The sequence below is a fragment of the Amphiura filiformis genome, chromosome 18 (assembly GCF_039555335.1).
Source record: "Amphiura filiformis chromosome 18, Afil_fr2py, whole genome shotgun sequence".
Taxonomy (NCBI): Eukaryota; Metazoa; Echinodermata; class Ophiuroidea; order Amphilepidida; family Amphiuridae; genus Amphiura; species Amphiura filiformis.
Genome location: NC_092645.1, coordinates 23,209,643 through 23,281,731, shown reverse-complemented (window position 1 = coordinate 23,281,731; position 72,089 = coordinate 23,209,643). Strand labels below are relative to the sequence as shown.

Below are 72,089 nucleotides of genomic sequence, written 5' to 3'. Positions count from 1 at the left end.
TAATGTTTCACGCTCATGATAAATTGATAATATGAGTGTTTCGAAAATTTGCTAGCGAGGCGAAATTGGTGTCCTTGAAGCACTAATCACATCGATTGTCACCACCAGATTCTTACTGATGCCTTTCCCAGAGGTACACTCCGGCATTCATTGCCACGCAGCTACTTCATTGGTACTCTAGAGCAGGCCTTCTCAACTGGCGGCGCGCGCGCCACTTGTGGCGCATGGAGTCAGTCGAAGTGGCGCACGAAGTGGTGCACTGTAATTTTAATAATTTTTTCACATAATTCTTGAACAAAAATGGGTGAAAATACCCAATCTGGGCCTTTAAAACCTTAAACTCACTGAGCTTCCGGGGGCGCTGCCCCCTGGATCCCCGATAAAGCCCCACTGCACCTTACCCTCCCTTGACTAGACCCTCCCTCGGGTCCATGGAGAACGACTGGTAATGTAGATTACATAGCATTAAAAATCAACCCAATACATGGACCCTCCCAGTCTGTAAGCAATTTGCCTTCAAGTTCCCACAAAATGCTGGGAGTTCACTTTTACGGATTTGGAGTCACGCAATCTTTCTATACACCACATCCATGTTTTCACTACATTAACGTTTGTGTAAGCGACTAAAACAACGATATTGTATCCGACCAATCAACGCAGCTTGGCAGCGTGGGGATATTTGAAAAGGCTTCCCTAGCTAAATAATGTGCAAACATTTGCAAACCGCACGCGATAATATACGCAATATGGACAATAGGCCTAAGTCCGAGTCGAGTGGTTGCCTTTTATTATTGCGCGTACCATGGGTCTATCAGACGCGTGCCACTTGAGCTCAATACCTCTCAGTTGTTGACAAGTGACAACTCGAACCCACGCAAGCTCCCAGATTATGAGTCCAAGGCCGTAACCACTGAGCCACCGTGTCCTCGGTACATGTCATGTCAAATTTTATTTTCTAAAGATTTGAACAATTAGACAGCAGTCGCCTAAGCTTCAAAATGAAACAACGTTTGTGTTCATTTCTTAGAAATTAAGCAATAATTTCTTTTAATACACAGCGTTAAACGGGGATAGATTAGATAAAATGTTAGCCTTGATTCAAGACGTCGGGATGTTTTTCTCTCCCACTTTCTGCTTTTAAATTTGTTTAAGGGGTACTACACCCCTGTGGTAAATTTGTGACTATTTTTGCATTTTTCTCAAAAAATAATAACACACTGTTAACAAAAGTTATGTATATTATTGGGGTAAGGAATCCAATTACTACACTGAAATTTCAGTGACTCAAGACAAGCGGTTCAGTATATATGATAGGAAATGAGGTACAACTTAGCGGTACCTTATTTCTAATCATAAATAACAAACCACTTGTCTTGGGTCACTGAAATTCCAGTGTAGTCATTGGATTCCTTGCCCCTATAATATACATAACTTTTGTTACCACTGTATTATTAGTTTTTGAGAAAAAATTATATAATTGTAATTTTAGGGAAGCCTCCTTCGAATGGAGATCTATTACGAAGACCTTAGTTACACTAATGTTGTTCAATTTCAAGTCTTGCCAGTAAGTACACGGCATATTCTTAGGGGCATATATGGGTGTGGGGTGGGGGTGTGGTTTTAGGCGTTTAAAGCCATAAGGGTTCGTGAAATAATTAGATGTACCCCGGGTGGTGAATAATACGGTGAATAAGGTTTTTACAAGACTCAGATGATTAATGGAAAATCATTTTTGGCAGGTCAAAAAAGAACCACAGGAAGCCATTTTGGCACCGATTTTGGGAGCACCTTTAGGACATTACGACATAAATATGCGTAAAAACATCCTTGAAAAATTCCATGAACAACCTGATTCGCCTAGACAATGGTATTTCAGGTTTTAAAGTTGGGTTTCCCCTTAATAGGCCCTTATAGGATATGTAACGACGGGTTACAATACTATATAATTATAAGTATATTTTATGATTATAATAAGACTGTTAAGAAAAATTAGATTGAATACAAATTGTGTATGAGTCATGTAACATGAATTTAATTAATAATTTCGTAATTTAATATTTATCAATTTTTATCTTTCCTAGGTGATATCGGTGGAATTGTTGGTTTAATATGTGGAATGAGCTTGAATACAATCGTCGAGTTCTTGGATTTTTTCTGCGTGACAATTATCAAATTCCTTGATTATTTCTGTGGACTAGTTTTAAGCCGTGTATTTAACAGGTAATAACAAAAGAGGGGCGAGATTAATGAAATAGTCCTGTTTAAGTGTACGGTTTTCATTTGTCGTGGATTTATATGTGATTAAGGCTTGCAACCAAAGAGTTATGTCCCTAAATGGGCATACAGGATAAAGTTTCAAACTTTGATCAGATTTAGTCAAAACCACAACAAAGTGTTCCTCTGGTTTGTGCAAATCCCCCATTTCCTTCTGGAGTAATTATTGATCGGTTCCTTGGTGTAAAAATGTGGAATTTTCGTGATTTACAATCCGATGCGCCGCCAACGGTTCCAAGGTCGACAGCGCCGTTCTAGCCAACATTAAAGCCATAATGTGCGATTTGCTCCACAGCGACGCCCGCAATATTTCTCAAATTTCTACTTTTTACATTTCTCATTTTTGCCCAATGGTGTATAGTAAAATACCATGTGCTTTAATTACAGTAGAATGAAACTTTTTATAATATACCCGGAGATCGCCGGTTTTATTGCGAGTTCACCGATCGAGTGATGGCTGACACGTCTCGTGAACGTATCCCAGCAAACACAAAACGTTTTCGACATCATTCGTAAAAGGTTATAAAAGGTTGTCAGAACACGTTTAAATGTCGGGTTATATAAAAGGTATATTAAGAGTATAAAACGTTTTCATAACCTTAAAAAACATTTTTTGATAATCTACTGCTCAGCAAACAAAAATGTTTTACATAAAACGTTTAAATGTCGGGTTATATAAAGGGTATAAAACGTTTTAATAACATTCCAAAAACATTCTTGAAAACTTGATACAAAACATTCCAAACAGAATGTTATTTTGGGGTTGAAAAAATATTTTGCGAAAAATGTTTGCCCATAATATTTTCAATAACGTTTTAAAAACGTTTTCATGACCTTTATATAACCCGACATTTAAATGTTATTAAAAGGTTTTGAAAAAACATTTTAAGAACATTTCTGTGTTTGCTGGGTTCAAATATTTTAACATAATGTTATTTAAGTATTGACACAATATTTGGCAAAAATGTTTGCAAAAATAGTTTACAATAACATTTTTGAAAACATTTAAAAATATTGTTGTAGTGTGTTTTCATACAAAACGTTTTAAAACGTTATCATGACCTTTATATAACCCGACATTTTAATGTTATTAAAACGTTTTTACCTAAACCAAAAGCCAAAATATAACTTATTTAAAACGTTTTTAAAACGTTTTTGTGTTTGCTGGGATATAATTGAATCAGTGACTTATAAACTGCTTGTATATCGCTATTCGTCTTACGGTTATGCGTCCCAGCTCCGTGAAGCTCAATAATGATCGGCGAGCTAACACACACATTGTCGATAATTATTGGCGCTGGAATGAAATAGCAATTTGTTTCATCTCATTTGTTGGCTCGCAATTAAAAGAGGTCATAATGCGATTTATTTGTTGAAATCGCCCATTATTTGCTTTTAATTGGATTTTCACTCGAGTGTGATGATAATGATGTTGCCCTCGGGCGTACAGTTCCATTGAAAGATTCCATGTAATAAATAGATAGAAAAATGATCTACTATAATTGCAAATTACTGTTTGAGTTTATTTGCGTGAAACATCATTAGGCCTATATTGGTTGTTATATTGGATGCCAAATTGTACTTTAATGTTTCACGCTCATGATAAATTGATAATATGAGTGTTTCGAAAATTTGCTAGCGAGGCGAAATTGGTGTCCTTGAAGCACTAATCACATCGATTGTCACCACCAGATTCTTACTGATGCCTTTCCCAGAGGTACACTCCGGCATTCATTGCCACGCAGCTACTTCATTGGTACTCTAGAGCAGGCCTTCTCAACTGGCGGCGCGCGCGCCACTTGTGGCGCATGGAGTCAGTCGAAGTGGCGCACGAAGTGGTGCACTGTAATTTTAATAATTTTTCACATAATTCTTGAACAAAATGGGTGAAAATACCCAATCTGGGCCTTTAAAACCTTAAACTCACTGAGCTTCCGGGGGCGCTGCCCCCTGGATCCCCGATAAAGCCCCACTGCACCTTACCCTCCCTTGACTAGACCCTCCCTCGGGTCCATGGAGAACGACTGGTAATGTAGATTACATAGCATTAAAAATCAACCCAATACATGGACCCTCCCAGTCTGTAAGCAATTTGCCTTCAAGTTCCCACAAAATGCTGGGAGTTCACTTTTACGGATTTGGAGTCACGCAATCTTTCTATACACCACATCCATGTTTTCACTACATTAACGTTTGTGTAAGCGACTAAAACAACGATATTGTATCCGACCAATCAACGCAGCTTGGCAGCGTGGGGATATTTGAAAAGGCTTCCCTAGCTAAATAATGTGCAAACATTTGCAAACCGCACGCGATAATATACGCAATATGGACAATAGGCCTAAGTCCGAGTCGAGTGGTTGCCTTTTATTATTGCGCGTACCATGGGTCTATCAGACGCGTGCCACTTGAGCTCAATACCTCTCAGTTGTTGACAAGTGTCCCATCCGATCTTGCGTCACATCCCGCGGCATAGCTTTGTGCTACCATATTTGAATTGAAACTGGGGCGGGGCTTTCGTAAGTGACATCGGAAACAACGTGCTTCGTTGAACGAATATTGGAAGTGAGGTCTCTAACAGATTGGACCAGTCTCGGAATCAGCGCTCAATGGACTTTCGCGTTCACTTATAATACGAGTATATTTCTATATTGCTGCATGGTTGACTGTGGTGGGTGTAATTAGTGGTGTCGATTTGTGGATGAAGAGGAATGGGTTTTTGGCATTGAAGAAAATAAGGGGGGAGGGGGTTACAGGACTTTTCATATTTTTTTCATAGGGCATTATGTAATTATTTATTGTTACATTATCCAGAGATGGAACCGAACCGAGACTGGGGGCCAGTCTATCCCTTGACATGTTGGCACTTCATGATCATTAAAGTTTTCCAGTTGGCACTTCAAATAAACTAGTTGAGAAGGCCTGCTCTAGAATGCCCCATGTCACATGGGGAAAATGGTAAATCGCACATATTTAGCAGTTCTCCTAATTTTTCACAATTTTGCAGAATTTGCAGCCTGTTTCAACAGATTTTGTCGTTATTTGAGGGAATCTGACTGTTTTTGTGTGATCTCCCATTTCCCCCCGTATGGGCCCTTCTAGAGTGCATACATCAGAATCACACATTCAATACACACGGAGGTGCTAAATTGGTTTTAGATAGGTAGCCACGTAAGAAGAGCTAGCCGCAAAGTAACTGTGTAGCAGTGTACCTCTGAGGTCGGCTGCAATAGGAATCTGGTACTGTATATTATATGGAAAGATTGCACTTTTTGGTAATAAATATGAATAAGTAATCGATGCTAGTACAAACGATATTACTTAATTGCAGGTGTGACCCGTTGCTACAAAACCAGGTAGAATAAAATAAAAATAAAAATCTAGATATTTATTTAGCGCTTCATGCCGTAAATAGCCTCAAAGCGCTTTACCTTCATTCTGCCGTCATTAGAATATATCGGAACCACGTTTGCAGCGTAGAAATTGCGCAGGGTTCATCCGTACAACGACTGTGACTACCCCTAACAGCTTCCCATTGCACCTTAGTGGTGTGAGGCAAGCAAGGCAAAGCGCCTTGCCCAAGGGCGCAACGAGTGGGACAGGGGACTCGAACCCACGCAAGCTCCCAGATTATGAGTCCAAGGCCGTAACCACTGAGCCACCGTGTCCTCGGTACATGTCATGTCAAATTTTATTTTCTAAAGATTTGAACAATTAGACAGCAGTCGCCTAAGCTTCAAAATGAAACAACGTTTGTGTTCATTTCTTAGAAATTAAGCAATAATTTCTTTTTAATACACAGCGTTAAACGGGGATAGATTAGATAAAATGTTAGCCTTGATTCAAGACGTCGGGATGTTTTTCTCTCCCACTTTCTGCTTTTAAATTTAGTTTAAGGGGTACTACACCCTGTGGTAATTTAGACTATTTTTGCATTTTTCTCAAAAATAATAACACACTGTTAACAAAAGTTATGTGTATTATAGGGGCAAGGAATCCAATTACTACACTGAAAATTCAGTGACTCAAGACAAGCGGTTCAGTATATATGATAGGAAATGAGGTACAACTTAGCGGTACCTTATTTCTAATCATAAATAACAAACCACTTGTCTTGGGTCACTGAAATTCCAGTGTAGTCATTGGATTCCTTGCCACTATAATATAAATAACTTTTATTACCACTGTATTATTAGTTTTTGAGAAAAATGCAAAAATAGACACAAATTTATCGAGGGGTGTAGTACCCCCTTAATATAAATAGTTCTTTTACACAATTATTTATATGGCTCTACAACCTTTTGTATGCCTGTTGTACTGGCTGTTTTTTAAACGTACCATAGCAAATTGTCCTCGACCAATATGTTTTTACTTGTGGGAGATACTAGTAACTGCCCTGCACTGTCATGACTGTAAGAATGCAGATTCCTCGCATCAATCCAATAAACCCACACACGGTATATAATGTGTATACAGGGTGTATCAAAATAAATGATACAGTTTGAAGAATGCCACTAGATTAAAACAACGAGGTAGTTGGTCAAAATAATTTAATAGCTGAATCAACATTAACATCACTAGCGTGTGACCATCAGTAATCACCCAGCTATTTTTGCGAACCGTGTAAAAATGCAGTTGCGCGAAGTCAAATAACATTTGCGGCAAACGTATAATTGAGAAGAACCAAGTGGAATGGTCCTAAGATCAGGTTCCCTAAGATCTCCTGATCTTACACCTTGGGCTATCTGGGGCTATCTGAAATCAAAGATGTTCACAAGTCCTCCTGCAGACCTTGATGAACTTCAGAGACACATAATTGCATAAGTTGACATCCCCAGGCTGGATATCTTTCATCAGACATGATGTGAATGCCATGTTGAGGGGATATGATAGCTGCATTCCTCTCACGGTTGTTTGATGTATATAGAATTGGCTTCATTATTAACTAAATGGAAGCTATAGATGGCGCTATTTATCCTAAATTATATTTCTTTTTGGAAGCTGTAGCTGATTAATACTGCCATTCAAATAGCTGGAATAGGTGAAAAAAACAACAAGGACATTTTATAAACATATTTTATCAAACAATAAAATGAATTATTTGTATTAAAAGCTTGAAAGAGTAATTTCCAGTAACTAAATAGCGCCACCAATTTTGTGATTAATAGATACATTTTATATTTATATAAAATTGCTATAAAAGTGAATAATTGTGTAAATGAGGGGAAATTAAAGTTGAGAATGACTCAAAAGCATCTGTATGCATTAGCATGATATCACATTTAGCTGTTTAAGCCTAAAATTTGGTTGTACATGATGTTTTGTTTGAAAAACCTATAAATGATCCTATCAAACAACCGTGCTCTATATGCATACAGAGGAATGGTTGACATGACCTGGTGGCCATGTGGAAGACTAAGACTGGCAATTACTGTAAAAGTTGAACATATGATTTTCACTTTGATTTGACTACGCGCAACTGCATTTTTAGTCCGCTCACAAAAATAGTTGCCGAGTCCTTATTAATGGTCACACGCCAGTGATTTTACAGTAATAATATAATGGTTGGACGAGATGTCAACTATAGCATTTTGACAAAATACCTTGTAGGAATAACCGAATCTCAGGTCTTAATGCTAGAGAGGGTGCAAAAAAGAGCCCTCAGGATCATTCTTGGTCCAGATTATCTGTCGTATGACCATGCTCTTGAACTGTGCAACCTCACATTACTCGTTGATGGTCGATAAACGTCCCAATAAATCGGACTTAGTCACCGGTCAGTTCTACAGCATAGATATCCATGGCTAACGATGGTTAACTATGGAAACATGTTAAAGGACATCAAGAAAATGTTCTAAGTTATTTATTTTGAGCTCTTTCGAGACGAGTAATGGATATATTCTGTAGATTTAGGTTTTGTCTGTGACTGCTAATGTGAGGCCGTCGTAGGTCGTACGGGGCTCAAACTCGGTGGGTGGGTGTAGTTCTGTCCTGGCAAGAAGAAGTTTATGTTCGTTAAGTCATCCGACCCAGGGGCCCCCTCCAAGGGGTCATTTGAGGTCAAATGACTAAAAACTGCCATATGGGCATGAAACTAGGTCCTACGGGACTCAAACTCGGTGGGTGGGTGTAGTTCTGTCCTGGCAAGAAGATGTTTATGTTCGTTAAGTCATCCGACCCCGGGGCCCCCTCCCAGGGGTCATTTGAGGTCAAATGACTAAAAACTGTCATATGGGCATGAAACTAGGTCGTACGGGGCTCAAACTCGGTGGGTGGGTGTAGTTCTGTCCTGTCAAGAAGATGTTTATGTTCGTTTTAAAGGCATCTGACACCGGGGTCCGCTCCCAGGGGTCATCTGAGGTCAAATTACTAACAAGTGTCGTATGGGCATGAAACTTGGTAGGTACAGTCAACATTTAAAACAACATTTTTTGAAGGTCATTTTGGGGTCATCCAAGGTCACCACGGGTCATCTGAGGTCAAATTAGTAAAAACTCATATATGGGCATGAAACTTGGTGGGTACAGTCAACATTTAGAGTTATAAGTTTAGATCATTTTGGGGTCATCCAAGGTCACCCAGGGGTCATCTGAGGTCAAATTACTAAAACTGTCGTATGGGCATGAAACTTGGTTGGTACAGTCAACATTTAGAGCCAATTTTTTGGAAGGTCATTTTGGGGTCATCTGAGGTCAAATTAGTAAAAACTGTCATATGGACATGTCACCATCAGCCTGGTAATCGCGCCCAGCCGAGAACCGCCAAATATGGTAACCGCCTAGTCTATTTTAAAACTGATGCATCAATGACTATGTTCCTCATGTCATTATTGTATCATTCTCACATACATTAGGAAATGAATTTGGAGAATAGAGGCCTTGCATGTGACACACACCGACACCGCCTGGCTAATAATTATTTGGTGCAGAAGGGACACTAAAATGAATACACGGGATCGATACACGTGAATTGCTATGCACGATTTTGATATCAGACGAAAATCTTCTGATACCGGGTTAGAAAATGATGAATATCTCCCGTGATGATTTTTTTCTCAAGAAACCAGATTTGGTCTCATAAACTTGGAAATACGTGTTGAACAGATATGATAGTCGCTAGAATGCGCTTTGAAAATTGGCCGTGCGCTTTGAACTCAAAATTTGACCATTTTATATTGTGTTGGTCCTGTTATGGACTACAGCGTGCAGCGTGTAGTACAGCTGCACTCACTGTAGGCAGTATAAAAGTCGATGACCATTGACCTCAATGGGGTATACAAGCTTAATCACGCACAACCAAGATCGATTACCCGGCTATTGTGAGTAGCCTTAGTTATGTCCCTCGACTAATTATTAGTTTAAAAGAGCTTTAAAGGTTTGAACCAAATGGCTAATCGTGGCTGTGGATTTAACCTACCATGGCGATTCCTGCCATGAAGATATAGGGTCGAAGACACTGTGTGACATATCATCCCGTAAATATGGCGGACTACTCAAATGCATTCAACAAAAGCATGATTGCAATCAAATAGGTTGATGACAACATTTGATTGAATGGACTGCACTCCGCCATAACTACGGTGAAGGACACCGGCTCAAATCCTTTGTTTGGAGCCAATCGATAATTTCATGCAGGGCCTCTATACTTTCTGTTAATAAAATACTATAGTCGTGTTCACATTGTCGGACGTACGCCCGGCGGAACTTGGTCGGCGCAAGTTGCTAGGAGTAGCGGTAGGCGCTGCCAGGAGTAGGTGCAGTGTGAACGATGGTCAGCGTAAGTTCCGCCAGGCGTACGTCCGACGATTTACTCCTGACAAAAGTCAGGAGTAGTGAGCTGGGTGTAACCTCCGCCAGGCGTAAGTTAGAATGTAAACGCAGATTACGCCTGGCACCCGGAGTAAGTTTGACCTTTTGTTGGTCAGAACTAAGAAATTACATATCGCGTGGTTGATAAACATGATAAAGGTCACAGAAACACCGGAAGTGGTAGCCAATGTTTACGCCGATCAGAAGTGAATGATTGGTGGCACTCGGCGTATTGCTAGGAGTAGGCTAGGTGTGGACACGCGGTAGGAGTAGGGAAAATATTTGTGGAATTTTGATCAATGTTAGCGTAAGTTTACGCCGGGTGTAACTCAAAATGTGAACACGACTTATGCTGACCTCACACTCCAGTAATTTCAGATCATTGAGCTCAGTAATACATCAAAGAATGTCTTCCAATTCATGAAAACAAATAGCTAATCTGCATATCGGATTAAAAGCTTGAGGCATTTCAATTGCAAGGCCCATTACTTATACACCAACAACAACATAGGCCTACAAGTGTATATAATGTAGCATGTGCACACATTATCATGTTGTGGATGGTGAATCAAGTTGCAGTGCCTACCCATTCCCAAATAAATGCAGTGACCAACCGGTGTTCACTCATGATTGACGTACTGATCATTATGTATGATTTAAACTCATAGGTTTTGGCAATTTGGGAGGGGTGGGTTCAAAATGACCCCATAGGATTATACGGGGTAAAAACTTCAAATTGCTCAAATACCCCTTTCAAATATATCAAATTATTTAAATAAATGAATGAATGAATGAATGAATGAATGAATGAATGAATGAATGAATGAATGAATGAATGAATGAATGAATGAATGAATAAATAAATAAATGAAAAAAAATTGAACAAATTGTAGCGTAGCATTAAAACCATAATAACCATTGCTGGCAGGCGGGTTCGAACCAACGATATTGACATTACCAGTCTGATGCTCTAACACTGAGCTATGCCATCATCTAGCAATGAGGGTCGAGTTTTTAGCGTATACAGTGTTTGTCTGTGAAAATGCCGCCTTGTGAAATAAATAAATATAAAGTCTCAATTTTTAATTTAAATTTATTTGATAATTTTCTAACCTATATTTTCTTTAGAGCAGGGACAAATATTTCCCTTTTATCCAATTTGGCCGCTAAATAAGAATCTACTTCTTTTATTACTGATTTAATTCCGCGATTTGTTCCATTCAGCAATATCAAAGATTAATGTCAAGCATCTCACGACAGATATTTAGTTGGCTTAGTGGTTTTGCACAGTGCTTTTTAACCGGGAGGTACCGAGATCGATTCCCACCTCTGCCTGCAATTTTTTTCAAGACTGGGAAATAATAACCTGACATTCGCCTCTGACATTCGTACTGCAGAAGCGGAGTTGTAACTTGTTAAACTTTGCTCCTTCCGTAAAAGGGTACATTATTTTGGCACTACATTATTTCTTTTTTTTCCACATTGCTGGTAGGCCCCTATTAAATATCAAATGGTCATAATTGGCGGTCACTTCAAATCATCGCCAACTGAACGAGGTTCAGGAATGTACTCTCATTGTTAATTGTTGGTTAATCCACCACTTGAACAGGACTTAACCAAAGCAAACAAAGACTTAAGCTTTTTTACGAATGCTATACATAAGTATAAGCTTATTATCCTCTTCAACAATAGGATTAAAGATTGGTGCTTGACTGGAATTACGTGCTAGTGTCATTGGTTATTGTTAAAAGGCAATAAGGTGTGTAATTGCAATATTTCCTCTGAATAGGAAAGACTCTCTACATCGAACCATGGATGCTGGTGGTTCGAATTAAGCCCGATCCTGACTCCACTTCGCAGCGGTATGCGATGCTGCGATGCTTTTCAAACATCTCAGCATCCCGCGATGAAATTAAAATGTACAGGAGGAGTCAGTATCGGGCTTTAGGAATAAAAACCCAATTCGAAATGATGCGCTCGAGAATTCAACAATATAAATAATGGTAGCTCTATTATAATACACATTAATGATAAAATTCCAAAATATAATACGTTTTCTGTCTTTGCTTGTCACGTGGTAGCGATTATATTTTTAAATAAGTTTCAAATGAATAACAACAAGACAAATGGCCGAGTGGTCTAAGGCGCTAGGCTCATAGAGTACTAAGCGTTGCGCCGTGAGTTCGAACCCCGCCTCTGCCAAACTTTAAAAGAAGTAAATTAAAACTTGACTTTTTTTAATTTCATATTTGGGAAATGTGACTGGGAGAATTTATGTATGGTGTGGAGTGGTGTGATAGGGCATGTACTTTAACTGGCCGGCGCGGTCCGGTGACTAAGTCTTTATTGGGCGTTTTATCGGCAGTCAACGAGTAATGCCAGCCTTCAAGAAAGGCGTAAAATGCTGTGTGTGAAATTTGCCATGGATATGTACAAGTCAGATGAGTTCAGTGCCTGGTTGCCTTTAAAAGTCAAAGATAAAGTGCAATATTCTCTGAGAAATGCAACCATTTTAACAAACTGCAAGTGCAGAACCAATCGGTTTCAAAATAGTGCAATTCCTTATTTTGTTGATTTGCTCAATGAACTCATGTAATAATGTGCTCTAATTTTAATCATGTTGCTGGCTAACTGTTTTTATATTGATGTGTTTAGTTTTTCAAATTCTTGATATTATCTTATTGTATTGTTGTATAGGGAGTGGGGTGGGAGAATATACTTTGATATGTGAGTTTTGTTGGTGTGAGGACTCTGATTGTGTTATAATTCAGGATGTGACTCTAGTGTCATGCAGAGTGGTGTGTGTGAGCAACTGTTGTGAGTGGTTATGTGGCCTTCCAGAGTGCTGTAAATGGATTGTGCTGTGCAAATGTTGTGTGCTTGTGAGTAGTCTGGGTTGGATTTCTTGGGGTGGATTATTAACTTGTTTTGCTTTCGTATGGTTTGTGCTATAGGGTTTGCTGCAATATTTTGTTTATTTATTTTGTTGTTCACTTGCATTTTGTCATAATTCTCTATTGTGTATATTATATATGTCTTTTAATGTAAACTTTGCTGTAATTTAGCCTGCGGGCTACAATGCATTGTGTTAATAAACCATAAATGAATGAATGAATGAATGAATTATAATTTGTAGGCATTTTTCAAACTGTATACTTAATTTTGATACATCCTGTTGTACAACAGATAGGGTATTCTCACTACAGTATTAATTGTTTGCAGTTTGCCTAGACACCTTGGAGGGAGCCATTCAGAAACAGTTGCTGTGCTAGTCACTGATTTCTGTAAAGGACCACCACATGCAAGGTAGGATTTCAGTTGAAATGAGAACTGATAAGATTTCCATGTAAACGTGGCCTTCCTGATCTGGTACCATCAGTTCTCTGGTGATAGTATTGACATCTATCTTAAGTGGGTCATTGTGTAAAAGCTGGTTGCATCATGGTTAGGTATATATTTTCTGCATACATGTTAATTTCCCATGATGATTATGAATACAAACATGTTCAAAGTGATAGAAAATTAGTACTATTTACTACAGAAAAGCCCGAGGACTTGTGTGATGTGATAAGTACAGACTTGACATTTAATATGGAATATTTTTGCGCAAAATTCCAAGACTGGTCTGGTAGGGGTCCGCATAAATCGCACGGGCTAAATATTAATTGGGGTGTGTCGGGAGATGGTGTAAAATAATTGTTTAACAGAAAATGTACTTTCCATTAGTTTACATTATGGCGCTCATAATTTAGTGAATTAGCCTAAAATGGCGGATTTAAAGACACTGAATTTGATTTTTGTGGGGGTAAAATTTATGAATTAATGGGCAACATTATTCTGATATTATTAAATTTATTGAGGTTTGAGGCGATATTTACTGAACCTAAATACCAATAAGTGTTCGTCATAACTGAAATGCACTTGTAATCTACCAGTTTTGAAAGTGGGAGGAGCTTTAAAAATATGGCTCTTAAAAGTGGTACGCACACAGAAAGTCTGAATGGCCCCCTGTGGCCAAATGTTATAAACTTACTGTACACAAAGAAACAGCGTGAGTTCATTGGACAACAAGGAATCCGCGCAGTTGTTTTGTACCGTAAGTTTATAATATTTGACCCCAGGGGGCCATTCAAACTTTCTGAGTACGTACCACTTTTAAGAGCCCTATTTTAAGCTCTTCCCATGTTAAAAAAATTGGTACATTGCAAGTGATGAATGCTAATTGCTGACGAAGTTTAAGAAATATCACCTCATACCCCTATAAATTTGATAATAACTGTACAATGTCCGAAATTGTGTCCTCCACAAAGCTCAAATTCAGCCTCCCTAAATCCGCCATTTTAGGCAAATTCGCTACATTATGAGCACCATAATGTAAACTTATGGAAAGCACATTATCTATCAAACAATAATTTTACACCATCTCCCGACACACCCTAATTAATATTTAGCCCGTGCGGTATATGCAGACTCCGTCCAGACCAGTCTTGGAATTTTGTGAAAAAATATTCCATATTAAATGTCAAGTCTGTAATATACGGCTATCACATCCGAAACACTAAAACTCAACTTCAGATAGTTGGTGTTTCTGCCGATATGTTCCGGGCTTTATGGAAACGGGTCACATAATTAATAATACATGACATGCATACAGAAATTATATACTTCATTATTAAATTTCAATCAAGAGCTTGCTTCTACCGCGTTATCACAGCACTTAGCTGGAATTGTATTTTACATTTTTACTTTCATCTTGGCAAAGCGTCGTGCAAATTAAAGGTATGTATATGCTAATATTTGATAACAGTTGTTCATGTTGTTTGATGGCAGTGGGTATTGTAAATATTTTTCCTCAAATGGGCTGTGGTTATCCAATTGAATGACTTTAAAATTTCTTTAATTTATTGCATGCTTAATAAAAATTAAATTGAAGTTATGCCTGTGTGCATAAGAAAAGTAGCTAAAGTTGTATTGCATTGGTCAATGCTAGTAATAATATTGAACCTGTTCTGTGTTTGTTAATACATGTATAATAGGACTTATTATGTTCATGGACTACCTTCATGACATGCATACAGAAATTATATACTTCATTATTAAATTTCAATCAAGAGCTTGCTTCTACCGCGTTATCACAGCACTTAGCTGGAATTGTATTTTACATTTTTACTTTCATCTTGGCAAAGCGTCGTGCAAATTAAAGGTATGTATATGCTAATATTTGATAACAGTTGTTCATGTTGTTTGATGGCAGTGGGTATTGTAAATATTTTTCCTCAAATGGGCTGTGGTTATCCAATTGAATGACTTTAAAATTTCTTTAATTTATTGCATGCTTAATAAAAATTAAATTGAAGTTATGCCTGTGTGCATAAGAAAAGTAGCTAAAGTTGTATTGCATTGGTCAATGCTAGTAATAATATTGAACCTGTTCTGTGTTTGTTAATACATGTATAATAGGACTTATTATGTTCATGGACTACCTCCGTACATTTGAGCCAAAGAGTACACATGGTCATGGAAAAAATATATAGCCACATTGTTTTAAGAAGAAGGAAAAAAAAGGAAATCATTTTAAACTCAGCTATTTTTTTTCTCAATTTATTAATATCTCTTTTAAAATAAATTTAGAAACGATTTTTAAGCAATCATGCTTTTATGATTAAAGGTAAAAATGTCCAGTGACTCCGAAGGAAGAAAGCAAGAAAGGTCAAGTTCAAAAGATTTTATTCAACATGCTCAAAAATTTGGTGATTCTACTACCCTTCATGGACTACAATATGTGACGGGAGCACAGATGCATATTATTCGAAGGTTGGTGTGAAGCTCACTAATAAGTCAGTATTGTACTAGTGCGAGTTCTCTTTTTATGTGTATGAATACGAGTACGTGATTGTGAGTACCAGTTCGAGTACTTTGAGTTCGAGTACGAGAACGATACAGCACAATGGCAAATCACGATTAAGAGTACGCGAGAATACTTTGGCATGCTGGGCGCGATACCTGAAATGGTCTGCCCAGAAATCCAGTAGAAGTAGAAGGTACGAGTACTAATGCTTGAGGTTGAGTATGATGGCTTTGGCCATACGTATATGTGACCGTACAGCACGAATGAGCAGTAAATTCCCTAAATTGTATTCCGAATTACAGTGTAAAATGTGTATGAAGGTCGTATTCATCGGTAACTTTCTCATTTTGATAGTCAAACACCAATCAATAATCCTATTGTTGAAGTGGATAATAAGCTTCTACCTTAAATGGCTATAGAATTTTTAATAGCGCTGGTCTTTGTTTGTTTTGACTATTAAAATCCTGTTCAAGTGGTGGGTTACCAGGCAAAGTATTTTGTATATGTATAACCAACAATAATAACAATGAGAGAACTTTCTTAAACCTCGTTGACTTGGGGATGATTTGAAATGACCGCTAATTATGACTGTTTGATATTTATTGCCAGCAATGTGGAAAAGAGACACATGTAGAAACGAAAGAAGCTACCATTTTGTTGAAGGAGCAAAGTTTAACAAACCATAACCCCGCTTCTGGATATCGTTTGAAGTCAAATGATATACCATTTTAAAGCTTATGATGTATATTTTCTAAACACGAAATAAAACAAAATTGACCGGGGGAGGAATTTACGGCTCGTTCGCCGTGTCGGGTCACATATACGAGTAAGAATCCCGGGGTAAGAATGTTGTACTGGAGTTATCATGGTTATGGAGTACTATAAGTCTCGCACACGATCAACCTTTCTTTAATAAGATTAATGTTATAAAAGGGTCATAAAACCTAATAAGTTAACTTCAAATTAATTTGGTCATTTTATAACGATGAAACGAGTTTTCAATCAACATCAAAACTGATGCAATCAATTGTGCTGAAAATTGATCTTTAATAATAGTTATAATGAAAGACAGAGATAAAAAGACCAAATCGCGTCTGACATGTCTGACGTCACTGTCAATCAAATTCCCTACCATCCTTGATCCTTGATTGGTTAATAGCGCGTAAAAGGAAGGCCGATTTATCTGGTGCCGATCGGAGAAAAGAAATAGCAGACAATGGCGAATTACGTACTTTTACAAGGCAAAAATCAACTTTTCTAGGTATTGTTGACATGGTGCCTTCGGGAAAGAAAGTTTCCCACTATAAAGATCTAAGTTTTGCGATGGTTTGTATGTTAAATTAACAATAAGGTGCCCGATTATACCGCCGCGCTCAGCAAGTCCTCATCACGACACTTGTAAACAAACCTTGCTCGAGTTTGACTAACAGAAGACGTCAGACGCGATTTAGTTTTTTTTATCTCTGTCTTTCATTATAGTAGTATCTTAGTGCATGCGTTGAGTAGGAGAGCATGATGATATTAGAAAGGTTACGATTTCCAAACGCCGTGATCGTACACCCGTCTATCTATTCAAAATCACTCTCCTGTAACGGAGTCGTGTATATAGCCAGTTTTAAAGATTTTTCACGTACGAAATGAACGTGGAGACAACGCTGAAATGCATTTAACAATATATTAAAGACAGTCAAGGATAATGAATATACGAAGGAAAGTATATATTATCCTTTTTGTTTGTAAGAAATCATTACAATAAAACAACAAGGAGGTGTGAAAAGGTGACTTCTATGGCAAGTATATTGCACAATAGAACAGAAAAACCTGGTTTTTCGTAGATAAACCTGGTTTTTCGATCGAAACACCTGGTTTTTCGATCGAGAAACCTGGTTTTTCGGTGAAAAACCATCGGCCGAGAAACCTGGTTTTTCGGCCGAGAAACCTGGTTTTTCGTCGATAAACTTGGTTTTTCACTGATAAACCTGGTTTTTCAAACGAAAACCAGGTTTTTGAATTCGATTGTCATAGTTTTTCGAAAACCTGGTTTCTCGGTCGATAAACCTGGTTTATCAAAAACTATGACAATCGAATTTGAAAACCTGGTTTTCGATTGAAAAACCAGGTTTATCAAAAAAAATGACAATCGATTTGAAAAACCAAGTTTATCGGCGAAAACCAGGTTTATCGGTCGATAAACCTGGTTTATCAAAAACTATGACAATCGAATTTGAAAAACCTGGTTTTCGATTGAAAACCAGGTTTATCAAAAAACTATGACAATCGATTTGAAAACCAAGTTTATCGGCGAAAACCAGGTTTCTCGGTCGATAAACCTGGTTTTTCAAAACTATGACAATCGAATTCGAAAACCTGGTTTTCGATTGAAAACCAGGTTTATCAAAAAACTATGACAATCGATTTGAAAACCAAGTTTATCGACGAAAAACCAGGTTTCTCGGTCGATAAACCTGGTTTTTCAAAAACTACGACAATCGAATTCGAAAAACCAGGTTTATCATCAAAAAAATACATTGTATGACAATGGAATGCTCCTCGAAAAAACGGAATTTCCAAACCATTAGTAATGGCGACACACTTCATGGCGCGCGGGCATGGTGTGATCAACGAGGTAGAAAGGATAGAGCGCCCTGCTCGCCGAATCTGTGAAGCCGGTTTGGGTGCTGTATAGATACACAAACAGGCGCGTAGCCAGCATTGTCAGTCCGAGGGGGCAAACGTCTTTATCGTCCCTAAAACCAGGCCTAAAACGTCGTTATCGTCCCTATTCTTTTTTATCGCAATATCGCGTGTGTGTAGCACGCGAGTCTATTTGTTTTGGTAAATAACGAGCGCGCGTAGCGCGTGATCCGAATTTTTTTGGGTTAAATCTCCCTTCTCCCCCTTTTTCTTCTCCCTCCCTCTTTCTTTCTTTCCCTTTCCCTCCTCTTCCTCTCCTTTCCCTTCTCTTTCCCTTTTCCTTCCCTTTTTCTTCCCTCTCCTTCTCCCTTCCCTTCTCTTTCTCCTCTCCTTCCCTTCTTTTCTCTTTTCTTCTTTTTCCGTCCCCATTTTATAAAGGCAAGCACGCCTGAATCTGGTATTTCATCGCTCCTGCCGATTTGGTAAAGGTGCTCTTACATATACCCCTTGAAGATTCCCCATCCATCCTACCAATATCATGTTAAAAACCTGTAAGCACATCATGATTTATCACTAAATGGCGGACGGAAAATTGCTGAAAATTTGCTGGCATGGAGTGTACAGTACCAGTTGTGGTACTCGACAGTTTGTTTTCAAGCTCCTTGTAGGCCTATGTAGCGTACAAACCACAATAAATCAGCAAATCCACTCGGCTTCATAAGCGTCTGTTGTTTTTATATTCCCCGTCTCTGAAATCAATGACGTAATCAAAATCTACTCAATATTCATATTTTCGAACGTTGTTTGCTCCAGTCCAGGCCCTGCTCCAGTCCTCAATACAACACAGTGAAGCGGCCGTGCGTGAGTACCGGTATTCGAGGCCTGGAGGATCTAGCCTAAGTGCAATCGGGGAGTGCAAGAGTATAGTATTCGATTGTCATAGTTTTTTTGATAAACCAGGTTAATCAAAACTATGACAATCGAATTGAAAACCTGGTTTTTCGATTGAAAACCAGGTTTATCAAAAAACTATGACAATCGAATTGAAAACCAAGTTTATCGGCGAAAAACAGGTTTCTCGGTCGATAAACCTGGTTTTTCAAAAACTATGACAATCGAATTTGAAAAGCCAGGTTTATCAAAAAAACTATGGCAATCGAATTGAAAAACCAAGTTTATCAGGGAAAAACCAGGTTTCTCGGTCGATAAACTTGGTTTATCAAAAACTATGACAATCAAATTCGAAAACCTGGTTTTCGATTGAAAACCAGGTTTATCAAAAAACTATGACAATCGAATTGAAAAACCAAGTTTATCGGCGAAAACCAGGTTTCTCGGTCGATAAACCTGGTTTTTCAAAAACTATGACAATCGAATTCGAAAACCTGGTTTTTGATTGAAAACCAGGTTTATCAATAAAACTATGACAATCGAATTGAAAAACCAAGTTTATCAGTGAAAAACCAGGTTTCTCGGCCGAAAAACCTGGTTTCTATGGCAAGTATATTTCACAATAGAACAGAAAAACCTGGTTTTTCGTAGATAAACCTGGTTTTCGATCGAAAAACCTGGTTTTCGATCGAGAAACCTGGTTTTTCGATCAGGTTTTTCGGCCGAGAAACCTGGTTTTTCGCCGAGAAACTTGGGTTTTCACTGATAAACCTGGTTTTTCAAACGAAAACCCAGGTTTTTGAATTCGATTGTCATAGTTTTTCGAAAAACCTGGTTTCTCGGTCGATAAACCTGGTTTATCAAAAACTATGACAATCGAATTTGAAAAACCTGGTTTTTCGATTGAAAAACCAGGTTTATCAAAAAACTATGACAATCGATTTGAAAAACCAAGTTTATCGGCGAAAACCAGGTTTCTCGGTCGATAAACCTGGTTTTCAAAAACTATGACAATCGAATTCGAAAAACCTGGTTTTCGATTGAAAACCAGGTTTATCAAAAAACTATGACAATCGATTTGAAAAACCAAGTTTATCGGCGAAAACCAGGTTTCTCGGTCGATAAACCTGGTTTTTCAAAACTATGACAATCGAATTCGAAAAACCTGGTTTTCGATTGAAAACCAGGTTTATCAAAAAAACTATGACAATCGATTTGAAAACCAAGTTTATCGGCGAAAAACCAGGTTTCTCGGTCGATAAACCTGGTTTTTCAAAAACTATGACAATCGAATTCGAAAAACCAGGTTTATCAAAAAAAACTATGACAATCGATTTGAAAAACCAAGTTTATCGACGAAAAACCAGGTTTCTCGGTCGATAAACCTGGTTTTTCAAAAACTACGACAATCGAATTCGAAAAACCAGGTTTCTCGGTCGATAAACCTGGTTTTTCAAAAACTATGACAATCGAATTCGAAAACCAGGTTTATCAAAAACTACATTGTATGACAATCGAATGCTCCTCGAAAACCGGAATTTCCAAACCATTAGTAATGGCGACACACTTCATGGCGCGCGGGCATGGTGTGATCAACGAGGTAGAAAGGATAGAGCGCCCTGCTCGCCGAATCTGTGAAGCCGGTTTGGGTGCTGTATAGATACACAAACAGGCGCGTAGCCAGCATTGTCAGTCCGAGGGGGCAAACGTCTTTATCGTCCCTAAAACGTCGTTATCGTCCCTATTCTTTTTTGTCGCAATATCGCGTGTGCGTAGCACGCGAGTCTATTTGTTTTGGTAAATAACGAGCGCGCGTAGCGCGTGACCCGAATTTTTGGGTTAAATCTCCCTTCTCCCCTTTTTCTTCTCCCTCCCCTTTTCTTTCCCTTTCCCTCCTCTTCCTCTCCTTTCCCTTCTCTTTCCCTTTTTCCTTCCCTTCTTCTTTCCTCTCCTTCTCCCTTCTCTTCTCTTTCTCCCTCTCCTTCCCTTCTTTTTCTCTTTTCTCTGATTTGGTAAAGGTGCTCTTACATATACCCCTTGAAGATTCCACATCCATCCTACCAATATCATGTTAAAAACCTGTAAGCACATCATGATTTATCACTAAATGGCGGACGGAAAATTGCTGAAAATTTGCTGGCATGGAGTGTACAGTACCAGGGGGAATCGATGCGTGTACTAAGTTGTGGTACTCGACAGTTTGTTTTCAAGCTCCTTGTAGGCCTATGTAGCGTACAAACCACAATAAATCAGCAAATCCACTCGGCTTCATAAGCTTCTGTTGTTTTTATATTCCCCGTCTCTGAAATCAATGACGTAATCAAAATCTACTCAATATTCATATTTTCGAACGTTGTTTGCTCCAGTCCAAGCCCTGCTCCAGTCCTCAATACAACACAGTGAAGCGGCCGTGCGTGAGTACCGGTATTCGAGGCCTGGAGGATCTAGCCTAAGTGCAATCGGGGAGTGCAAGCGTATAGTATTCGATTGTCATTTTTTTTTTTATAAACCAGGTTAATCAAAAACTATGACAATCGAATTCGAAAACCTGGTTTTCGATTGAAAACCAGGTTTATCAAAAAACCTATGACAATCGAATTGAAAACCAAGTTTATCGGCGAAAACCAGGTTTCTCGGTCGATAAACCTGGTTTTTCAAAAACTATGACAATCGAATTTGAAAAACCTGGTTTTCGATTGAAAACCAGGTTTATCAAAAAACTATGACAATCGAATTGAAAACCAAGTTTATCGGCGAAAAACCAGGTTTCTCGGTCGATAAACCTGGTTTTTCAAAAACTATGACAATCGAATTTGAAAAACCTGGTTTTTCGATTGAAAAACCAGGTTTATCAAAAAAAAACTATGACAATCGAATTGAAAAACCAAGTTTATCGGCGAAAAACCAGGTTTCTCGGTCGATAAACCTGGTTTTCAAAACTATGACAATCGAATTCGAAAACCTGGTTTTTGATTGAAAACCAGGTTTATCAATAAAAACTATGACAATCGAATTGAAAATCCAAGTTTATCAGTGAAAAACCAGGTGTCTCGGTCGATAAACCTGGTTTTTCAAAAACTATGACAATCGAATTCGAAAAACCTGGTTTTTGATTGAAAACCAGGTTTATCAATAAAAACTATGACAATCGAATTGAAAACCAAGTTTATCAGTGAAAACCAGGTTTCTCGGCCGATAAACCTGGTTTCTCAAAAACTATGACAATCAAATTCGAAAAACCTGGTTTTCGATTGAAAAACCAGGTTTATCGACGAAAAACCAGGTTTTTCTGTTCTATTGTGCAATATACTTGCCATAGGTTTCTCAAAAACTATGACAATCAAATTCGAAAAACCTGGTTTTCGATTGAAAAACCAGGTTTATCAAATCGAAAAACCAAGTTTATCGATTGGATTGTCATAGTTTTTGATAAACCTGGTTTATCAGGCGAAAAACCAAGTTTATCAAAAAACTCTGACAATCGAATTGATAAACCTGGTTTTTCGATTTGAAAAACCGATTGAAAAACCAGGTTTATCGACGAAAAACCAGGTTTTTCTGTTCTATTGTGCAATATACTTGCCATAGACTTCATTCATACGCGCGGTTCATACGTACAGATTTTCCATTGAAATGCGTGTGAGATCAGCCGTATAAAAAGAGAGATTGCGATTTGCCTTTTTGATTGAACGCACGGTGTATACGCACGCTGGCAATTGCAATTTACATTTTGTACTGCGTCACGATGATTCATCCAACGCGACTAATTTTCACCACGAAAAAGTATCATTTTGAAACTAAAGTCATGTTGGTCCTTAATCTACCGAAATATTAGTTGTTTTGCTATAATCATTTTCTGGAAGCACTGAAAAGTATTTGATTTTTTAGCGGCATGTTAGGCCTGTTTTAAAATCGAATGAGGCCGAATTAACGGTGTTATGGAGACCACCACGGCACCGCTAAGAAACCTGTTTGTTGCCCTCCCTTTAATACCAAATTTTGGACACAAGCATTTGAGTCACAAGATAAGAGGGCCGAACGCCGTATGCAAAATCGTTGGATATATGCCTGTGTACAAGCCCGTGCGATACATGAACGCACGCATAAACGCACGTATTGAGCGGATGTATCGCGTATGGAACATCTCAATCTCTCTATTATCGAAAACTATGTGCGTATTAGCTATGGGGACTTCATTCATTGTGCACATTTTATGTTGCTTGCAGATTATTCTGGTTGCTAGTAGTTCTGACATCCTTAACTTGGGCTGGCTATAGTATATATGGGTTTCTGTTACGTTACCAAACATTCGATATCTCAACCAAGGTTACCATAGAGTACAACCAGAGTATGACCTTTCCAGCGATTACATTCTGCAATTTAAATCAGTGGCGCCGATCAAAGCTTGATAACGCTACGATTGACATGTTATCGAAGATGCACGCTTTGCGTCAACAAGATCCAAATGAATTTAATTGGACGGCGTTTTATGAAGCTATCGATGTGTCACCTGAGACTTTGAATATGACAGCCATAGCATTATCGATAGAAGGGATGGGGATGTTTTTGGAAGTGATGCTGCAGCAATGTCTATGGAACGGTGTGGACAAATGTGCACATACGAATTTCACTACATCAATAACAGATCTCGGCGTTTGCTATACTTTTAATAATCCGTCAAACGCCAAAGATGTTCTTGTCGTAGACAGACCAGGTATTGATAATGGACTGACGTTGACATTGGATATTGATCAGGATGAGTATACAGCGGGAGAGTTTACCGGAGCAGGGATTAAGGTTTGTGCTATACTCAGGCTTGAAAATCATTTTTATAGAACTTATACAAAGATTCTTTTCATTTGATTGTTCCATTACTATTGTATATTTTTTGCTATTTATAAATAAAGGCTATTGCACTCCGATCCAGTGCAATAGTCAATTTTCCATTGCTCTGGCGCGCAGCTACCATGGCAATGCTCACAGACGCGGAAGTATATCGCGAACGGTGACCACCTCGACTCTCCAATTATAGGTGTGGGCGTCGCTCTAAAATAAATACAGTTTGTAATATTTTTGTTACTTATTTTGTTTTCCTGGTGATTTATAAAATTAAGTGAAAGATAAAGAATTTTATATGAGTTTCATCAAACAAATATTGAATGTTTTTATTCGTTCAATGGAAAAAATATTTTCATGAGGTGAAATATGAACTGCTCCGTTCAACTGTTTTATTCAACTCGGCAAAGCCTCCTTGAATGGAACAGTCCATATTTTCACTTCATGAAAATATTCTTATTATTGTACTCGTAAACATTCAATATTGTATACCATACATTCGACGTTGAATATACGATGTAGCAAGTGTTCGTTATTCATTCTGTATCAATTCAATTCACCTTTTCGCTAAATCCCATAAGCCTTTGCGAATACAACTCAGAACTCGTCATTAGACGTCACGTCGACGTGCAATGCGCGGTAACGATGTTCGATAAACGTTGTGCGCATCGGCGCGCGCAGATCGTCGTGTCGTCAAATGCCGAGTTCTCGGGTGCACTCGCCAAGGCTTATGAGATTTACCGAAAAGGTGAATTCAATTTAACGACTGTTTGTTGACGAAAAATCAGTTATAGTTGACGTCCGATGTCTGGTGGAAATATAGTAGACTTGATCCATCAGTCCTTCAACTGCTAGTCACGGTCATTTTGTTCCGCCATATTTTTGCCGTTTCGAGATCGGGGTCGAGGGACCCAGGCTAGAAATATGGTATCGATTTGACCAAACATTCGTTAGATAATAAAAAGAAGGGAGAATTAATGGAAATTGATTGAATTACGAATCATATAAATATTGAATAGGACCTTAGACCACTGGCCAGGTGTCTAGTCCCTCCAGCAACCAGCCCAAACGTGACCAAGGTGTCTGCAGGGGCGTAGCAAGAGCATCAGGGGCCCATGGACAATGAGCAGTACGGGCCCTTTTAACCAGGGCAGGATTTAGCCTACCTTATTGGGCCCTGGGCCAGGCCAAAATTTGAAGGCCCCGAACTCACGTACCAAGGAAGGTATATATGTGCACTCAAGTCAGTGGCCAAGTTTTGGTTTAACTAAAATGGGGGACCAAGGGGGACTAACATATTTTGTTCAATTCAATTTCAGACTATTTGGGCCCCAGATCAACAACTTATTTTGACCAAAAAGCATGCTGTTATTGGGGTTAAAAGAAAGATGCATAGGGAAATTTTGGGCCTCCAAAATTTGGGGGCCCAAAATTGCCCTGGACCCGGGCCCATCTGGTCTCGCACTGTCTGGTTAGCGCATAAAGAATTATAGGCCTATAATTTTAGGTATTGAATTAACGGGAGTCAACCAACTATCAAAATGTTTTTGAGGCTAAAAAAATCATACAAAATCGGATTTGTAGTTCCACTGAGTTGCCTGGCATGGCCTGATCTTCAACAACACTATTTTAACGGAATCTTAAGTTTAGTTAAGGGATCTGGAATGAGCGTTTTGAGCGTTTCGACAGTATTTTTATGGAACATGAGAGCACCTCAGACGTATCAATTGCATTCTGAATACGAAGCATGTCTTTCTGATATCAAATAATTTTCATTTTTGAAAATCACGATATAATACAAATTTTATGACAAATTATAAAATTTGATATTTTTCAATTTTTGATATATAACAGTCCTCGAAGTAACTTTTATAAATCTAATGATATATTCTTAAAGTGTATGTAGCTGGGGGGGAAAAGCCGACGATCAATTGAACATTTTGACCTTTCATATTGAAGATGTGGATTTTTTCCCCAAAAGACCTAATTTTTTTGGTGTTTTGGGCAAAAAAAATCCATATCTTCAATACGAAAGGTCAAAATTTTCAATTGATCACCGGCTTTTCATCCCACCTACATACACGTTAAGTATAAATCATCAGATTTATAAAGTTTACTTCGAGTACTGTTAAATATCAAAAATATCAATTTTTAATGATTTGCCATAAAATGCGAATTTCAAAAAATCAAAATGATTTGATATCAGAATGACATTCTTCGTATTCAGAATACAATTCGATATGTCTGATGTGCTCTAATGTCCCACAATAAATACTGTCCAAACGTTCATACCCCTTCTCTTAAGAGAACTGTATAAAAAATAATTTTATCAAGACCCTTAAGTTGTAAAACGGACAGGAACCACATGTTTAATATGTTGAATATAATTATCTTCCAGATAGTGTTACATCCGCAGGGCCAGCGTCCTTTGATGAAAGAGACCGGGTTTGTCGTTTCTCCAGGATTTGAAACACTTGTTAGCATTAAACATAAAAAGGTAAAATAATAGAAGGGTAAAAACATAACGATTACGACAATGATGGACAACGACAAAGTGGAGCACGGTGACATAGCATTCAACTCATGACTGTTGTGGGTTCGAACCCCATCAGAGCCAACGTGTTGTGTCCTTAAGCAAGACATTTTATATCCCTTGTCCTGCTCCAACCAGGAGTAAAATGGGAGCTGCTAGAGGTGTAGTCGTTATTGCTGCCTGCCAAATGGTGTCATATATCCTGTCAGCTGAATTATATATAAAGCGCGTTAATATTCCTTTAATTTGGGATCTAAGGCGCAATGTAAATGCCTACATTTATCTTATTGTTTTACCACAAAATCATCTTCTCTGATAATCACAGTAATGATGATGCTAAAGTGTCATTACCATATGATGATGATAATGATGATGCCAGGGGCGGATCCAGGAATTTTCAATGGGGGAGGGGGGAGGGCGCAGGGCCACCTCCACAAAGTCAGGCTCCTCGTTGCAAAAATACACAAATTCAGGCGCCGCTCTGCAAAAATTAGGGGTGGGTGGGTGATATGATATGATTGATTGATTGATTGATTGATTGATTGATTGATTGATTGATTGACATAGCCAACGTTAATTCGATTACTTTTAGTATTATTGCTTCATTTTATGTTGTAGTCGCTATCTCAACCACACCCATATTCATCCAATTGTACCAAAGATGGATTAAAGTATTCCAAAGTATACACTGTACCACTGTGTCTTCATGAATGCAAAGTGGATTACGTAACAAGGATGTGCGGATGCAGAAACTATCGATACCCAAAAGGTAACGAAGAAAAACAAAGTTGACAACTTCCACAAAAGTCTTGATCCAGTCTGTGTGTGGGTGGGGTGGGGTGGGGGTGGGGTGGGGACATGCCCTTTGTACTAACGTTGATAATGATACATCACAACTTGGTGGTACATTTTGAAATGATTGCGTCAAATAATCTTACAAAGACTCACTGACTAGTCTGTGATAAAATTGCTTAAATATTGAAAAACAATAGGGATAGTAGTTCAAGAGAATCAATATGTGCGTATATAAACATTTTTTAATATTAATACATTGCTCTTATACAAAATGAATCAAAGAAGACGATAATCGCATTGTTATAATAGATCTTACGGTTCTAGTTAAGACCATTAACTCAATAGCATTTTAACCTTCCTGAAAAAAAAATCTGGCAGAATGACAGCCCTTATAATAAGCATTGTGATCTCCTTTGTTGAACCCATATCATTCCTCTTGTGTGATATCTTTACTGTCTCAACATTTGAGCGTAAATTGCACGAGGTCATGCTCCGCTCTGCCTCACTTTATATACTTTCAAGGTGTCTAGCTAGCTAGGCCGGACGATACGTCAATGGCTACTACATGTAACTGGGAGGAGAGAAATGCTACTCTGAGTACACCTGTTGGTGATGACAGATCGGGATAATAAATTTTGTTACACAAAAAATTAAAACGTTTTTACCTAAACCAAAAGCCAAAATATAACTTATTTAAAATGTTTTTAAAACGTTTTTTTTTTGGGGGGATACTGTAGATTATAATCCATTTTGGGGGCAATCTTGAGCTCACTGTCACACAAGCTACATAATTGGCACATACACTCCTTGTGGGTTACTTGAAAAACCTGTGAGCCAAATTATAAATCCAAAGTGGCAGCCATTTTACAAGATGGCCCCCACTAAATGACAAATATTAATGTTACAAGGGATCAAGTGACCAGACAAGTACCAAAATTGACAGTTATCCTCCCTTTGAGTAATTTAGTACGAAAATGTTAGCTGATTCAAAACCCAAGATGGCCGCCATTTTGAAAAAGGCCGTCCCTAAATAACATTAACGGATTTTTCCTTATCAGGAACACATTAGGAGAGTATGTGCCAATTTTGTTGCTTGTATCACCTTGTGTCTCTTATCTGCAGAACATATAAATAATTATACAAAAAAATCAAATAAATTAGTAGCTTATATGATATTTTTTTGTGTATTTCAGAGTCATCTAAAAAAGAATGCAGTCCCGAGGAATTACATAAGTGCATCATTCCGCAAGAAAGTGGGTGTTTCCAATACTTCCTATTTTTAAGAACAGTCATATTATTTTAGTCTGACTGGCTATAATATAGGAGGTGACATGTGACGTCATACAGAACATTTGACAGTTGTCATTGTTCTTTGCCCAGCAGTATGTATCCTATTTTATTTTTGTTGCTGAAGACCCGTGTTTTTAAAAGTTGCGCCGAATCAGACAATGGGCAAAGGTGTAATAGTGGTATTAGTTGGGGACCCTGAGGCGTCAAATTCTGGATCTCGACAGAGAGCCACAGACTGTTTGAGAATGGTTTTTGGTACTATTTTCTTTTTTGGAGTGGGGCGGGGGTGGCGCTGATTCAGAATCTTTTATGTGTACTTTCATAAAAGTTATGGAAAGTCCTAAAATTTCACATTAGAGGGCAATGGGTATCGTATCAAACTTAGAATTAAAATTCTGGCTTAAAAAGTATATATTCTGACTTACGACGTAGCAAAATGGTCAAATGTCAAATGTTATGGCCTACAGGGGCAAAACTGAGAGTACTTAGTTTTTAACGAAACTGGTCTTCACTTGATAAACAGAGATTTTAAACTGTTCTCTCAACAAATATTTGACTTACTTGATATTTCATCCCAAATCCATGGGATTTCATCAGAAAGTGAGGTAGACAATGGTAGAGCGGTAAACACCTGGTCTTCACTTGTTCGTCATATAAAAATAGCTCATAAAATGAATAGCTTGCACTGCCTAAAATGCTTTAATTCTTTTTCAAATAAATCTCGGGATCCCAAAATTTAATTAGCCAATCAGATTCGTCGATACACGCATCCCGAGATTTAATTAGCCAATCAGATGTGTCGATACACACATTCACGATTGAAGCGCTGGAATGAAATATCGATTTTCTTTCACTTTAGTTCGGCTTAAAATCAAAGGCAACATAATATCTGAGAGTGAACATTTTATATCAATCGTATTTATCAATCCTTTCTTCCACTTGCAGAAGCTTTCATCGAAAGTCAGATAAATAAATGTAGGTGTAACTGCCCGTGTTCATCTGGAACATTCGAAGAACGATTGTCCGCTAGCTATTGGCCAGGACCTCCAACATCATCAGAACTCATGGAAATTTATCCGAAGTACCAGGATAAAACCGCACAGAGGTATGTCATATAGTATCAAAATTAAACGGCGTCATCCCAAAGTGAATGTTCAAAGGAAAATTGCAGGACCTATAAATTTCACCTGATTTTCGTATTGAATTTTTGTAAGATACTTAAAATTATAGGTACGAAACCTCCTGTATGTTGTTGCAATAGTGGTGCCTCAGAGCATGATTACCAACAATAAATGCCATGGGTGGATGCTGAAGTAGGTTTGGTCCATCTTATTGATTTGGCGTTTTGCGTGAATACACTTAACGGGCCCTGCAGACCCGCAACATAGCATATAAGCGGGCGCGAGGGCCCACATTATTTCAAGCGCTGAGTGCTGTGTATTCGCTAAAAAAAACATTGGTATATTCTTTTTTCAAAACTTCATTGACACTAATATTTAAAGAGCCAAAATTGTATATTAAGATCTATGAAAATATGAATGAGATTGATTGCCGCATGTTTCCAATCGGTCATAGAATACTGTTAACCCGACACGACATCGGTGTTTTTTTTAAATTTCTTATTTTGGTTTGATGAAGTAAGCCTGAAATCAATTGACCTTTCGGAAAATCCCATAAGCAAGTGCGAGTACACCTGAGATGTCGTCATTTGACGTCACGACGATCTGCGCCGATGGGCACATTGTTTATCGAACATCGTTACTGCGCATTGCAATATGGTGTGACCTCAAATGACGTCATCTTAGGTGTACTCGCAAAGGCTTATGGGATTTACCGAAAAGGTCAATCGCAATTCGATTGACATAATTGTTTCCGGTAATACTGAACCATATTTACCATCATTTTAATTTTAGGGAAAACCTCCTTCGAATGAAGATCTATTATGAAGAGCTTAGTTACACAAATGTGGCACAATTCCCTTCTTATGGGTATGGAAATTTTGCCAGTAAGTACATCAAGTGGTATGTGTGCCGGGTAGGGGTGTGTGGGGTGTATAATGGGGTGTGCGGGGGTAATGTACGATTTCCACCAAATTTTATTTTATTTTATTTTTTTACAAACAAAATGCTGAAATAATCATAGTATTAGTAACAACTGTAATCAACAGGAAAAAGGCACCCGGTAAGTAGTAAAATTTTATTAGTGTGATTATATTGTATGTGCATTTATTGTTCATGTTATCGATCTTAATTATATTTTACTTTTCATTAAAGATTCTGATTTTGTTAACTTAATCAAACAGTGTGTTATTCTGCGAACCTTCTAGCTATGGAAGTCAAAATGTTTCGTGCGCATTTCAGCACGAAATCATTTGGAAGATTAATTTAAGACCAATATTCAACTTCAAGATAACAACAAATATTTTTTTTAAATGAGTGATTGGCCCTACTGCAAATTTTCAAGAATTAGCCGGGCGCCATTATGTAGCTTTAGTCCCTGGCGTCACAACCCTTAGCTACGCCATCCAGTAAGCTTAATCGATAATGCGCTAAATTCTGATGCGTGAGTGATTGTCAGCATGAGTGCAAGTCCCCTCAGTGTCATATTTCTGTTATCGTGGAAAAAAAACTGACCTATAGATTGAAATTTCCCTGGGCGAGGAATTAACTGCTAATTATACCGGTCTATCTATGATGAAACTAGGGGAGCTGATCCTGGCTGCGATGATTATTGTAGGCTGACGTAGTATTTGCGCCTGTAGAGAGCTGCGGTCCTAAATGATGCCACATAATTGTTTATATGGTTTATCTTAATTTATATTACTGTACTCTAACTTAGCATTTTATATTTATCTTTCAAAGGTGATATCGGTGGAACTGTTAGTTTACTTTGTGGGATGAGCTTGATTACAATAATCGAATTCTTGGATTTTTTCTGTGTGACAATTATCAAATTCCTTGATTATTTTCATGGACTATTTTTACGACGTGTTTAAAGCCATAATGTACGATATTTTAAAATGAAATTGATGATTTTTAAACCTGGTTTTGGCATATTTGTAATTTTTACTCATGTCCCAACTTACACCTAAAATTAACAGAAAATTACTAAAATCTTTTTTGGTAAAGAATAACAAAATTAAAATTTGACATAAATTGTACTAGTACATTATGGTTGGCTATAACAGAGGTACCTAGAATAAATGAGTATTAATAGAATATAACTGTTCTATGCCTTTTTAGGGCCTACTATGGAAAATGTGCCTCATTGCTCCCCCCCCCCCCACTTAGGACCTGCCCAAGAAATGTTGCCCCCCCCCCGTCTAAAAATGTTGCCTCCCTTATAATTAGTTTAACTGCTAAGCTTCCAAACTTGGTACAATTGTGCGCTTTGTGATCAAAGCATGGGAGCTTCCACACATGAAATACATGGTCCAAAGTTTATTTTAAGATGTAGAGGCATTTTGAATTTGACTCCTAGTAACCGTTAGAGTCACGAAAGGTCACACGGACGTAAAAATTTGAAAATGCTCCAATCTTGTCGACATATTATATGTGACCAGCTCTAACAAAACCCAGAACAAGTCGCCAGGCATCTTTTTGAGTTATAGACCTTTAAAGATGACATTCCCATAAAAAAAAATCAAATTTTGGAATTCTTAATTTCATGGTATTTGACCTTGGGACTAAGTGAACTCAAATCCTAAACTATTTATTAAAAAGGGGTTTATTTAATCAATAATTGACAGTTGAACTACGATAATCCCTATTCAATCCCGTGTAAAACAGGAAACTAATTAGCCCATTACTAAGAATAACAATTTGGCAAAAAATATCAAGGTATCATTTACCAAATTATCCATATCTTAAAAAGTATTGATGCTAGGTATATAATTTTGGTATCATTTTAAAGCTTATAGAGGCTTATCGATTGGCTCCAAACAAAGGATTTGAGCCGGTGTCCTTCACCGTAGTTATGGCGGAGTGCAGTCCATTCAATCAAATGTTGTCATCAACCTATTTGATCGTAGTGCAGGGTTATGTGTGTGAGACGAACTGTCACGGTAGATTGCAATCATGCTTTTGTTGAATGCATTTGAGTAGTCCGTCATATTTACGGGATGATACGTCACATGCAAGGCCTCTATTGTCCCGTGCTTACATTTTTATTCAAATTATGAAATGCCAAAAATGCGACTTATTCCTGGTTTTTTCAGAACGGGTCACATATATCAAATTATTAGTCTGGTCACAAGGGTCTCAAAATGTATCGTTTGTGTTATCTACGACCTATCGTTACAGAGTTATTCTACAAAAACCTCATTTTTTGGTTAAAAACAGCACATTTTTGGTTATCGAGTAAGGGTAAAAACTCCGATTTTGCCAAAATTAGTGGCAAATTGTTTGTCTTGACATAAGAATCAAGAAACAGTTTAGTATTTACCATCTAAAATGTACTTCTTACTTGTTACTTGCAAGTCAACGGTTAATTTCTTGGCAGGTCGTAAGTGGGTGCAGCAATAGGGCACATTTTCCATAGGCCCTAAAAAGGCATAAAACTGTTATATTCTATTAATATTCACTTATTCTAGGTACCTCTGTACTTCATGTGTGGACACTCTCATGCTTTTATCACAAAGAGCACAATGATTCAGCTTAGCAGCTGTACTAAATGTTAAATAGTTGCCTGCATTTTAGTTTTATTTACACGTAGCAAGATGTATCATGTGTATATTGTATTATTCATATTTTATGCTCGAATGTAAGTTCATAATTATGTGCTGGTGACAAACAATTTCCAAAAGTTTAAAATGACTTCAGCACAACAAATTCAACAACCCTTGAATATTCGATGTGTGACACATATCTTTATTAGAAGAATATTCTACATTTATGATAAATTGGCGAGTTAGCGATGTGACTTGATGTCCTTGAAAAGCATATAATTATCGCAATGGTTATATGAAAACGAGTGTACTTTTTTGCTGGTCACAGTTTGATGACAGTGATCTGATCGACGAAACAATATTAGAATTTATTTATTAATATGACATGCATTAACTCTCTCCGCGCGCGGGTGTCGACTGAACACGACAAGTTTCAAACTTTTTTTAAAAAATAAAGAAAATTCAGAATTGTAAAGTTTCGTAACAATATTTGGAATCAGCATGAAAAATGCATCAAAATGAGTACAAACAAGCCTAGTATTGGTTAGGTGGTTCTTAAGATAGCTCTTGATATTTTGTGAAAAACAATATCTCAAAACTTGTATGTTGAAGCCTATGGCTAGCACGCAGAGCAGGATATAAATCATGTATGTACATCATTATTGTCGACGATCTCAATCAAGAGCTTGCTTTCGCCGTTAATACCACATTAGCAATTCACTGGAAACTGGAATTATTTTGAATTTGTGGACATCGAATGCAGCCCTGATTCATGTACACAACTACAGAATTTATTCTGATGTTCCTTTATCTTGTCAAAGCGTCACGCGTCTGGCCAATTTACAGTGTACTGAGATGTTGATGCGGCTAATGAATGAGCCAAGAGGAAAAAATTCCGTGATTTTTGCCCGGGATTTTTGCTATTTGAAAAATGTTGGAAAAAGTGAGCAAATATAAATGAATCAACCCGCAAGAATAATAAACTCGTCCGATCGATAGCACTGCGAGTACTACGTAGAGTGGGCGCCCGTGCGTTATACACGTTATTATATAACTCATACAAAGATTCTTATCATTTGATTGGTCAATTACTATTGCTACTATTTTTAGCGGCCAGCTGGAAAAGGACTATTGCAATATAGTTGAGTAAACGGGAGCGGTTAGTAAACGGGAGTGTTTAGTAAACGGGAGTAAACGGTGATGATAATCATGCTGTCTTGGTGTAGATTATTCATCCAGTAATAATCAGATGTTGATAATCATGTTAGCTCCTGTCATGTAAGAAGCTAAACTTTTATTTAAGTGAATATCCAGATCTGTGATAATGTTGTTATACTCACTCAATCCCTCAGATTTATTTTGCAAATCTGTCACCCAATGACCCCCTTTTTCACCAGCTTACACCCAATGACCCCTTTTTTTAAATAGAAATTTACACCAAATCTGCAAATATTTTCCCCCTGGGTATTAAGAAGTGTCCGTTTTTGCTTCTGCTTCGGACAGCTGTACACTTACGTTTTAAACGATGATAACAACATTAGTGTCAAAATGGTGCTTCAATTGAGCCTTTATTTTGATTTTTTTTTTAAATACTCAGAAGTGTCCGTTTTGGCTTCTGTTTTGGACACCTGTACACTTTAAAGGAATGACAAAACAAAAATGGTCCCCGAAATGGCTTCAATTAGGCCTAGGCCTTTATTTGGATCAAGTGTTCAATTCTGAGTGGACACTATCCCCCCCCCCCTCCTCAGACCATCAGACAACCCTCTGCGGCGCGCGACCTATAAACCCAGACGCAGTACGTGCTAATCGCTCGCGTGCATTTGACGCGTTTTTGGTCATGACCTGAGCCGTAAGGTTATTGACCTCAACGACCTGACAACCGACCATTTTTTTTGTTATTTCCATAGTGATTGAATAGTTTTGCAAAAATGAACGTCAGATGGTTTAATGGCAATATGTACCCGATCAATGTACGAATAAATCAGAGCTGAAAGTGAAATCATCTCTGAGTCTATTCGCGAACAAGCTTTAGCGACTTTTATTTATTTGTACGAATAAATCAGAGCTGAAAGTGAAATCATCTCTGAGTCTATTCGCGAACAAGATTTAGCGACTTTTATTTTATTTATCTTACTATAAATAGGCTAATGTTGTGACTATGTATCTATGTATGAAAGTGAAAAGGCTCCGTCAGTTTCTATCCAAATGTCGCCAAATTCATACGGGAGATCGGGGAATATACGGGAATGTCCTGTTATGAATTTGGTTGAAAATGGTCAAGAATTGGCCTCAAAATCAGTGAAAATGTGGTCCGTTGCTATCGTAGGTAAACAAAAAAAGGAGTCAGTTACTAAGCTAGCCCTGCGCGTCGCACGGGCGTATCTAATGCCGAGCCGCTCGCGTATCGCAGCAATACCGCACGGGTAACGCAGCACTACGCCATGACACGCGTAAACGACGCAGAGTCACGTAATAAATGATATTACGGGTGAACGACCGTAGCGTAGGCCTAATAAATACGGGGAAACGATGTGTGTTAAAAAGTACAAACAACATGAAGAGGTAGCCCTACTTTAAATAAAAAAGAAAACAAAATGAGGAAAAACAGGCTGTACGAGTATGTGGGTTATAGTTAGTCACAAAATGAAAACGGGAATAAAATAGGCTAAAGAAGGAAAGAAAGAAACTCTTTAGGAAATGTAAGAAAAAAAGCTATAATAAGATCAGGAAATTTAAATAAAAAAGCTATTAAACTGAGGACAGAATTAAATAAAATGAAAACGGGAAATCACAAGTTATGCAGCAAATAAAAAAAGAAGCTAAAAGAGAAATGTAAGAAAGGACAGATTTAGAAAATAACAGGAATGGGATTGAATAAATAAAAAAACATGGTAACAGAAAATCGCAAGTTTAGCAGCAGAAATTTTTTTAAATGGAACAAAATTGGCCCGTAGAAGAAACTAAAAAGTTAAAATGGTAAAAAGGTTCAGATATATAAAATTTACCTTTTCAATGATTCTACCTGTTCAGTAATTCCTCCTGTTTTAGTGAACGCTCCCACAAGTTACTCACCTAGTCTTACTATAAATAGGGGAATGTTGTATGTATCTATCTATTCATCTATCCTCACTTTCCCACTCCCCAGTGGCGTTGCCAGGAGTTTTCTTTTAGGAGGGCAAGGACTCCTCTTTGCATTCTGATCGAATTAAATATATCTCCCCGAATGATCCTCATTTTGTTCTTTAAAAACTCCCAGAATTTTGAATTTCAACAAACATATTTCTGGATGCTCCTTTTCTGACATTCTTATTTTTGTAACAAATAGGCCTCCTCTTTTAATAATGAATAATTTGGTTGACATATAATACCCATAGGCCTATAATATGCGTATAATAGCGTGGCACATGTTAGACCAGCTTTCTGCTGAATTGGGGTACATAATGTAGGCCTAAATGAATAAAATGATAATTAAATAAAATACCTGAACAGTACAAACATATTTGGTTATATAGAGGTGTAATTATAAGACACGCAACGTTGTAAAAAAATGTTCACAGTAGCTGCAATTCGCAGAAGTTCACTACACTGCTGGGTCGCGTAAAATCAGTCAATTTTACTGGAACTTAATCCCCTTGGCGTTGAAGTCAAGCCAAAAACTTGGCTCCGCAAGCTGATTTGGTGTACGTCATGAGCACACACAAATGTATATATCAAGTGTGACGTTTGGAACAAAATTTATTTTGATCTTATTCAATCAGTAATTTTTAGCATCATGTTTTTTTACCCAAACCAAATTAGATTTCCAATAATTGGTCTATTAACTAGACAATACATAAGTGGTAATTATGTAGTCTATGAGGAAATATGCAAACCATTGTTTTAATTATGACGTATTTTCATCATAATTTACGGCACACTATAGATTCTGGCGTTAACTTTAACTTCAAGCGGCTTTAATGGCAGAGTGGTTTTGAATACATAATCCTCTAGACGTTAAAGTTAAAGTAACTCCATTTCGCAAGCTCTCTATTTATCAAATGTTTACATAATTATCTCACACGCATCCTATTTTGACGGGCAAAACAATCTTTGCCCCTACCTTTCAACCTGTCAAAACTTGGGAACCAAAATTATAACTTCAAATCGTCTTATCATAAGACATTAGGACAGAGAGCAGGATGGGGAGGGGCATAAAATTGAGAATTTTGCAAAATCCTCTTGAAATGGATCATTTGAAAGGCTACTGTACTGAAACTTGGTGTTAATTTTTCATTTACATATTTTTTGTGGAGTGACGTGGTGATCTTTCATTATTCATTATTAGACTATTATTTCATTTACACTTATTGTTGATGTAAGACCATGTCAACCCATGGATTAATGCCTAGATCATCTTTACAGACATTTTGTAACAAATTTAGTTTAGAAGATTGGCAATTTTTGTAATCACAAGGAACATTTCATTATTGACTACATATATCCCATGCCCCTACAAATAAGTCAAACTGCTGAACTCATCAGCAGGGCATGTCTTTTTGATTATTTCCATTTAAATTTTCAGATAATTTGCTTTTACATAAAAATAATACAATTTGAACAAGTGAATGGGTGATGGTAAACTTGAAATCCATTTTCATTTGCCCAGAAGCCTCCAACTTTAGCAGTTAATCATGACTTAAAATTAAGAAACAACAAATCTAGGAGTGTTTATGTACAAATTATTATTTTCAAAGAACCATTACATATAGAATGTTGTTATACTTAAACTCTTGTTAGACATTAGTATCACTAAATCTTAAAAAAAAGGTGTACTTAACCCCATGGGCACTTCTGCCTTTTTACAGAGCTTTTCTCTCATTGGTTAATTCCATGATATAATCATTTGAGAAACCAATCAAAATACAGCTTTTAGATCCCTCATCAATTTCAAGCTGAATCCCCTTCAGCCGTACTGAATATTCTTACCATGTCTCTGATTGGTTTAATATAGCATATACACCACTTTCCAACCAATCAAAACATTTCATAGAGGCTGATAATATGGCTAGTAGTGCTCATGGAGGTAACAAATACCTGCAGGAAATCCGCCAATAAACATTAAAACAAGGAAGACATTTACCTAATAAAATGATATAAAAGTAACTTTTACAAAGTTTATTTGTAATGTATCAGAGCAACATGAGTGATAGCAAAACGACCCTTCCAGATGCTATTGCACATAAATATACTAGCATGTTTACTACAAGGACCTTGATTTTGAAACATGCAATCCATTTGCTTTGGTAAACCATTCTTAAACTTATATTTAAATAATTATTATTTTTACAGAATGCATCATTGTTGCATTTTGAACACAATGAATCAGATATGTTTCAGAGCAGCCAGCAGGCAGCGCAAATGAGAATGTGTGAAAACAAGTGAGGTGGGGAGACATTTTTTCAACAATTTCTTTTTTTGGTTAACAAATTGCTAGTGTAAGTAATATTGTTGTATTTCCATCAAAATATTTCTCACACTTTTAAAACACACTATATTTTAAGATTAATGTGACCTGATCTGATCAACTCCAAAGTCGGAAATTTTGAAAATTGAGTTACTACCATTACAAACTTGCTCCGTACCTACACTTACTGGTGTTGAATCCCCAGGTCTCTTGAATACTTAGTTGCAAATTTATAAACCTTTTATATTCCTCCTCACTTTTTACATTATTTCAGTTTCAATTTCATTATTGCAGACTTCAATCTGATTGGATCAGATCTGGTCACAAATTTGGTCAAACCCCACCAAAACCTGTGAAATACTCATGTTGCTATGCTTACAATTATAAATTACATAAGTAAAATACATGATCAAATCTTTTTCAGGTTGTAAAACATGCTTTTAAGACAATACAACTATATGTACACCCTACAGTAGTTGGTCAATGTTACAGAAAAGTTCAAAGAATAGTTATAATAATATCACCAAATAAAATAAGAAAAACTTGTCCTTTTCTTTGAAGCAATTAGTAGTAAGTACCACATATACATAACAAACATAATTTTACACTTTCATAGCATGATAATTGTTTAAATGTGGAATAACCGCCAGTCCTACTGTATGCTAGTCCGAAAAATAAGGTTGGCTAGTCTAAAAAACAAGGTTTGCTTGTCAAAAAAATATGGTTCCCTAATCCGAAAAATAAGGTTCGCTAGTCTGAAAAAAGGTTGGTTTGATTTTGCTAGTCTGAAAGTTAAGAGTTAGGTTTAGGGTTAAGGTTAGGGTCAGAGCGAGGTGTAGACACTAGGATTCCAAACATGCGCATCTGCTTATGAAGTTCTTTAACCCCAATGTTTATACATGCACAGAATGACCTTTGAATGTGTTGGGTACAAAAACTCATACTCCACAACCTGAGGTCAAATTTTGAGCTTTGGTTGTTGTATGGAGGTCATTGAGCTATGCCATTGGGTATGATGTCATCATGGCTCATAGTGCATCCAGACCACATGCTCATCTGTCAGTACACAGTTCTTTAACCCCAATAGCCTTCTACATGCATAGAATGACCTTTGAGTGTGAGATGAACTGTGAGATATGGTTGTTGTATGGAGGTCATTGAGCAATGCCATTTGGGATGAGGTCATCATGACTCATGATAGCGAGGGTTGCATTAGGATACCAGCAAACTTTTGGATTAGCAACCCTTAGGACTAGCAAACCTTTGGACTAGCCGGATGTATAGACTGTTTCAATAATACTTTAAAGATAGTGATTTTATTGTTATTACTAATGGTCGTGTTTGATAGGCTATTGCGACAGTTTTAAATATTTTGGGCATCTGTTTCAAACTTGCAAGTGATATCTATTGTAAATAAATAAATATAAATAGGTTTTGGATTTATTTAGTGCATTTTTCAGAGGTTTCAGGCGAGACTGCTGATAAAAACAGCAGCTAGTCCTCATTATTACCTGCATGAACAAGGGGACTTTCATCACTATATTTGATGAAAAGTTCTACCATGAATCATGACATTAAAATACTCTCATCACTATAATAGCATATTTACATACAAGTGTAATGAAATGTTTTCTTTATTCTTTTTTTTACAATATCTCATAGAAAATTTGCCTAGTGTACTGTAAAATTTGTAATTATCGCTGATGTAATTTCTCTCGCTTTGTGAATTTTGATACGAAATTGGATGGATCGAGCATGATACATGAATTTATTGGGCAAGCTATGGTTTCAAATATTATGTGAGATCAAGCACATTTGAAAACTCTAGCAAGACTGATAAATTCATGCATCATGAGAAAAATCCAACAAATATCGAATTTATTCAATGTTATGTCTTCAGAATAAATACCATGAATTAATCAGACAGCTAGGTAATTATGTACAAAGGTATTGGATGCAAGATTCTGAAAATATAATAATGAACTAAATTGATTTTGAAATTTGTGATTTTGAGTTTCTTACATAGACCTATATATAAAAGAACATTGAATTTTATTTTAACAGTTGAGCACACCAAAAGTAATGTTCCATTAAAATTTACAGTTTTACAGATGGAATTAGATTTACTGTGTGGAGAATGTCCATATTTATTTATGGACATAAAACGCATATGTGACATGATCAAGGGGAATGAGTCACATGTCGACCCTGGTCGAAAATGAGTTTTACATTTGTTAAAGAGGACATTCACAGCTTTCAGAAACTGAAAACCCCATGTTTTAATACAACTTTTCTTTTTAAAGTAATGTCAATTTATCAATCGCTAAAAACAATAACACAATAGAATTTTTACACTTTCTTTGCCAATATCTCAAAATCAATATTAGCCACATCCGACTCATTTCCCTTGATCGTGTCACATATTTTGAAGGTATTAACCACAAAATCATCTACAATATTTTCCTGTAAACATTTAACGAGAGCATATTTTAAGCGCACATTGCATATTTACTGCGTTGGCTGCTAAGGCGATCTGCTGTTTCCAAGTGGAAATTTCGTATTGTATGCATTGTTAATGCCAACTTTGCACCTTCACGGTAGTACGCACTGATTAAAGGTTTACAGCAAAATATTATATCACATCTGAATATCAGGCACAATGGTTGAATATTATTATGTACATGATTGTGTGTGGAATAGCCTTTGTATAGACCACTTGATGTGGTGGGCGATTTAAAATACATGTGCCCTGATCAAACTACGATGCATACGCACACTGCAGGGCAAAGTACAATGGAAATTGCCATAATTCGCGCGCATATTGCCAGGCAATGACGTCACATGTCAAGTGGTCTATATGAACACAATGGGATATTCCAGTTGAAGTCCACACTCCCCCTGTAGAAGATATGACCTTAATCTCCCACTTGGCACACAGGGAGTGTCAATTTCAATGGGTTACCTAAATGCGTGATTCCATTTGAAATCTACACCCCCTGCGTGGGAAATGAAGATCAAGTCTTCCATAAGGGGGCATATCGATTTCAACTGGAATAACCCATTAACTATTATAGTACTAAATAGTTTATACATATGTGTACCATAAAACTCGATAGTTAGCATATATGTGCTTACTATCGAGCACTTTTAAAACATGCAAACATGAAGAGCTCCATCCACAAAAGTGTAAAGGGGTTTGAGCAAATCATCGATACATTTAGTTATATACGAACAACAAGTAAACCTGCAAATATGTGTCTCAACCTCATTAGCTCAGTTGGTAAAGCGTCAGACTTTTGTACAATTTCATGTTTTCAAAAGCGCTCGATAGTAAGCACATATGCTAACTATCGAGTTTTTACGGTATTATAAATGTTATTAGATAATTACAAAATAAAAGGCAATGGAGTATCCTTTACAACCTATTACTTAATTTTCTTTAGGGTCTACTGCTGAGGACACATTAGTGGGTGTCAAGGATAATGCGACACCCTTTATTTCTATTCTATTACTCAGACATGCCACTTGCTTGCTTGTTGAAAAAAATCAGGAAGTTGTGAAGCATAGCCACTCATTCATTGCCGAAATCCAGAATTCTTGGCAAAAAATGGCAGAAATCAGGAATTCCTGAGAAATCAGGAAAAGTGACATCTCTGATTACTCTAAGTGTAAAACTAGTATGATTTGTGAGAAAATATAATTTTGTGTCCAAATAATTTAAGTTGTTACATGAAGGTAGAGTATGTACGTATCATGAGTATCCACAGAGTTAATGACGGCGTATATCACCGAAAAATTGTACGCATGACCATGCGTAATACTTTACTTACATAGATTTCCAATGATCTATGTACAAAGTCACACACTTTGGTAACGAGTTAGAACTTAATGTTAAAATTAATAGGTTTCTAAAACATGCAATCAATTGCAATGAAATGTGTAGAAGTTTTATTATCTTTAGATAGCTGTGAGATGATGAATAATAGCTGCAGTACTATAAGTGTCCCAAACAAAAATGGTTGAAAAAGGCGTAATTTTCATCTTATAATTAGATGGGGAGCTAGCGCCACTAACCAACACCAACTTTTTAGGTTCCTTCGATGGTCCCCAAAACACATTCAAGATGTTCCTAAAATTAAAAAGTGGCCCAAAGCGCATAGCTAAGGGGTTAATGTCAACACCTGGGTTACATTTCAAACTTGCCCAACATGTTAAAAACCATACCAAAGTCTTCCCCTCATCTCAAGGATGTGCACAGCAAAAGTATAGTTTGACCTATCTGCGACATACTGTTCTTGAGTTTTAAGCACAAAAGGTCAAAGTCACAGGGTGGTCAGTTTTTTATGCCACACTGGTCAGAAACTAAAAGTGCTCGATTTCAATAAAAATTGTCTCAAATAAGGAATACTTTGTAGTCTATAATGTTTCGTTACTGCCAAACTTTGACAATAATGGTCAACCCCATAGGTCACATTACAGTCTATAGGGCCTATTGACCATGACCTATATTGTGATGTTTCCTAGGTAACGAAACATCCTAGATGGAAAGACTTTGCTAAAAAAAGAAAATCTGATAGGCCTAAAAAAAATTGTTTGATTGGCGTAACCCGACCGACCCTAAAAATAGGCCCGACCCTAGACTTTTTATATTTTTGCAAAAAATTAAATTAAAAAAAAACAACCTTAAATTAAAAAAAACAAAGAAAAAAAGCAATTTACAGCATAAAATGTGTGTAAAAAAAATAATAAAAAATTGCAGACCTACCAGCCCTAATTTTTTTTTATGTAACGCCAATCAAACAAATTTTTTAGGCCTTATTAGATGTGTACATGGAGCATGGGTGTTGAACCAAATGGAATCCTGATCTACAGGTTGAGAATGAAATTATGGCACATCATATCAGTTGAAATCCATACAACCTCACATAATGACCTTATATTCCACACAGGGAGTGTGAATTTCAAATGGGGTTACCTGAATGGGTGACTTCATTTGAAATCTACACTCCCTGTGTGGGAGATATAAGGTAAATGTCTTTCATTGGGGTGTATGGATTTCAACTGGAATAGCCCATTTAACACCTACATGTAAGTACATCCTTGTTATTTGATTGGATAATCCATCATGGGTCAAGGAAGATATCTTACCCTTTCCAGAATCCTTTGCAACATGGTACATCACATCATTTCATCAAAAGACACCACTTACTTTGTACAGGATCCCTTTATTTGCATTTTGAGAATAGCAGTCCCAGAACAACGCCAAATATGGATTAAAAGACCTTTGACCTTGGATGTACAACAGCATGTTATGATCTAATGGGAAACTGTGCACATCAACAAACACCATTTCTATCAAAAGGCAACGTCTGATATAATTTGAAACCACATAAATTACTAGAGTTGGTTCTTCTCTTGGATTTGGACCAAGCTTTAGAATATCGAATGTTGCGTTTTGAAATAAAACAAACCAGAAATTTATCACCCATTGTAAAAGATATGGTACATGTACAGAATACATGTACATACATTGGCTGACCTTGTGGATTTCCTGGCCCAGCCATGCTAACCACATAAGGAGATTATACGATTAACCTAGTGCAGCTATTGTCATTGCAGGGTATTATTATGTAATACTCCTGATCCATATTTGGCGTTCTCTTGGACTGAATAGCCTGGCTAAACATGGGTCAATAGACAAGAAATGAACTATTAACATTTGCAAGACCTGGATGTGCTCTATTAATTGAGTTACATTTCGTCACTATCGACCCATGTTGCACTAGATAGCAAGTCAGTACAGAAAATTTAAATGTGAGAAATGCATTATGGGAAGTGTAAGATATCTTCTCTGAAGCTTGGTTACCCAGCCAGCCAGTATACAAAGTTACCCCATAGTCCCAGCATCATCTGTAATGACGGCCAATAGTTTCCTGAAGTGTGACATCCAAAACTGCGGCGACGTAGCTTGCGACACCATCACGGCGTCTTCATTCAGCGTAGTGTTTACAATCCTCCGGTCATTTACAATGATCTGCTGACACTCGACCGGAGGATTGTAAACACTACGCTGAATGAAGACGCCGTGATGGTGTCGCAAGCTACGTCGCTGCTAACCAAGACTCTGAAAAAGGTAACCTTTTAAGCAAATATACTTAGATGTCATATAAAACAAATAACAAATGTTTTTTAATATGTGTAATGGGAAGAATATTTTAATTTATGTGAAAGTCTCATTTTCGCCTTGTCAAATGGAACAGTGGATCTTTTCCCCCTTGATAACATTCTTACCATTGCACTCATATACATGTATTAATTGTATTCTTTCCATTAACCGCCCACAGCGCCTAACAAAGTTATTTTGGGTGGGTGCTTATTTTTATAATTGTTTAGGCCTACAATATGTAAAAAAGGCCCAAAATATTCATCCATCATCATCAGTGTGTCATATGTTTCAGACCATGATTCAGATATATGCATGGGCAGTTAATAAAATAATATCACAGTTTGCTTGTTGTAAAGTCACTGGGTGGGTGTTTATAGGGGCATGGGCGGTTAAGGGAACGAATACGGTATTAGTAACCATAAATAAAAAATGTACATGCACACTAATAGTTACAATAAGTTCCAGCTACAGTGACACCTCGTAACATCATGGTGGAAAAATTCCATTCACTGTCAGAGGAGGTTTGTGGGCGTGATCATGCAACAGAGCAAATCAACCTGCAATCAATACAGCATTGATTTGCTATGGATTGAACTGGGCACCTGCCTCACCAAATCACTCTTATACCTCTTTGAACGTGACAGAGATGTCATCAAAGTTGGAACAGATAATAAGGCACCAGAACCAAACTTGTTCGATCTTTGGATCAACCGTCGACGCTGCATCGATCCTTGTAATTAATGAACTATCAACTAATTCAGAATTACTGATAAATTTATATTGGTCAACCTCATTACATGCAGATTTATATGTAATCACAATTAGTGAGTCAATTAATTGATTTCATAAATAATAAGGATCGACCAAGCATCGATGGTCGATCGAAAGTTAATTTGGTTGTATTGCCTAACACTTCAAAAATGCTATCGGTGGTGTCCTTCATTTAAAACAGCTGCTAATTTTCCTCTATAAATCTCTGCATCCCAAAGCGTGGCTAGTAAACCGCCCTCATTCTTTGGATTGTGATCTGGGCTACCGTGTCCATCATAATTGATGATATCTCCTTTGAGTGTTGTCATAGTCCCTGAGAATTCATGTAAGAGTGCATTGCCAGCACAAATGTCCCATTTCTTGATGAGTGTTGTGTGGATGTAAGCATCAGCTTTACCTTGGAATAGGGCCAGAGTTTTGAAACCTGAAAAAGATGAAAGAAAAGGGATATCTTAGAATATTTGTATGAAAATTTCGGGGACTGCTCGCTGGTCAGAACATAAGGCTCCCTAGTCCTCAAAAGTCTAAAATATAATTGAGGGTAGTTAGTCCAAAAGATAGGGTTAGGGTTACGTTTAGGGTTCGAGTCCGGGTCATGGTTAGAGTCAGAGGTAGGATTGGGGTTAGGGCCAAGGGATTATGGTTAGGGTACTAGCAAACTTTTCAGACTAGCGACCCCTTTCTATTTTTCAGACTAGTGAAGCTTACATTTTGTAGGATTAACGCACCCACCGCAAACAATCGACATTCATAAGTAAGCTAATTTGATTATTATATTTCGGGTAACTTGCTCTGTAAACTGATATTCAGTTATAGGTTAATAAACATGTATCACTTGTTGGGAGTGAAATTGTACAAAATATTAATGCACACGTACTGAGATGTTAATGTTTCTAATGCATGAGCCCCGAAGTGCATTAGACGCATCAACATCTCAGTACAAGTGCATTATTTTGTACAATTTCTTGAGCAACAAGTGATATGCATTTATTAACCTATTTCACACACGACTAAAAAATCCTGTGATTTTTGCAATTTTTATAACAAAATTGTCGGTAAAAATGTTGGAAAATGCAAACAAATATAAATGCATCCACCTGCAAGACAAATGAACGCGTCCGCAAGCACTGCGCATACTGCGCGCCTGTGCAATTATACAATATTTATGCATGGCTAGTAATTTACTAATGCTTGCTCTGATTGGGTCTCACTATCTATGAGTGTATGAACTATATTTAAGTCATGTCTTCCATAGAGGGTGTATGGATATCAATAGAAATACCCCACTTTGGTGTGGGACAGCAGGATGACAACTTCTTTTGTTTGCCTTTACAGAGAAATTTATGGTTACAGGCCAATAGTCTGAAGGGTCATTAACCCCATGAGAACTACCTGCCGATTGGCCAAAAAGAAGTTTTCATTATCAATCGAACCAATCAACAACATTGTTAGAATAATTTCACCACAGAAAAAATTGGGGTGAATTATTTGCAAAGCTCCATTCTAATTGGTGATTAAGGTAAAGATATCATGTAATTGACCAATCAGAGGCAATGTTAGATCGGCAGGTAGTGCTCAGGGGATTAAAGTCCAAAAACTCAATAACAAAAACCCCAACCCTTAACTTCATCTTAACTCCAACCTATAACGTAAGCCTTAAACCTAACCCTAACCATTTTAACCATCATCACCCATCACGGTTGTTTGATATATATAGAATTGGCTTCATTATTAACTAAATGCAAACTATAGATGGCGCTATTTATCCTAAATCATATTTCTTTATTTGTAAGGGTTAGGTGATTAATACTGCCATTAAAACTGCTGGAATAGGTGAAACAAGCAAGACATTTTATAAACATATTTATCAAACAATAAAAGGAATTATTTGTATTAAAAGCTTGAAAGAGTCATTTCCAGCAACTAAATAGCGCCACCAATTTTGTCATTTATTTTATAATAGATACATTCAATATCTGAAAAAGCTTTAAAAATACTATAAAAGTGAATAATTTTGAGGGGAAATTAAAGTTGAGAATGACTCAAAATCATCTGTATAATACATTAGCAGGATATCACTTTTAGCTGTTTAAGCCTAAAAGTTGGTTGTACAAGATGTTTTGTTTGAAAAATTAATAAATGATCCCATCGAACAACCCACACTCTAATCCTAACTCTGCCCTTAACCCTATCCATAACACTAACACTTATGATAACCCTAACTCATGACCTAAAATGCCTTAAAGGAGTGTTTCGTGATCCTAGCATCCTCTTTTTATGACATTTTTCAGTAGATATCCACGAAAAAAGCTAATTCCCAAAATTTCAGTTGATTCCGATTTTGCGTTTGCGAGTTATGCACGATTATGTGTATTACACTGCTCCATAGACAATGCGTTGTAATTTCGTTCTGGTGCACCAGAGCGAAATTCAAATTTCACGATATCTTTGCAAAGCGAATTAATCTGCAAGAAATATTTTGTACATAAACATTATGTAGCCAGAGGTTTCCAGTGATATAAAAATCTCAACTTTTTTTTTGAAAATTGGGGGGATGAGGCTGTGGATCACGAAATGCCCCTTTAAGTCCTAACTTTAATCCTTTTTGGACTAATGACCTTCCATACTATGGAGTGTTCCCAAACCTTACCTGCACCCCCTGCTGGGATAACTTCTGTATCTTTACCAAATGACTGTTGTGCTACTTCCTTGACGGATCCAGCATGTGATCTGGAGACGATTATCTTAGGATCTGTTTCTGCAGTGGCTTTTTTAACTGGTGTATTCAGGTTAGTGGAGTGACCTTTGCCGACCCAAGCCCATGCTACAAAAGATACAATATTTACAAAGATAAGATTCATATCATTACAGCTACATGTACACATAAAGCTTTCAATAGACCTTTTCAGGAGCCATTGGAAATGTTCACAACATAATGACATGGACGCGAGCGTCTTTACACGCCCACGTAAATACACATAAACGCTCCTCTACTGCGTGCATTGAAGCAATACACAACTCGCGAAAGTGTGCGCCCAAGAACTGCGTATGATGACCCGTTTTAAAAAACTGGGTAATCACTTCGGAAAACTTCAATATGAAAAGGTTTATTATATTTTCTGGGATGGGCACTCTTTTACTGTGCACTGTGTGTGCATATATACAAGGGCATCAGCCGGGGATGTTCCTCACCTCAAATAACATTTTCCCAAATATTCACATTAACTACAGTATAAAACAAAGCAACAAGGGGCTATTCCATTTGAAATCCTTACACCCCGATGGAAGACATGACCTTAATCTCCCACACAGGGGGTGTAGATTTTCAATGGAGTCACCCATTCATCAGAATCCCCATTTGAAAGTCTCACTCCCTGTGTGAAATATTAAGGTCATGTCTTCCATAAGGGGGTGTATGGAATTCAACTGGAATAGCCCATACTTACACATACTACTATCTCCCTCATCTTCCTTAGCGAATGGTTTATGAATCACACCTATAGTTGGTTTACCATTCACAGCAACACACACCATTACTGTTACATAGTGAAGCAACTCCTCTGAAAACAAACATCAAAATAAGTCAATAACTGTTACGAGTAGGCATGTACAGTATGTATTCTATATAATTCTACAAGGTGTAGAGGTTATCCGTGTTCTAAAAGTTCCATATCCTATCAGCGACTGCTATAGGCCTACCTTGTTTAGGATTTTCATAAGCACCTGCATGAACAACAATGAATGTTTCAAAATAGCCCGCCAAAGTCATGCAAGTAACTCAGAGGTCATGCATTGAATTGGTTTGAATGAGGAATACTATGGGAATCAGCGCCTTTTGTTAGAAGTCACACATGAATAACGTGGATAACCTCTATTAATATGATTGGTATCCATCTGTTTTGACAGGTATTGAAAAGCCTGCTTCTTCCAAATGCAACATTGGACCCTCTTAAAATTACCAGTATTTATTTTTATAAGATTGTTTGTGACATTAATTAACATGCTTATATTGTATGTTGCATTTTGATATGGCAGTCATGACCATAATGGCTGGAAACTGATGAGTACCAATCATTTTGATGTATACAATACAGCCTGTATATAATGGTCATAAGAAATCCCCACTTATTCTATATATAAGAAATCAACATCCAAAGTTAAATAGGCCCCAAAAATCAAAAACATTTTTGGTTGAAGCCCTTTACAATAATACCCCTGCCACGGAGACACATTGTACAACCTACATGTAATCATTACGCTTCTACAAGTGTGCAACTGTAGTATAGCTCCTCTCAGCAATTTGATTGTAATTATCCCGTAGCACCTCCTATTATAAATGGTTGGAGTGAGACAAATGAGGTAAAAGCTCCTTGCCCAAATGCACAATATGATGACACAATAGGGGTTTGAAACAGTAATCCTCCGATTGTCAGGCAGGGGAAAAAGTAAGTTATAAAAATGATTTGATGTTCCATATATATCCAACTCCTCTTTAAACTCCGTTTGGTCCCCAGAAACTCTGAAATGGCCCCTGGACCAGGCTCCATCTCAATTTTAGTTGATGAGGGGATACATTTCTCATGAAACTGGCCCCTGGATAGTGAACCAAAAATATCAAATTCAAAGCAAATAGTGCAACATGTATTTAACTCATTCAGCACCAGGGTTCGCAGGTTTTTGCAGCAGGTGGAAAAAACAGGGGTTTTAACCACGGATTTAACCGCTTGGCAAAAACAGTTTTGCCGGCAAAATGGCAAAAACTAAAAAGTGATTTATAGTTCAGTTTTTTCATCTCAAAACAAATTATTAAGAACAATTGCCTGAGTGTAACAAGGCCAGATTCTGTAAGTAACATTTTAGGCATGAGTTTCATTGCTCAAGACTGAGCATTTAGCTGAAATGTGGCATATCATTATCAAATTCAAAACTTTTTCATTTTAAGGACTTGATGAGACAAAAAATATGTTAAATGATTCATTAAAAGTTTTGTGCTACTGTTTACATGTATGAGCTTTCTGTGTTACTTTTTAATATTTGAGTGACTATAAGTGAGTTTTTGCCAGTTTTGCCGGTTAAAACCGGGCAAAAAACTGTCAAAACCGAACTTTGTTCAGCACATCTTTATTTTTATTGGGCCCCTTGGTGATTGGAAAAACCGGGTTCCTAATTCAATTTTCTTATTTAAACGAGTGCCATTTTGATAAAAGTAGCCTCTGGTCCATCACTCCTTATTTTCACCCCTGCTGCTCTTACCAGTGTATTCTTTTGTAGCATCCAGAGGGTCAATCCAGATGGTGACATCCTCAATGGGAACTCTTTCATCCTTCTGAATCACTTCATTGACATCAGGCCTCTTTAGATCTGCAGGCTTTACTTTACTGCGATCCCAGTCTTTCTCTTCATGCTCTTCTGACACAACCTGGACACACAAAAATAAATTTAGTTTTTTGATTTTTTTTTCAGTACCCACTATGCTAATTAGTAATTACCGGTACATGTACTGTATGATTTTGGATGACTATATTTGTTTTTCATTTTTGTCCCATTCTACGGTAATGAGCATGCGCAGGTCGTAAAAATTAGTCATTTCAGCTGATGAATGGCAACGCACCACATGGCGTGCGCAACACATTAAAAGTGGGGGGGGGGCAGGTTGTTCAGTTCCCCCGAATGGAGTCTGATTAGGGGCAAATTTTGATGTTTTTCCCCCGAATCCCCTGAATGACCAACAAAAGTGGGGGCCTGTGCCCCCCTTTGCGCACGCCACTGAGTGATGATCCGTTGATAATTTGTTGATTTACAACACTAGATTTCAACAATTGTTGGATTCTTGTCTCAATTCGCCAAACTATCAGTGTGCAAATCGAGCTAGACTTCCATGACTTCTCGTCTCTCGAGTATGACTGACCTGACAATCATTAACTTTGACTTACCAATAATGTTTCAGGAAATGTCACTTGAAAGCCATGCATAATAGCTTCATGAGATCTCATGTCCCCGTCCGTCACTGGGTTATTTACCCCTTCCTTTGTCTTTCCTTTACTTTGTTCATTCAATTTCTTTTCCTTCATAACTTCTTTCACTTGTTCCCCACCTCTCTCAGCAAGTTCTATACTTGCAGACAGAATATCTCGTAAGCTTATTGTTTGTCCACGCTTAACAGCTTCAGATTCGTTATTACCACTGTCGCTCCAAGTTCTTTCAAAATAAAGAACCAAGGCCCCTACAAGAAGGAATATCACAATAAAACCAACGGGGGAAACTTTTATGTTTGACATGATTTGATTATTCATGTAAGCTTAAAGCTTAACATCGATAAACAGTCAGACTGGAACAAACTGGACACAACGTTTCAGTTTTAGTCGTTATCCTGAACAAGTCGAGTATATCAAGAAGTTGATTAGCAATGCTAAATCGTCTTTTCCGTCAACAATAACAGTCAATTCCAACGTGGCAAATTCCCAGTCAATAAGCTTACAAGCCGGCCGGTGCAAATGTCAACAACAATGAGTGATTGGCCGCGATTCAGGGTCAACTTTCACTCTGTGTATACAAAATCCTGAGTAGGGAAAGGGTACCGGATAATAGCTAAGGACGAGGTTAAGCAATTAAGGTCATGAACAAAAGAGGGCGTGCAACTTTTCCTGTACCTGATATTTCCCAGGCGGCATAGGACACGCAATTCGGACGTACGAGGCTGGCGAAGATACAGGGCTGACAGCCCCATTCACAATACACGGTTAGCGATTATAAATTAGGGGTTCATTCATATATTTTCATGACTAAACGGTTGTTTATGCCCGAGGGGCCGCTTGAATGAACCCCGTTCATACATACCAGAACATTTTGAGATTCTTATTTCATCAAAATAATGACAAAAGATAACAAGGAACATCATAAAAAACGATGAATTTCCTTCGTTTTCTTTACCCCGAGATCGCACATCCGGGCCACCGGGCATAAACGCTGTTTATGCCCGGCTCTCGACCAATCACGCGCGCCGTTATATAGCGAGTATCATGGACAATTAACATACTTGCAGTGGGGTACTTTGCATAGTCTCCTCCGCAGCCAGTTTGGTTACGCTCCCTCCACACAAACAGTCTGCCAATTGCCACTTATAACGCCGTTTCTGATTGGCTACACGATTGTAGCCGTAGAGCTGTACATACGGGAACTTGATTGACCTCACTCAGCTGGCGAGATGGCAGGTCAAAATTGCTCATGAATAATAAAGTAGCCGTCTACCCGATCGACCAATTGAAGCTTTGTTTGACGTCAAGCTGGATGACGTCGGCAGAAAACCGTTAGCGAATCAAAAAGGACCAGTTTGTGATCATTGGCAGACTGTTTGTGTGGAGGGAGCGGAACCAAACTGGCTGCTGTGGAGACTATATAGAACCCCAACGGTTTTAGAGTAAGATAATTTTGCTTTGACACCACATAACAAATTTAGAATTGTTTGTGAAGATTTCATGATTATGTGTTAATCCAATGGCGACGTCAAAAATAGCGATATCGCATCCACCATCATCTGATATTTCCCAGGGTTCCAGTGGGTTCCTGCGCGCCTGAACATAACAATATTATTTTCATGATAATTTTTGAATTCATACATGGCCAAAAGTTCTTCAATCATAGCAATGGAATTACCCCGTCTCCAGTGGTCAAAGTTCCATAAATATATACTAATAAAATAAGTAACTAAACAGAATGAGTCCTACTAATTCTACGCTTTCTTTCTTTCTTTTAGGGGCCTATAGCTTACCGTCCCGGCTTACCGTAAAATGGGGTAACTTCGGTCAGCGGGGTAAGGGACCGTTCATAAATACTTTGGTGGGGGGACTGGGCAAAGTGTGTGTGTGTGTGGGGGGGGGCACAAAAGTTTTGAGTTGCAGAAGGGGGGGTCAAAAAGTTTTGTATGTCTAAAAGGGGGTCAAAAAGTTGTTCTCTGGAGGGGGGGGGGGGAAAAAGTTTTGACTCCAAAAATGTCCAAGTGCCCAGATAGGCCTACTACCCAGTGGGAACAGGTTAGGATTTCGACATTGAATCAACCTAACCTGATTTCAACCTGATTTCAACCAACTTTCAATGCAAAAATTAAGAAGGTTGAAGTCAGGTTGAACTTCCATTTGCAAATCGAAATTTCAACGTGATTTCAACGTCAGGTGTGGATGGTAGGTTATCCAGTAATTAAGTTTGTATGATGATTTGCATCGGTATTTTAATATTATCAGATATTATATACTATATTAAGGACCCTACATACTTTTTAGTGGATGTAGAATGTTCGATGTAACATGATCTACGTTATTTAATCTATTCCCATTCTATTTCCACTGTTAAAGGGTAATATTTCCACCAGACATTCTACATAACATATATAGTGTAAGACATATTACATCAACAACTTATAGTTATGAGGCCCAAAAGTTTCCATAATTCCAGGGTTAATACCACCCTAGTTCTAACGAATGTTTGATGACGTAAAATCGATAACATTTTTCTACATTCTACGTAACATAGGCCTATTATCGATTGTAGGCCTACGTCTTCAAACATTCGTTAGAACTTAAATATTACTGGAAATAAAATGGGAATAGATTAGATGTTACATCAAATATTCTACGTCTACGTTCGAATCCGAACGGTTCTGATTTTTTCTCTCCTTTATTATTATAGTGCCAGTTCGTCTGAGCTTCACTTCTTCAAGTTACTAATTAGTTAAGAAATAGCTTTAAACATGTTTTAAGTTTCGTAAAAGACTTTTTCGAAATAAAAAACAAATAGGTTGTGGGCAATCTTTCAGCAAAACATTATTTTGTATAGTTTCCTGATTTTATGAGTGTGTGTCGGGGTGTCGGATGTGCGGGCACCAGCAGTTCGAAAATAGAGGTCTTTCGGTGAAAGAATTGACCCCAAAAAGTGGGTCATTGGATGAAAAGCAAAAAAAAAAAAAAAAAAAAAAAAAAAAAAAAAAAAAAAGAGAGGGTTATTCCGTGCGACCGGGAACCATTTTACAATACAAGGGGGACATGTTTCGGTATTTTCCCCCCAAAATTGTTGACATCCTGAAGTTTTAAAAAAGACTGGGTGCCTAGCTGGTCTCAGGTCATGCAATTGTTGTTTGTATTGTGTATATGTAATATGCCAAAAATATAATATAATTTTGAACGTTATGGTCAATAGTGTCATAATACAGGGTTCAAAAGAAATACCCACCTAAAATTACAAAACATTTCTTTGTATAACTTGACATACATTTCGTTGATTTGAAAAATAAAAATAAAAAATCTGTGGATGGAGGAATCGTTTTTAAACCCTCCCAAAGTTGTCTCATTTCCAAAAACAATTTCTTTGGTCAAAAATAATGGTACCGGTATACCTTTTTTTGATCCTCTATCAAGTTTCATTGAAAATATCGTATCAAACAATTAAACCAAAAATAAGGGCAACTTCAAGAACGTGGAAGATATCCAATGTATATAGACCAAAGTCTACCCTGGATTAATTTAGTACAAACATGGCAAACTAAAGGCCTAAGTCCAGTTGAAACTATTGCGCTATTCCATTTGAAACCCACACACCACTCTCCCTGTGGGAAGACTTGCTATAAAGTCTTCCACAGAGGGAGTATGAGATTTAAATAGAATAGACAATTAGATAACCTCCATTTGAAATACTCAATCCGTTTGTGGAATATATATGTACAAAGGGAGTATGGGTTTCAAAATAATTTACCCAAAACCCCGTCAACTGGCGCAACCGCGGTACATATCGCGAGCGAAGATATTCCTGGGGTACCTTATGCTGGTTTCATACTTTCCTGCCGCTTGCCGCTTTGCCGCTCTGAAGATGATTTTACTTCACTGCGCAATCTCACTAAAAACGCTAGCGGTGACCAGCGGCAAGCCGATATATCGATTACTCCACCGCTTTGCCGCGGCGGCAGCACCGCTGGGAGTTGAATTCAAGTCAACTCGGAGCGGTGCCGCTCTGACGTATGAGAACAAAATACGATTTTGGAGCGGTGCTGAGCGGCAAGAGTAGCTTTCAGAGTCATGCCGCTGCCGCTTAGCGGTGTGCCGCTCCGCTTGCAGAAAAGTACAAGCGGCATGATGAAGCGTCATGCCGCTCAGCGGCAAGCGGCAGAAAGTATGAAACCAGCTTTACTCCCCATTCCAGAAAAATACAGCACTCATTTTTTGGGATTAAAAAAATATTATCAAGTTCTGCCAAATGAAACGTAGCTCAATCCTAATCATTCATTTAGTCCTAACTGGAGATAAAAGAAAAAGTTCATTATTTTACTAATTTCTTGAAAAAAGAGCCAAAAACATGCATTTTCGGCATGTTTTCTGACAATCGAGTCACAAAAATCACAGACTTGGAACAAGTCTAAGCATTCAAAATCTTGAGTATTATGAAATTTTGCTCTAATTTGTCACTTTTTTGTTTGTGTTACTTTAATTAAAAGGTTGGTTATAAGAAGGAAACATGTCTTTTCCAAAAATTAGAATTGCATAAACTGAAATTAGTCTTAGTACAAGTCTTTGGGCTTGATTGTCACAGCATACGAAAAACACCCTAAAACGCATGTTTTTGGCCCTTATTTCCAAAAATTGGCCAAATATTGAAATTTGACTTTTATTGCTAGTTAGGACTAACTAAAGGATTAGGATATAGCTATGTTTCATTTGGCAAAACAGGATAATATTTTTTTAATCCCAAAAAAATAGTTCTGTATTTTTCTGGAATAGGGAGTAGAACATCACACAGGTATGAGAGTCCAAGAGCTGTACTAACCCAAACCATCCATCTGAAAAACATACTCCCTCTGTGGAAGACTTGTTTCAAATCTTACACATGGGTATGACAGATTTCAAATGGAATAGCTCATCAGAAGTTCAACGCACTTTTATTTTTTTATCATGCGTAAACAAAATATGCTGCTATAAACTGTTATTGTGTGTATACTTCACCATAGGTCACAAGAAATCATGCTTGACAGCAAATTTGCCATTTTGTTGGTTTTCCTATATATTTTAAACAGCCCAACGATAGCAGCCTCACTTTTAAATTTCCCAGGTGATCTTCCGCAGAGTGAACAAATAATAGAGACTATACTTGACAACAATGGATGCGATGAAAAGGAAACGCAAAAGCCGATGAATATTTCTGACTTGGTCAAACTGAAGCTTGATATCGATAAAGATGCATTTTGGTCAGATCGGCCAGAATCATTTTGTTCGCTGCCTTACAGTACAGAGGAATTGGACAGACGACTCAAGTATGACCCAGAGACTAAATACAACGTGGTAAGAGCATTATTAGTAACATTATTAAGCCTTTTTTTCTGGACCGACTTACATAACTTAACTCAGGGGATATGGAGCAACCTCGGTTAAAGCTTTGGACATTTTTGGGGCACATTGAGGAGCAAGAAGTTTATAATCGGATGCATTATAGGCCTACCCTCCGGACTCAGACTCGAGTCCACATTTTGTTGGACTCAGCTCACACCCGGGGCTCGTACTCGGACACAAACTTATTAAAGAACTTAGCGCGGCTCCGACTCGGACGCTAAACCGGTCCATGTCCAGTCCATATCCAGTCCAATTTATGTTAAATATCTATAAAATATTGTCAATTACATCTCAAATTATCGTTAAAACTTTACAGGCAGTGTGCAGTCATGTTAATGGGATTGGTTCAAAATTTTTTCTCCGTTATGCGCTTGAAATAAATCCTTAACTTCTATTTTGAACATGGACTCTGTGGACCGACAGCCACAAATGGCTTTGTTAACGGGTCATATTATAGTTACTCATACACAAAACCAAAATTGCAAAGGATTGCGTGCATGAAAAATGGGACAATTTGGCGGAAATGGCGACTCAAATAAGATATAGAAATACATCTGAGTTAAAATCAAGTACATTGAGTAATTTGAGTTATTTGAGTAACCTGTAATGTCAAATGACTGAATAAACTTAATAGTGTCTCAATATACACTTACAAACCAAAGACTCTCCTAAATAAGGTAAGACAAGAAAAATGATGAGTCGTTATGAGTCATTTGACTGTTTAGTGGTGTATCTAATGACTCGCTAAAGCTTAATGGTGTCTCAATACACTAACAATCCAAAGATTAACTTAACTGAGATAAGAGGCTTAGCAGTTTTTTTTTTTTTTCATGCGCATTCACTCAATCACTCTTCGACATTCTTTCCTTCCCTTATCTATAGAGTGGTCTAATAACCAGTAAAGGCTACCCCGTTGAGGAGCATGGAGTCAGAACTGAGGATGGTTTCATTCTGGGAGTGCAGAGAATTCCTCATGGATTACGTAATGGGCATATCGGAGGTAAGTTTTAGTGTTAAATATTGGAGAAATTAAGCAAGAGAATCTCGACAGTCCCAGAGCTACATGTCAGAAGGATATAGAGCGGGGTTAACAATCATGGCGGCCAATTGGGACACTGGTGGGAGATGACGGTGTTTATTGGTAGACAATTTACCAAAAAAATATCATCCCATATATAGGCACACATTTTTTAGCATTCATATCATAATATACATGCATATCAATCCAGACCCCGGTCATATTTAGCGCGTTATGACAAGTTTATTTTAGCTGTGTTCTTAACTTCCATTTTTGACGCGACATAAAATCAAAGTCACCTTAGCCGCGGTAGTAACATCACAAACGCGTATCGTGTGCGTAAATTGGGATCCCCGCCCCTTGCCCCAAGCAAGTGACATTTTCTTTCACTGTTAATCCAATATTGGAGGTCTAAACCCGGAGTTCCAGCCAACTATGTTCCGCCATCGGATGACGGAAGCATGCGCACCATATTTTGTTTATTTCTTTACAAAATATTTTCACAGCTCGAAGAAGACCTCCTGTTTTGTTACAACACGGTTTATTGGGTGCCTCTCCTAACTGGGTGGACAATTTAGCCAATCAGAGCCTTGGTTTCATACTAGCAGATGCTGGATATGATGTGTGGCTTGGTAATGCCCGTGGCAGCACATACAGTATGAAGCATGAGAGTCTACGCGAAGATGAGAAAGAATTCTGGTACTGGAGGTGAGAATATAAAACATCATCTTTTGTATATTGACAAAGGTTTGGTCAAAGTATAATATAGTTAAGGTGATGAGGCAGATTAGGTACTGGTCTCTCGACATGTCAGTCAGAATTAATAGGTAAATTTTCACGGGAAAATTTTCTGGACACGTGACACCCATGGGCGCAGACATATTAGCATTATGTGACCCCGAGCACAGCGGGTGGTCTTCCCATATATTTGAATAGGAAGAATTCCTCCTTTGATGCAAAATAAGTTACTTGTCGCAAGTTAATAATATTATGGCAAAAGTTTCCGTAGATATTTTTGAAATTACGTTTTGATGATATCGTGAAGAAATTAAGATTACATAATATTCAATAAATTTGCAATGCACAAATTTCTATCAAAATTGCGGCCAAGAATACTATTCCAATTCAAAATTATAATAGCGAGGTCACCACCGGGGTCAGAGATCAGGGTCGAGGTTACACTCATATTGATACGCATTGGTCACGTGTGCAGAAAATTTTCCCGTGAAAATTTACCTATAAATGTTGACTGACATGTTTGAAAATGTCACCTAATTTACAGGCTAGGCTTCTATGCGATAGATTAAAGTCCTGGTCGGCAGCAATTGCGTATACCGTAAAAATTCGAATTTTTATATTTTAGTGTAACCTATATCTCATTTTGCTATTCCCTGATTCAGTTGGGATGAAATGGCTAAATACGACCTTCCTGCTATGATCAACTACATTCTGAGAGTTACGGGACACAAACAGATATATTACGTGGGACACTCACAAGGGACCGTAATGGCATTTTCGGCATTCTCACGGGACCCGGAACTCGGCAGGAAAGTGAAGATGTTTTTCGCTCTGGGACCGGTGACAACGGTGGAGTTCATTACGAGTGCTGTCAGAATTTTAGCTGATACTGGAATATACGAAAGGATAGTGGTAAGATGGACGCGCCGACATTGTTGGTTGTCGTCATGTCGACATTACTTTACATTACCAGTTGCGGTAGTCCGTCAAGAAGGACCACGCAATTTTAGCACAATAATAAACGCCGATTACAAAAACTTAGACGGAAACAAAAAATCTGACCAGCCGTTTTGCGGGAAAAGGTCATGGTCCCTAATACAAAAGTGCTAAGACTATGTTAAACTCCACCAATGTATTCCTCAGGTCATAATAATTCGGAAAAAGTAGGTAGCCTATACTTTGACCTATCTGCGATGAACAGTTTTCGAGATGTAAGCAAAATGTTTAAGATCAATTTTTGTCCTCTAGGGTCACATTTGAACAACTGCGGCTTAAAACTGGGCCAAGGAAGATTCACATTACAACTTTTGATCGATTTTGTCCCGGTATTTCGAGCCAGGAGGGGCAAGTCCCCCGGTCGGTACGCCTTTTAGATTTCATAGAATTTATGACAGGGGGAGTTAGGGGGCATGCATGACATAGACGGTCACGACCCGATAAAGAATTCTTCCCTTCTCATAATGTTTTCTCCTGCAGGACAGACTAGCCGATTTAGGACACTACATGTTCCTTCCTCACCGACCTATCTTTGACGTATTAGCAAATACATTATGTGACAACGAGATAACGGTATCAATTTGTCAAAGTGTTCTCTTCTTGGCAGGTAACACTGAGTTTATAATCCATCGCTTTGGCAGAAATTTAATCGCACGCATGCTCAGTGCTAAATTGACGTCGTTTTTCACCATTAGGTTTACCTACCTGAACAGAATTGATCGTAACTTGAAATCCCTCCTGGGGTTAGTATCTGTCAATGAGGTGACCATTTCACCAGGTGGTCGATATAGCAGTGTATGACACATGCAGATGGGTCAGTGAGTTACAATGCACATAAAATGATCTTGTGTGGTATTTAGTTCCCAGATGTGAGATTTGCCTGAGGCAACTTGTGGTTAAATGTTGGTAGCTCACTACAAGAGTTATTACTGTTGATTTGGTTGAAATTCTGATCAGGCAGTAAAACCTACACTGCAAAAAATGTTGGTCAAAAAAATGACCAACAGTTTGGTCTATATACAACACATGAAACAGTTGGTCAAAATTTGACCAACAAGAGTTGTACAAAAATTATGACCAACAGTTGGTTAACAAAAACGTGCTCAAATATTGGGCAAAGTATTTACCCAACATAGTTGGGCAAATATTTTTTACCAATTATTGTTCAAAATTTGATCAAACTGTTGGGCATTTTACATGGTATTGGTTCATATGTTGGTTTATTTTTTGCGTAACTGTTAAGTAAAATATTTAACCAACATAGTTGGGTAAATATTTTTCACTAATTGTTGGGCAATATTTGATAAAACTGTTGGGCAAAATAACTAATCTAGTTGATTGGACCAATTGTTGGACAAAATTTGATTAAACTGTTGGGCATTTTACACATTATTGGTTCATACGTTGGTTTATTTTTTGCTTAACTATTAAGCAAAATATTTGCCAAACATAGTTGGGCAAACATTTTTCAATTGTGAGGTGAGTTTTCTCTAAATTAATTATAAATACATACATTATTACACGGTGTTACTTGTCTCATTTCATTCTGACAACTGTGTATGAAAAAATACTGTGAAATTTAGTGAAGTTATTTTCAAATACTTGATTGATTAATAAAAACTGATACGTAAGCTTATTAACTGCTCAGTGCAGACTGTCATCATGTATGCATGGCTATGCGTGCATATCACGGGTGTCTGACTCGTACATGTCGTAAAACAACTTCACTAAATTTCTCAGTATTTTTCATACACAGTGGTCAGAATGAAATGAGGCAAGTAACACCGTGCAATAATGTATGTATTTATAATTAATTTAGAGAAAACTCACCTTTAAAGGTGTCAAATAGCTGTCTCAGCCCCCACTCTGCCAGCACCCCTACCACTGCGTCATCCGCCATTTTACGATAAGATCGAAAATGTGCTTTCCAGAACCGAACCGCGCGAATGTTGACCAACTGTTGTTCAATGAAAAGACAACAGTGCGCATGATCGAAAACTTTGCTCAACTTTTTACATCTTTTTGCCCAACAGCTTGTAATTCACGCAATTTACTACAAAGTTGCCCAACTGATGCGATTTATTTAGCACAATAGTCGTATATAAATTACGTGGCCAAAAACTTAACCAACTGTACTCCTCTCGTAGTAAAATAAAGAAAAATAAATGGTCAAAATAAGAGGTTGCCCAATAAGAATTTAGATTTAACTATTATTGGGCAAGCCGTGACCAACAAATAAGTAAAAGAGTTTGCCCAACCAAATAGGTAGAAAGATTTGACCAACTTTTTTGCAGTGTAATGACACTGAGCATGCGTGCGATTCCCAAGTCTACAATTTAAGCGAGCGAGTATTTAACTGAAAATACAGCAGAAAATGAACAAAGTAAGCCAATAATCGATATTATATAATACTTCGTTTTGAAAATATGGGTAAAAAGACTTTTTTTTTTTCAATTTTGACAAATTGTTTGGGTATTTTAAGGTATGAAATTAGTACAAAGTCCTACTTCAAATATTTTAGAAAACAGATACCAGCCTTTTGTCTGTAGGATATAAATAAGCTGCTTTCATAGATTGTGTATGGTAATGCGCTGGACGAAAACAAATTGGCACGGAAAATCAAATTTGGCGCTTTTTTCAAAAACTGCTCAATTGTCAGAAATCTATATAATTTTTGTATTCTTTTCGCTTCTTTAAGGTGGCTACAGCTGCGAACACATGAATGCTTCTCGTATACCAGTGTACGTATCAAATATGCCGGCTGGTACATCCATATGGAACATGGATCACTGGGGACAGGTATGGCTAAACAAACACACAAGTAAGCAAGTAAACAAACGACGACAACATAAAAGCTGACAAAAAACCAACAACTTGACAAACGAATTAGATAACTATACAAGCAAGCGATTATTCAAAAATCGCACAAATTAGTTTTTGTTCTACACAAATTGTAACGGTTTGTATGTACCTCAGGGTTCAGTTACTCGGACCAGTAATGTATTCTCTCTTTTGTGGTTATTAATTGAAACTGATGTGCTTAACTTATAACTTGGTTGTAACATTAAGAGGCAATGCATGTTATTAAAGCAATTTAATGAATTATATTTTTATTACACATAACGTTAACTCAAAATTTATAACGACCAAGAGAGTAGGACCTAAGTAGGGTTTCTTTGAATTTATGCATTAATTAAATGGACAGAAAGTCTGCCAACAGTTGTTTATATTGTAATTTCAGAATACTTGGCTAAAAATAACAAAATTAACCCGGGCAAAATCAGTAAAATGTGACCGAAACCTAAGTTTACTGTATGTTTTCTTTTCTGTAATGCACACTGCAGATGGTGCAATCGGGTGAATTTATTATGTATGATTATGGTTGCCTTGGAAACCTGAGACATTATGGTCAGGTAAGGAATCTTGAGTAATTTATGATAAAATTTATGAGAGTGTGTGGGGTTGGGGTGTGTAGAGTGTGTAAAGTGCATATACCAAGAACTAAAAAAGTTCTGAAAAGACCAGAAAGAACCATTTTGGGGTTATTTCTGGCACCTTCTACTCTTGAGCTGTTCTCTATGTGAAGACCTGATCGCAAGAAGACCGAAAGTCCACTTGGCCCCTCAACATGTATACACTAAAGTTACGTATATTTTCTTAGGGTTTTATAATGTTTAATACATGTTCCAGGGTGAAAACATCATGAAAGGTCTTTAAAGATTTGTTTTGGCCCCTGAACATGTATAAAACATTACCAAACTATACGCAAATTTAGTGTATACATGTTGAGGGGCCAAGTGGACTTACGGTCTTCTTGCGCTCAGGTCTTCATGTAGAATTTCAGGAACCCTTTTTTATCTAATAGTGTATACTGTGGCGTGCCTGGATCCCGGGCCTGGACGGGATATAATTGCCCATATTAATGCAGTGATAGCAGTTCAGCCCAATTTTACCGGGATGATATCTACGCGCGTATTCTTTGACTTGAAACCTTAAAATTTTAATCTTTTTGATTGTAATTAATTGGGGACATTATTCATCAGTTGCATCATTTTAAATAATTATGCAAAGACTAAGACACGATCTTCTGCACGGAATACAATATTTTAAAGACTAAAATAGTTAAAAATCAAAAAAACCCGATTGGTAAAAGTCAACAAGTGGTGTCTTTTCTCAATCCTTCCAGATACGGCCACCCCTGTACCACGTGGAGAAAATGCAAGTACCAACAGCCCTATTCTGGGGTGATCGTGACACACTAGCTACACCAAAAGACATCAGAAGATTGATACCAAAAATAAAGAATTTGGTATATAACAAGAGGATTACCACATACGGACATCTGGATTTTATTTGGGCGGTTGATGCGAAGGAGTATTTGTATGACGATATGATCAGATTGATGAGAGCCGCTGATGACGATTAATTTCACAATTGGTATTGAACAATGAACTGCATGCACAATGGCGCGCAAAAACGTGCTTCCAGGTATGCGATTTTCCTGCCCAAGCAGGAATTCCTGCTTTTTTGTTGTCCAAATTTCCGCACTTTTATTTATTTTTAGCCGGTTTTGGAGATTGATCTTTGCCACATTTTACGCTCTTTTTCCTGCTTTTTCAGAATTTTCCTGCTTTGTCATGAAAATCTATTCCCATTCCTGTGTTTCACAAAAATCTGGTTCCAATCACGTGACTCTGTTCAATGAGGGTCCTTGTTTCTTGATCGGGATGGCTTCCACGGGGAAGATTGGAATAGCACATTTTGAGGATTTAAAGGAATTGACACGTGATGCTTCGAAATTCTTAACATGTTTTCAAAAGTAATAGCAAAACTGAACAGTTTTTGGAATGTAGTTTATCTAGACATTCGATTACAGGAAGACAAATCATAGGTCCGTGTTATTCTTTTAATTGGAAGACAAAATATAATTATTTCAAATGATTATTCTTTTAAGAAAACCGTATATTATGTTAGACTGAAACAAGTGATATTATTTTGATATTTACTCCACCAATTCCATAGAGTGGCTACGCGTTACATTCGTTGTTAGGTTTTTAATTATTATTATTATTGAATTATGTGGTGTTGCAACAAACAATAAAACAATCATGATTTGAATTAACTTTATCGACAAAATATGATGTATATTATTGATATTGAAACACTAAGTTGTTTATATAAGGTCAAATAAAAAAAATAATTCGTTTCACCCCCCCCCCTCCTCACTTTCTGGGATCGGTTCTCAAAATTTTACGTTCTTAGGTTCTTCTTATAATAAAAGTCAGCATAAATCACTTTCAAGTCTTATTTTGGAACTTCAATGGGTTTATCCCTTATGATCGTATGGTATCATCGTCGAAGATGATAAAAACTGCTGTCAATTTAGCAAACACATCCCTATAACTCACTCTCCACACTTTTCCAAAAAGGTAGGGACGTGATGTGAAACGATTTTTACTTTTATGTGGCCCGACAATCAACTTATCCACAATATTAGCGATGCTTGTGTTTAAAAGTCTGAAACGGGATTGATATATCGTTACTCGCGCATCGCGGTGGAGTAGATTTTTGGGCTCCGAATTTTGTAAAACGTTTACCCGAATGAAATTAAGGGGGATTCTAAACCCTTCGATCACGCGGCTAATTTCATTTTCTCCCCAAAAGTTGGTGTCCAGAATTACACGCAGGTGACCAGCAAACACAAAAAGTAATACCCATCATTCTTGCTAGTCCCGGATGAGCGAGGCCAGGGGCGGATTTAGGGGGGGCGCAGCCGGCGCACGCCCCTCTATTTTTTGACTAGCAAAGGGCGCTTAAAAACTAAAAAATACAAAAATTGTAAGAAATTAAAAAAAAAAGGAACCAATTCGGACATGAGCAAACAATGGGCCAAAACCGTTGAGTTTTCGAAGGGGTAACCCCCTTTAACACATTTTTTTCGTCGTCGACCAAAAGGCGCACCCTTTATCAAAAATTCCTGGATCCGACCGTGGAGGCTGCAGATTAAGCCGCGTTATTGGTGCCCCATGCCCTTGAGTTGGCACGCCTTCAAATGTGCAAGTTTGGATTTGATGCGATTTTGCACGATTTTACTGCAATCATATAAACTTGGGCAACTTTGGACACATTCTTTAGATGTACTATCATTATGTCAACAAATCAATTACTGTTTTACGAACACCTCAGTCAGTGTCATAAAAACAAACAAAAACAAAACTAAAAAACAAAAACAAAACAGCGATGTTCAACTGTGCAAACACGAAGTACAGAATTAAAAAGACTATAGTTTGCGTCTGAAGTCAGGTCAAAGACGCGGCGTATATATAGGTTGCTGACCTGCGTAATACCGTACGGTATTTTCGGTCTGGTTGACAATACGTCATATACGCAAATAGTCTTTTTAAATTCGGTCTTGGATTATAGTTTAGTTTGTACACTGAGCGATCGAGTATGAATTAATCCCATGGGTATCACCCGAATTTATCGGTATCTAAAACACTATTGATTGGCTATACAAAGGGGGCAACATCATGTATCGGACCAATCAGAGATATGATACGAACAGCTAGTCGAGCTGAAGTTGATTTAAAACATAACATCAGTTCTAAGAGATCTAAGCTCTAATTTGATTGGTTATTCAGATCATGTAATTAACCAATGCTATGAGGGATAAGTAAAGAAAGGCAATTTGGTGCCCATGGGGTTAATGTTTACAAATCTATGATGAGTGGATGAGTTCTTGAAGCTACTTTACAAGTCTTATAATGCAACCAATCTTCAACCAATTGATTTTTTGTCCTGTACTCGTCAGCAAGTACAAACTCAGGCGGATCATCCATTTGAAGAATCATCGGTTCTTTCGGTTCTTCCACTTTCTCCTCCAGTGGTTCAGGAGGAGCTTCAGGAGGAGGCTCTGGTTTAGGGAGTTCCACAGGGGTCACAACTGGGTCCACTTTTGATTTTCCTTTCTTCCCCTTACCTCGTTTTTTCTTACCACCTGGTGAGCTTGATCGCTTGCCACCTTTCGGCGACGAAGAGCGACTGCCACCGATCGTTTTAGTACTGGTAAGTTTTTCGCGGAATCGTACGCGTTTTTTCGAACCTTCACTACCGCCACTTCCAAGACGTTCATCCTTCAAAATGGATGCAGGAATTGTCTCTGGATCATAATCGTCATCTGCGCCTTTTGGTATCTTTTTCTTTTTCTTGGCACTCTTTCCAGATTTACCCCCATCAGATGATGCCGACTTCTTTCCTCTCTTGCCTTTTTTCTTCTTTCCTTTCGCGGGTTTTTTTCCCGCGTTCTTTATTTCTTCGATGTAAGTTATAGTTGTCTGAGCACCGTTTTCAATTAATCTCGCTAGTCTTTCCTCCTCCAGTCGCTTTTTCTCTAACTCGATTCTTTCCAGTTCGGCTAACCTTGCAGCCTCTGCTCGTGCGACAGCCGCCCTTTCCTCTTGGCGTCTCGCGATCATCACGTCCGCGTTTGCCAAAACCTCATTTATAACATCCATTTTGATACATTCCTCCAAAACCTTAAGCTCTGCTCGACGTTTCCAGTATCGTTCACGAGCTGTTTCTTTAACACTGTCATTATATTCTTGCTTCAGAGAAAAGTTGCGAAGATTAGTGTGTGTGGCACTTCGAATTCTATGAATCTGTGGCGTAATATTAGGTGATGGATGCCCGACTAACCCGTGCGCATTTGCTACCGCGTTGACGTCCAACTTTCCTTTTGGAAAATAAGTCCTAAATGTTTGGTTTTGATTCACCAATGGAGTTGTACAACGAGTTGGTCTTAGCGTAACCGCAGTTCGGTACTCAAAAACAGGCGGACCAGATCGTCGCATTGCCGGGCTGTTCCCAGCGCTCGCACTCCGAGATAACGGCTTATCCGTCCATTTTATAATAGAGTCTCCTTTAGACATGATGTCTTCTTCAGCACTATTCACAGACTTCTCAAACAGAGTTTTTCCTAAGACTGCTTGAAATTCGGATTCCAAGCTTTGTGTTTTTGGTATGATGAATAACGAATCGGCTGAGAGACTGCGTTTAGCTAGGCGGCGTTGCTCCGATTGTGACGGTGGGTGTGGCGATATAGCACTAAACGCGGATCTTCGACAGGTCCCGATTGCGGTTCCTGGTCTTTGGTTAAAGTTACCGATAGAAGTTGCTGACCATGCATTTCGAACTGGAATTGCTGTCGCTGATTTTGTTCTTTCCCTCTGGAGAGCCATTTTTGGTAGAAGTCCTGGTTTCACATTAATTATTATAATATTGATTTATATGTTTCAGTACATGTAAAAGTGTTCCTTTTGTCGAATGCATGTAGCTCATCGACGTTTTGGAGAAGCAAATGTTTTAAAAATAAAATTGTTATCTAAAGTATCACGAGTCACATGGCACTGATCGAATGCACTGTGTACACATCCACTCTGATAAAGAAGTCTGCGATAGGCATATCTGCAGGTTTTTCTTGATAACTTTTAGAATGTCTTCCTTATAATCTGAACCAAGATTTGGCCCTTGTCATGAGCTCAATATAAAATGCTGATTCCTGTCATGTCCTGGTTTAGTTTATATCTGTGGAAAAGAAAAGAGAAACAATTATTAATAAAAAAATATCGAAAATAATTATTATAAATGCATCTACGCGTATAAGGAAAATTACATTTATTTCAATAGCCTTCAGATGTATTCAATAGAGCTAATTAACTCATTAAAGTCAGGTGCATGATCTAGATTATATACATCATGTGCATGCATGTATAATAGTAATTATATAAGTGCTACACATGTATGTATTATGTAAGAAATAAATCTAGATTTTGCACATTTATTTAGATTTACTAAGATTTAAAATGTTCCCAATTTTTGATCAAAAGTATAGTATTTATGTGCAGGGGCGTAGCCAGCTTTCTTGGTCGGGGAGGGGGGGGGGGAAATACAATTTTGGGGGCACAGACGAAAAAAATTGCAGTTGCATCATACAATACATAGAGACTGTATGTCTTCGAGCTTCCCGAAAAGGGCCTTATTGGGATGATGTGCGCGCGAAGCGCGAAAAAAATGGTATTTTACACTATCTTCGCCCATTGTCCGGCTAAAAAAGGGTTTTATTGTTACAATGTGCGCGCGTAGCGCGGAAAATGTTTGTATTTTACACTATTTTGGCCCTGAATTTTGCTAGAAAAGGGGCTCCTTGCCCTTTTTCTTTTCCTTTGCCCTCCTGATTTTCTCTTTCATTTTTTGTCGGGGGCACTTTGTCTTTCATTTTTTTTGTCAGGGGGGCACTCTGCCCCCCCCCCCCCACCTTTGTTCCATAACCATTAGGGTATAGGACATTTTTTGTTTTTGATATAGCCCCGGAATGAAATGTATTTAATTATGTTTGTATACTCACTCAGGTAGCATTGTGTGTGAATTTTACATCCGAACTAGAGGCTATTCTTTTTTTATGGGCATTTTAGTGTCTAAAATGGCCCAAAATGAGGGTTTTTCAATATTGCCGTCCATTTCTAATCGTCACCCCCATAGGCTTTACATGTAAAATAAAAAGGCACATAAAATTTAATAGCCTCTAGTCCAGATGTAAAATTCACACCAAATGCTTTTTGAGTGATGACAAAGATAATTAAATACTTTTCATTCGGGGGCTATGTGGATTTTTTTAAAATGTATTCCTTGTACAATGACATTTCAATATAAAATGTCCATTGGAAACAAAGGTGCCCCCCGCTGCCTACGCTACTGTTTATGTGCGACCTAGAGCGGCTTGCCGCGTAGTGTTAAAGGGGTGGGGTCCAGGCAAAGCCCCGGCGGGGTCCACGGGGCCGAAGCCCCTGGTTTTGAGCAGAGTACAAATAATATCACAATGAAATTAAGTATATCCTATAGATTGTTTGAAGCTGCACTAAAAAATTCTTCCCTCTTTCCCCTTTTCTTCATCCCCTTTTTCTCTTCTTCCCTGTTTTTCTTTCCTTTTCGCTTCTTCTTTCTCCTTTCCTCTTCTTTCGTTTTTCCTTTTTCTTCTCCCTTCTTTTCTTCCCTCTTTCTTCCCCTTTTTTCTCCTTCCCCTTTCCTTTTCCCCCTTCCCCATATTTGCTCCTTTCCCCAGTTTGTTTGTGCCCCCACTAACTATAGTTACGCCACTGCGTAAATACACAAAATTTGAAACACACACCAACATGATGCACATCATGCATATTATGTGAGAGATATTACAAAATGTGGAATAAACCAAAAATTTTGACACCTGTCCAAAAAGTACACGCGAAAACGATAATTCCTAAATTTCAATAGGCCAGATGGATACAAACTATAGATAGATAGGCTACATTGTACAATGTATAGAGAGTGAAAACCCCACTCTCCAAAAGAAGAGAGAAAATCACTCTAAAAAGAGTGGAAACTCTTTCAAGATAATAGGCCTATAGTGATTCATACCTTGAAAGAGTGGTTTGCACACTTTTGGAGTGATTGTACTCTTGACACTTTTTTGCAGTGTGAGTTTTTTACTTTTAGTTTACAATGAATAATTTTGATTATGTTTAATTATCATATCTCACCTTCTTAATTCAGCTTGGCAGTCCGAACGAAGTAAGAGAACTTGACAGTTTAAAAAAAAACCATATAAATAATTGCAGAATAAACCTCCAAATGATCAGTAGCTGCACTGTCGAAAAATCTCACACACTTGTATATTAAAACGCACAGTCAAACACCGCCGTCTTGCTGACGAATAATGTTGTTATTGAATACAAAAATCAGCTATGTTCCAAGTTGCTGTTGCTGATTATCAAGTACCAGCGCCTTCATGATGGATGGACGGAATGATGGAATTCATCAACCATATGGTTTGTTCTTATAGTATTATGTTCAAGTAGACTTATTATTCTAGTTGAATCTGGCGATCGATGACTGCTCTTTTCAACGTGGACCTCATCACATGGATGTTGTTATTACTATAACAAAACCATTGCATTTATTTTCCAATGAAATGTAATACAATCTCCCACTCTGGCCAAAGTTTAATTAAAGATGTTGTGTGATACCCCGCTAATCAAATAGTAGATGCAGTTTCTTGGAGTAATAAAGTCAAAGAACAAACTGTGTTACCTGCCCGGGTTACCTGGACCACAGTAGAACAACAAGCACCCTATCATGATTGTTGACATTCGATTTCGATAGCATTGTATATTTACTTTAGTTTACTAGTATATCATGAATGACTAAATTGGTAACAGACTTAATAGTCCCAAGGACCCACTTCAGTTTAGTTGATTTTTCATAAACTTTATAATAGGGGATATGTAATAGAAGCTGCCGGGAATCAATATTATTGCTGTCTGGGGTATGTAATTGCAGGCCGATCGACAACCATCCAACAATGCACCATGGCAACGGGACGCCGAGACACGCCTCCAAGGGTGAATGAGCATAAGTTCACACAGGGAGTAATATAGCAGTTCCCTGGTTCATTGGTGTGAAATAAGATTGATTTAATGTACAATACACATCAAACATATCAAAGGAATGAAAGAACAATGGGCTAAAAGTCAATAATATTAAATGTTTTATATTTTGTTTATTATTATTTATTTAGATTTACAATTTAAGGGGTTAAAAATTTTTATGGGTTAAAAATGACCTGACCAAAGTTACCCCGCCTTTGGGGCAACTTTGGTCACAGTATTACATTCCGTGAAGGAAAAAAAATCAAAAAAATTGATCTTCGCTGAATATGGGCAAGTTGCTGTTTGTGTGACATTTGACACCTTGCAAAATTAATCAAACACACGTCCTTGCTCACAAATATCGATTTTTATTTTTTCTGAAAAAAATGTAAAAAAATGCTGATTTTTTGTCAAAAATTGCTTATAGATTTATGACATTTTTCTGTTGATTACTAATTGTATGTATATGTATGTATGTATGTATGTATGTATGTATGTATGTATGTATGTATGTATGCCAATCAAATAATAATATAAATCTATTAATATTATTATTT

The 72,089-nt window shown here is 37.6% G+C and overlaps 4 protein-coding genes across 4 annotated transcripts; 2 read left to right on the top strand and 2 right to left on the bottom strand.

The window, feature by feature from the left end:
* Positions 1–23,687: 23,687 nt before the first annotated feature.
* On the top strand, positions 23,688–38,999 carry LOC140139047 (acid-sensing ion channel 2-like). The gene is made up of 7 exons (XM_072160828.1): positions 23,688–24,252; positions 26,690–26,788; positions 27,443–27,593; positions 28,813–28,872; positions 29,855–30,014; positions 30,823–30,943; positions 38,907–38,999. Exons 1-7 carry the CDS (start codon positions 23,806–23,808, stop codon positions 38,997–38,999), a joined length of 1,131 nt encoding a protein of 376 aa, XP_072016929.1. The 5' UTR covers positions 23,688–23,805.
* Positions 38,283–52,494, bottom strand: LOC140140012 (inositol monophosphatase 3-like). Its single transcript, XM_072161821.1, has 5 exons — positions 51,892–52,494; positions 51,212–51,377; positions 49,405–49,518; positions 48,609–48,782; positions 38,283–46,382 (listed from the first exon to the last, which is right to left on the bottom strand). The coding sequence occupies exons 1-5, from the start codon at positions 52,249–52,251 to the stop codon at positions 46,111–46,113; spliced, it is 1,086 nt and encodes a 361-aa protein (XP_072017922.1). The 5' UTR covers positions 52,252–52,494; the 3' UTR covers positions 38,283–46,110.
* A 4,632-nt stretch (positions 52,495–57,126) lies between these two features.
* On the top strand, positions 57,127–65,076 carry LOC140139045 (lysosomal acid lipase/cholesteryl ester hydrolase-like). Its single transcript, XM_072160827.1, has 7 exons — positions 57,127–57,276; positions 58,207–58,324; positions 58,849–59,050; positions 59,743–60,014; positions 62,775–62,875; positions 63,421–63,489; positions 64,263–65,076. Exons 1-7 carry the CDS (start codon positions 57,127–57,129, stop codon positions 64,500–64,502), a joined length of 1,152 nt encoding a protein of 383 aa, XP_072016928.1. The 3' UTR covers positions 64,503–65,076.
* A 793-nt stretch (positions 65,077–65,869) lies between these two features.
* Positions 65,870–71,191, bottom strand: LOC140140011 (uncharacterized). The gene is made up of 2 exons (XM_072161820.1): positions 70,645–71,191; positions 65,870–68,659 (listed from the first exon to the last, which is right to left on the bottom strand). Exon 2 carries the CDS (start codon positions 68,311–68,313, stop codon positions 66,787–66,789), a length of 1,527 nt encoding a protein of 508 aa, XP_072017921.1. The 5' UTR covers positions 68,314–68,659; positions 70,645–71,191; the 3' UTR covers positions 65,870–66,786.
* Positions 71,192–72,089: the final 898 nt, after the last annotated feature.

What these genes read in the sequence shown, in the direction of transcription:
- LOC140140012 (XM_072161821.1), bottom strand. Translation starts at nt 52,251, where the DNA reads ATGAATAATCAAATCATGTCAAACATAAAAGTTTCCCCCGTTGGTTTT. An exon ending in TGCTACAAAAGAATACACTG is followed by an intron (nt 49,519 to 51,211) that starts GTAAGAGCAGCA and finishes GTTTGTTTTCAG; the next exon opens with AGGAGTTGCTTCACTATGTA. An exon ending in TATCCCAGCAGGGGGTGCAG is followed by an intron (nt 46,383 to 48,608) that starts GTAAGGTTTGGG and finishes CATCTTTTTCAG; the next exon opens with GTTTCAAAACTCTGGCCCTA.
- LOC140139047 (XM_072160828.1), top strand. Translation starts at nt 23,806, where the DNA reads ATGACCTTTCCAGCGATTACATTCTGCAATTTAAATCAGTGGCGCCGA. An exon ending in AAACTATCGATACCCAAAAG is followed by an intron (nt 27,594 to 28,812) that starts GTAACGAAGAAA and finishes TGTGTATTTCAG; the next exon opens with AGTCATCTAAAAAAGAATGC. An exon ending in CAGGATAAAACCGCACAGAG is followed by an intron (nt 30,015 to 30,822) that starts GTATGTCATATA and finishes TTTTAATTTTAG; the next exon opens with GGAAAACCTCCTTCGAATGA.
- LOC140139045 (XM_072160827.1), top strand. Translation starts at nt 57,127, where the DNA reads ATGAATATTTCTGACTTGGTCAAACTGAAGCTTGATATCGATAAAGAT. An exon ending in AAAGAATTCTGGTACTGGAG is followed by an intron (nt 59,051 to 59,742) that starts GTGAGAATATAA and finishes TCCCTGATTCAG; the next exon opens with TTGGGATGAAATGGCTAAAT. An exon ending in ACCTGAGACATTATGGTCAG is followed by an intron (nt 63,490 to 64,262) that starts GTAAGGAATCTT and finishes CAATCCTTCCAG; the next exon opens with ATACGGCCACCCCTGTACCA.
- LOC140140011 (XM_072161820.1), bottom strand. Translation starts at nt 68,313, where the DNA reads ATGGCTCTCCAGAGGGAAAGAACAAAATCAGCGACAGCAATTCCAGTT.